Genomic DNA, 72,089 nt, shown 5'->3' on the forward strand with positions numbered 1-72,089 from the left:
AGCTGAGGCTTGGCACCATGAAAAGTGACTATGAGAGGCTGTATGTGAAGCCTAGTTATGGCAGAAAACAGCAGTGTTTTGGAGATGCCTGTGCCTTGAGATGACCACCAAGAACAGCAGCAGCACTGGAGTACAGGCAGCTGGACCCTAGAAGAAAAGTTGTGTGCTACAAAGGGCAGAGTGGGAGAAATGACCCCAGCCCTCAGAGGAGCCTGGAACTTCTTGAGTTGGATTCCAGACATTGAAGCATTTAAGTTTGAGTTTTGCTTTTGATTGTGACTGTGCCCTGATATTTTTCCCTCTTGAAGGAAGAAAGTATTTTATTGGAGCCCACAGTTAAGAGAATTTGAATTTTTAAAATACTTTGAATTTTAATAGATATTGGACCTTTTAAAGGAATTGAATTTTTAATATGGAAAGAATATGGGACTTGTAAAGTTATTTAGATCTTAGGGATGAATAAGAAAGTAGGGGGATAGGATTAATAGTGATATGTTGGTGTGTCAAATTGAGAAGGGGTCAAATGTACTGGCTGGATTTGTGTGTCAACTTGACACAGGCTGGAGTTATCACAGAGAAATGAGCTTAGGTTGGGGAAGTTCCTCCAAGAGATCCAACTGTGGGCCATGTTTTTCAATTAGTGATTAAGAGGGAGGGTCTCTTGTGGATTGGGACCATCCCTGGACTGCTATTCTTGGGTTCTATAAGAGAGCAGACTGAGCAAGCCAGGGGAAGCAAGCCAGTAAGAAACATCCCTCCATGGCCTCTGCATCAGCTCCTGCTTCCTGACCTGCTTGAGTTCCAGTCCTGACTTCCTTTTGTGATACACAGCAACGTGGAAGTTTAAGCTGAATAAACCCTTTCCTCCCGAACTTGCTTCTTGGTCAAGATGTTTGTGCAGGAATAGAAACTCTGACTAAGACAAGGGTCATGAAAATGAGTAGCAGTATGACAGGCCAGGAAAGATTAGTGGAGAGGTGAAGACACAGGGGCAGTTGAAGATTCAGGAGTGAAGAGATTTTGAAATGAAGCTGGGTCTTCCAGAGCTGTGTGTTGGTGTGTGTGTGTGTGTGTGTGTGTGTGTCTGTGTGTGTGTGTGTGTTGGGGGGGACATGCCACTCCTGATCCAGTTACCTGTTTTTGTTTGCTTGTTTGTTTGTTTTCTATTATCTTATTGTGGAGGTTTACCATTCTTTACATCCACGTGTATTCTTCCTTTCCATCCCTTAATTGCTTTTGGAGAAACTTGGAAATACAGTTTTGTGATTGGGACAGCGTTGGTAAATCTTATCGGAAAGCAACTTTGTTACTTTCCTTTAAAAACAAAACAAAACAAAACTAGAATTGCCCATCTGTTGAGTCTGGAATTCAAAACAGTTCAAAAACTTTCTCTCAGCACTTTATCATCATTATTATTGTTATTTTGCATTTTCAAGATAGTGTTTGTGTGTGTGTGTGTGTGTGTGTGTGTGTGTGTGTGTGTGTGTGTGTGACCCTGGCTGTTCTGGAACTTGCTCTGTAGACCAAGCTGGCCTTGAACTCACAGAAGATCTGTTTACCTCTGCCTACAAAGTTCGGGAACTAAAGGCGTGCACTACCACCACCAGGCTTAAGAGTTCAGGGGTAGGGAATTTCACTTTTTTTGCGACATGCAGATCATCATGTTTGGGGAAATTTAATGTACATTTATGATGGGAATTAAGTATCTGGGTGGTTAAGATAATGTTCATCTACCTGTAGAAAGGAATGTGAGTTGAAGTCACTTAATCATGGCTTTCCCTATTGTGCTACCACAGATGGCAGACAATGCAGGTCCCCCGGCATTGCTGATGGAGACCGTGCTGACAGCAACATGGGCTGAGCTGCATGACATGTGTGTGTTAGGCATTAGGGATTCCTCACAGCACCAGTATCTGGTACAGAAATCACTTTGATAATTGTCGTGGCTGATTCTTATGCCTTGCCTGGTGTTGCACAGGTGATGAGAGTTTATTTGTTCAACAAATGAGATAGTGGAGTTGATGTGTTAGGCAGGGAGCCTGGAATCTAATCAGTTATTGAGTGACCAGGGAACGGTTATATGGAAAGCTTAGGCTGAGCCTTATTCAAGTATGCATGCATATATTTTAAAAATAGCAATAGTGCATTTAAAATATTGACAGACCCTAAAATTAAATTTCTTACAGGAAATAGGACATATTTTCCTCTTCACTTTGAGAAATAACATAAATAATAATGTGTAAATGTCCCAGATGTCTTTTTTCCACATCAAAGGCCTCCATAATAGACATGCTATGAATAAGATGTAATTCAAAAACTAAAATCTTAAAATCTTTTTTTATTAAAAAAATCAAACACACTTGGAATCACGTTGCTGTCAAATGCAGAAGTGTGACTCCTGATGCTCAGTCTTAAGGCATCAGGCAGTGAGCTTCAGGGAATTAAAGAGCTGTTGACTTCTCAGGGTGAGATGATGCTGTGGGGGAAGATGATATGGATGGGTCCTCAATGGATGGGTAAGGGGATGAACTTGGAGCATGTTTGAGACTGGTGGGACCTTTTGCATGCTTGTCAAGGGTTTTTGTTGGTTTATTTGGTTAGGTTTTTCTTTTCTTTGAGACAGTGTTTCATCATTAGCCCAAACTATCCCCAGATCTTGTTCTGTGGACCAGGCTGGCCTCGAACACACACGAAATCCACCTGCCTCTGCCTGCCAAGTGCTGGGATTAAGGGTGTGTACCACCAATATTTTGCTGTCCAGGTTCCTTTTAAAAATGGGAGGATATAGGCTAACACTGAGAGCCACCTGAGCCCTGAGATCACATGGCAACTGATAAGTGCAAAACCTGTTCTTGCTGTCCTATTGTTTAGTTGAACCGGTAGAGATAAGAGAGAGGTTTAGAAGGGTGGTAACTTCAGCAGCCAAGCCTTTAGCTCAGTGGGGAAATGTTTAACCCATTTTTTGTTATTGTGTTTGTGGTTATCACTGTAAAGCTCAGCCAGTGTCATTTAATATTCTCTCTGAGAATGGGGTCCAAGCACAGTGTCCAGAGGTTGCTGCATTGAAGTAACTTGCTGTAATTTCTAAATGTCACCTGCACCCTTTGTTCTCAAACTGAAGATCTTTGAGTAGGATACATGGAGTATGTGATGTTTATTAACTTGAGTATTTGAGAGAGGATCTTGCTATGTAGTCTAGGGATGCCTAGAACTTACTGTGTCTTCTAGGTTGGCTGGAGCTCACTGCAGTCTCCTGGTTTACAAGTGCTCAGTGATGTAGTGTCGTGGCAGCAGTGTATGTGTGCCTCACCTGGCTAGGCTTATGCTTTTAAAGAAGCTCCTCAGAGCTTGGGGAGGGATGAGGTGTGTCCTGACCTCAGAGTAGGTCATAAATTTTTCAGCAAGTACTAACTAATAGCAAGGACATTTTCCTGCCATTCTTTAATAAACTTAAGAATTTCTTTAGGTGTAGTGTGTTTGTGAGATTTGGAAAACTGATGTTGAGAGTCATATTTACTGTTCTGTTGTATGTGATCTGGGCCCCATAATAATGTAAAGATATTTACCATTTGGAAATTCTAGGCTCGTGGATAACTCACTTCCCCCTTTCAATGAGGCAGGAAAGAATATTTTGATATTATGAAAAAGAGGACTAGGAAGGCAGATGAACGAAGAAATAGAAGCTGATTTCAAACAGCACAACAAACAAATCCTTTGACTTAATCCTGAGACTGACACAATCCCTGACATTTCTTCATTGTGTAATAGGGATACTATTGATTCAGTGGGACCATCAAGAATAAGATGGTGGCCATCTTAACCTTAAACATGACCCTAACCCTGGGACTTTTCCTAAATCTCTAATCCTATCTAAATCCCTTAATTTCCTAAGCATCCTAATCCTAAAAACCCTTATACAGATCCTAGCCATAATCTCTACTCCACTAACCCTAACTCTAGCCCTGGGTACTCTGGGGAATGTTTCTTAATTATACCTTTTGAAGTGAGAAACCCTTTCTTAATCTAGATCTTTTGAGATGTTCTAATCCACCTTTGCTCTAGGCTATATGTGCTTTTTGCAACCTACATATAGAAGTGTCATGAAAAAGCAGTTCTTTTGTTTTGGTACTTGTACTATTTTATTTTATAAAACAAAGGTGATTTCTTTGCTTTAAAAAAATTGGCATTAGGAAATACTTTAAAAATACTGGTAGATACTGAAAATCAGCCATAATATCCTGCCACATGAAATCCACCAGTCCTTGATTTTTCTAACAACCCCTTGGCTGACAGCCTTTATTGGGACATTCTATTAACTACCCTTTCTATATACATAGAAAGATTCATTTTCTCTGTGATTTCAGATAGGATTATATAGAAAATCTGTACTAATTCAACTGTATTTTGTTCTTTAATTTGCCACTGTTGAAAATGTGCTGACTAGAAATAGTGCTCGACAGTGTTTCCATTATGTTTCTGGCTTTTCTTATGGGGTTGTTTGAGAAGGAAGTTTCAGTTTCCCTGAGCCCAGGATTTAGACAAAAAAAAAAAAAAAAAAAAAAAAAAAAAAAAAAAAAAAAAAAAAACCCAAAACAAAACAAAACAAACAAACAAACAAACAAAAACCCTTGGTTTGTTTTTGTTAGTTTTTTTTTTTTTTTTTTGGTTTTCTTTTTTTATCTTTCTTTTTTTTTTTTTTTTATGAGACAGTGTTTCTGTGTATAGTAGAGGCTGACCTGGAACTCAGTCTGTAGACCAGGCTGGCCTCGAACTTAGAGATTCACCTGCCTGCCACCCAAGTGCAAGGAATCCAGGTATGCACCACCTCTGCCTGGTTAAAATTGTTGTTTATAAATATCAGTGTTTAATGTTAGTAACCTGGGTGATACATTGGGTCATCAATACCTGGGTCAGATTGATATGTCTAATGGACCTTCAGTAATGGTCTAGGCAAACTATTCATCATGATTATGGGAAGAAGACAAATGCTTTGAAGAAAGCTCAGGCACAGGTCTTGGTAAGTGCAGAGTCCTGGCTCAAAGAGGGGAGGAACAGGCAGATGACCAGTCTGAGCTGGAATGTTGATCCTCCCACAGGGTTGGGTGGGGTGTGATACCTCTTGGAATTTGATTTCAAATGTTAATGGAGTGCAAACCACTCCTGAAATCTTGACAAGGTGCAGTCCTGGATAGGAAGCACTCCTTAACCTGAGGAAGAGGCAGGATCTTCCGGGTGCCTTTCGGTGTGTTCCCTGTGGCTATGCAGTTTGAATGATTCTCTGTTTCCTGCTCTGAGCTCTGCTGTTTTTTGCTGTGAGGGGACCTCAGTGAAAGGCTGAAATCAACACATGGTAAGCACAAGATATCTGCCCACAATGGGGAGGAACATGCAGCTGAGCTGTGTGCACTGGGGTGGTGGGTCCTCTATGGCATTGGATCAGAAGCACCAGCCAGATATGACCACCTGTGAGGTTTCTAATGGTGCTACTTACTTGCTAGTTCAGGCCATGACCTCTCAATAACATTAGTATAATGGATGATTGTAATTCTGTCCAAAACATCTGGACCAGTTGCTTTTTTTTGTAGAAGCATGGGTGGTTTCTATGACTATGCATCACCTGGGTCCAAACCTTTTTGTCTTTTATAATATACATTAAGAAGGCAAGGTTAGGGCTGGAGAGATGGCTCAAAGGTTAACAGCTCTGGTTGTTCTTACACAGGCCATTAGTTTAATTCTTACCAACCACATGGTGGCTCATAACTATATGGAATGGAGTCTGGTGCCCTCTTCTGGCCTGCAGGAATACATGCAGGGAGAACATTGTATAAATAATGAATTAATGCCTTAAAAAATAGAAGACAGATATGAATCTAATAGTTCTGATTTCATACATTACTCGTTCTTTTGTTTACAATGTTTTTTGGCTGTAGCTTTTTTTATATTTATTTAATATGTTTAGTGTTGTGATTATTACGTAGCAAAGGGACTTTTTTCCCATTGTTTGGTATTTTTGATGTTTCTTGTACATTAATGGGCACCTTTTTTGCTTTAGAAAATTTTTCCATTCATTATTTCATTTGAAATATTTTTGAGACCTTTATGCTGATTGACCTTTTTCCTCCTCCTCCTCCTCCTCCTCCTCCTCCTCCTCCTCCTCCTCCTCCTCCTCCTCTTCTTCTTCTTCTTCTTCTTCTTCTTCTTCTTCTTCTTCTTCTTCTTCTTCTTCTTCTTCTTCTTCTTCTTCCTTCTCCCTCTCTATCATGTTCTGAAAAACTAAATGCAACTGAAACATGTAAGAGTCAGATGTGAAAGAGGTTGTTTGTGGGAAAGGAGAGGAGTGAGACCCTGAGGATAGTGACTTATATTCCTGCCTGGTATTGCTTATCTTTCCATGCTGGTGTCTGGGCAGCATCATTTGTAGTGATTTTTGGTCTAGGTAAGGTTTCTCAGTTTGTCTTGTTTGTGAGGGTGTTTATTCCTGTGTTACAGTTTTCTGTCTAGATTTTCATTGTGTAGGCTGAGTGTGGCCTCTTTTACTGACATTTTTGTTATGTTCAAGAGAGATTGCTGGCTAATGTTGAAAGCTAGGAGAGGAGGTGGGCAGTAAGAGATGCTCTTCTCAATCCACAAAGAGACATAGTCAAGAGAGAGGTAAATCTGCCAGCATTTCATTATTTCAGAGCTACAGTCATCTTAAGGAGCCTCAGTTGAGGGTGTGCCCTCATCAGAATGGCCGGTTGCTATGTCTGTGTGATATAGTGTGGATGATTGAAGTGGGAAGGGTCTTCCACTTAGGGTGACAATATTCATAAGTCAGTGGGCCTGGGCTGGATGAGAAAGTTACCTGAGCATGGGACACTGACCAATGGGGAGGAACATGCATCCGAGCAGTGGGTGCTGGGGTGGTAGGTCCACTGTGGGGTTGGATTGGAAGCATCAACCAGATGTGACTTCCTGTGTGATTTCTACTGGTGCTTCTTACTTGCAAGTTGAGGCCATGACCTATGAATAACTTCAGTATCATGGCTGATTATAATTCTGTTCGAAACATCTGGACTAGTTCCTTTCTTGTAGAAGCATGGGTGGTGTCTATGCACCTGTGTCCAAACTATATTTTCCTTTTATAATATACATTAAGAAGGCAGGGTCAGGCCTGGGGAGATGTCTCAGAGGATAAGCGCTCTGGCTATTCTTACTCAGTCCATGAGTTCAATTCTAGGCAACCACATGGTGGCTCATATTTTATGTAATTGGATCTGGGATCTGGTACCCTATTCTGGACTGCAGGAATACATGCAGGGAGAACATTGTATTAGTAATGAATTAATTCCTTATAAAAAGACTAACCCTAACCCTGGCATTTTTAGTTTGTGTAATAGGAATGCTATTGATTCAGTGGGACCATCGAGAATAATGGTGGTCAGCTTAACCTTAATGTACCCTTCCCCCCCTGCAACTAGTTGGCTAGCGGGCACCCAACTCTTCCGATGGCTACCTCCGGCCTTTGTTCTACAAACAAAGGGACTCCACACCTCGGCTATCGACACCGCCCCCAGGCCGGCGTTCACCTGAGCTCTCAGGCAGTAGGCAGACGACCCGCTGAGACTTGGAGCCAGAGAATTCACAGCACCGCCTTTGAAGCTACCGACTTCTGGGGGGTTGGCCGATCCCCCAAATGTCTATAAAACCTGTCTTCAATTTATTAAAAGCAGTCTTGACCAGAATCCTAGGCTTGACTCAAATCCCTTGTCTGTGTCCCTGTTTCCCCAAGATTCTTTCAACAGGTAACCTGGTTCACATGTAGCCGCTGGCGGCTACATACTGGCGCCTGAACGTGGGAGACCTGGCACGAGAGAATTCCTGAGGTGGCCCTATCCAGCGAAGCTTCGCAGAAAAAAGGTGAAAATTAATGGTATCTGCACGGTAAGCAACATAGAAGTTAAAACTAGCGCTAGTGAATTCGTGTCTATCGTTGTGAGTGCAAGGAAGAGATACAGTTTTTCAAGCATATTGTGTGCACCCGACACAGGAGTTGCTTGGGTTAAAAGGATAGGAAAAAATGGGACAGGAAAGTTCGCGCGAGATCTGCGCACGCAACATTCAAGAGTTGCTTCAGGCAAAAGGGATTGGGTTTGAAGAGGAAAGATTAGAAGATTTCTTGGACCAGATATATTCCTGTTGTCCTTGGTTCCGAGAAAAACGAACGTTAAATGAGAGAACTTGGCTGAGAATTGGTAATTCGCTAAAGGCAGCCAAGGCAGACAATATCACCCTCTGCCTTTGGACTCTGATTAAGGACATCATAGATGAAGGGAGTTTGGAAGAATTAGGTGTTATTCATGAAAGTGAGGATTTTCAAGTAAAAGGCCATGTGGAGAGGATCCCTGTTATAGAAAATTCTCCACAACCTGAGTCTCGTAAACAAAGAGACAGTTCTGATGAGTCTGTGGTTAGGAAAAAAATAGCTCATCCCGAGAAAGGAGCAATTGAAGTTCATGGAGAAACTTGGCCCTCTATAGCGCCATCCGCGCCGCCTGTGACCTTGATGGCAGAGGCCGAAATCCAGAAGGATATGCAATTACAAAAGTTAGAGTTTGAAATTAAATTGCAGAAATTGACTAATGAGTTACAGGAGCTAAAAAGGGTCTCTAATACTAGAGAGAACAATAACTCGGAGACCCGCCAGTCGCCATTAGAAAGAGTTATAAACCAGGCCCGCGGAGAGGGGCAGGATACGTCAGAAATCTTAGCTTTTCCAGTCCTTGAGATAGAAGACCAGGACAATGTGGTCAGACAATATCAGACCTTGGAATTTAAGGTGATAAAAGAGTTAAAGCTAGCCGTAGCCCAGTACGGCCCGACAGCTCCCTTTACACAGGCGTTGTTGGATACTGTGATTGAGTCGAATCTAACTCCACAGGATTGGAAAACGCTGTGTAAAGCTACGTTGTCGGGGGGAGATTTCTTGCTCTGGAGTTCTGAATGGCGTGAGGCTTGCAAAAGAACCGCTGCCACTAACACTCAAGCAGGCCATCCAGAATGGAATGCGGAGATGTTGTTGGGGGAAGGCCTATTTGAAGGAAATAATAACCAGATTGGGTTTCCATCGCAGTGTATGCGCAGATTGCGGTGGCCGCCCCGCCGTGCTTGGACTCTGTTACCAGCTAAGGGAGATATTAGTGGAAATCTAACAGCTGTGAAACAGGCTCCCGACGAACTCTTTCAGGATTTCGTAGACAGATTGCTGAAAACGGCTAATAGAATTTTTGGAAACTCTCAGGCAGAGAATCCGCTGGTTACGCAACTAGCCTATGAGAATGCTAATGCGGCCTGCCGAGAGGCCATTAGACCCCAGAGAGGAAAGACAGACCTAGCCGGTTACATTCGCCTTTGTTCTGAGATCGGTCCTTCCTATAATCAGGGTTTAGCTATAGCTGCAGCGCTGCAGGGAACAACTATTCAAGGAATTCTGTCACAAAGACGAGGAAATAGGAGATGTTTTAAATGTGGTAGTCTGGGTCATTTTAAGAGTGATTGTCCTGATAATAAGCCCAGTATAAACGGGCAATCAGGTGGTCCACCAGGAACGTGCCATAAGTGTAGAAAAGGAAATCAATGGGTTAAGAGAGACAAGTCAAAAAATAACTTCCAAGGTAGACCCGTGTCGGGAAACGGGGGGAGGGGCCAGCCCCAGGCCCCGATGCATCAGACTGTCTGTGGGGCACAGCTACTGCCGAGCCAAGGAAATCCATCCTTGACCTCACCAGAGCTACACCAGGAAGTGCAGGGCTGGACCTCTGTTGCATCTGCAATGCCGTACTAACTCCAGAGATGGGAGTTCAGGTTTTGCCCACGGGAGTTTTTGGGCCATTACCTGAAGGTACTTGGGGATTGTTGTTAGGACGAAGCAGTTCTACTGTGAAGGGACTACAGATTTATCCAGGAGTCATAGACAGTGATTATGAGGGAGAAATTAAAATTATGGCTGCTTCCCTCTCGTGGTGTCATAAGTATTCCAGCTAATCAAAGAATTGCCCAGTTAGTCTTGGTGCCCTTACATGCACTGCCTTCCAAATTCATTAAAGATAAGAGAGGGGAGGAGGGCTTTGGCTCCTCCGGAGTGTTCTGGGTTCAGTCTATTACTAATAAAAGACCTAACCTTAAATTGACTATTGAAGGAAAGAGTTTTGAAGGATTAATAGATACGGGAGCTGATGTTACAATTATTAAGGGACAGGACTGGCCGTCTAATTGGCCTTTGACAGAGACCCCTAACGCATCTGCAAGGAATCGGTTATGCAAATAATCCGAAACAGAGCGCTAGACTTCTAACTTGGAAAGATGCAGATGGAAATTCAGGACAAATTCGGCCTTTCGTGATGCAGAAGTTGCCTACCACGCTCTGGGGCAGAGACCTGTTATCTCAGATGAATTTAATTCTGTGTAATCCTAATGAAATTGCCTCTAAGCAAAAGACAGTGTCGGAGGAATCCGAGCCTACTCGGGGGCTTGGATATGAAGGACAAGGCACTAGTAGGTTTAAAAACCCCCAGGCAAACCCTAACTCTAGAAGTCTGGGGCATTTTCAGTAATGGCCACTATCTCTCCTGCACCCCACGCCGATAAAATTCAATGGCTTAGCGACATTCCAGTGTGGGTTGATCAGTGGCCTTTAACTAAAGAGAAATTGGAGGCTGCCTCGCTTTTGGTGCAGGAACAGTTAGAGGCAGGACATCTTATAGAGTCATTATCTCCATGGAACACGCCGATATTCGTAATTAAAAAGAAGTCCGGCAAATGGAGATTGTTACAGGATTTAAGAAAGGTAAATGAAACAATGTTGCCCATGGGAACCTTACAAACGGGTCTTCCATCTCCCGTGGCTATTCCAAAAGGGTTTCATAAAATAGTCATAGATTTAAAAGATTGTTTCTTTACCATTCCTTTGCACCCTGAAGACTGCAAAAGGTTTGCGTTCAGTGTTCCTTCTATTAACTTTGCAGAGCCTATGAAAAGGTTTGAATGGACCGTGCTTCCCCAGGGCATGGCAAACAGCCCCGCCTTGTGCCAGAAATTCGTAGCACAGGCCATTCAACCTGTGAGACAGAAATGGCCAGATATTTACTTTATCCATTTCACAGATGATTTTCTAATTGCAGGAAAAAATCCTCAGACCTTGCTTTTATGTTTTAGAGATTTGCAGCAAGCCCTGGTCGCTAAAGGGCTGCAGATAGCTCCAGAGAAGATTCAGATTCAGGAGCCATATAACTATCTAGGTTTTAAACTTACGGACCAGTCAATTTTTTCCCAGAAGATAATTATCCGCAGGGACAATTTGAAAACTTTAAATGATTTTCAGAAATTATTGGGTGACATTAATTGGCTTCGGCCGTATTTAAAACTTACCACAGGGGAATTACAACCTTTATTTGATATTCTTAAAGGAAATGCCGATCCGACATCCCCTAGGGTATTAACTTCAGAAGGACTTTTTGCCTTACAGACAGTGGAGAAGGCTATTGAGAACCAATTTATTACCTATATAGATTATTCCTTACCTCTGCATCTGCTAATTTTTAATACTACTCATTCGCCTACAGGATTATTATGGCAAAAGGCTCCTCTGATGTGGATTCATTTGAGGGTGTCTTCTAGGCGTAATATCTTGCCATATTTTGAAGCAGTGGCCCAAGTAATTATGCTTGGTAGAAAGCAGGCATTGACTTATTTCGGTAAGGAACCGGACTTTATTATACAACCTTACAGTGTAAATCAGGATGAATGGCTAAAACAGCATAGCACAGATTGGCTGCTGGCTCAGATTGGTTTTAAAGGGTGTATAGACAATCATTATCCTCAAGACAAGTTAATAAAGTTTTTAAATATGCATGAGGTCGTATTTCCAAAAATGACATCTCTACAGCCGCTGCAGAATGCACTCCTAGTGTTCACAGATGGTTCATCAAAAGGAAAAGCCGGATATCGTGTTAACAATCAACAGGTGGTCGTAGAAACGCCTGGGTTATCTGCTCAGTTATCAGAGCTTACAGCAGTGCTGTGTGTTTTTCAAACTGTAAATAGTACGTTTAATCTCTTTACTGACAGTGCTTATGTTGCATTTTCGATACCGCAACTAGAAACCTGTGGCATGTTTAATTTTAATACGCCAGCTGGATCCTTGTTTTCACAATTGCAAGGTATCATTCTTGCTAGGAAAAATCCTTTTTATATAGGACATATTAGATCTCACTCGGGTCTCCCTGGACCTCTGGCTCAGGGCAATGAGTGCATTGACAAAGCACTAATTGGTCAAGTCTTGGCACTCACACCCATAGAATTGGCAAAACGTGATCATGATAAATTTCATCTTTCGAGTCATACGTTGAGACTCCGCCATAAGATCACAAAAGAACAAGCTAGAATGATCGTAAAGCAATGCCCTAATTGTCTCACTTTAGCACCAGTGCCCCATTTAGGGGTTAATCCACGTGGCCTGGTGCCCAATCAAATTTGGCAAATGGATGTAACTCACTATGCGGAGTTTGGGAAATTAAAATTTATACATGTTTGCATTGATACGTGCTCAGGACTTATTTTTGCTTCCCTGCATACCGGAGAAGCCTCTAGAAATGTAATTGATCATTGTTTACAAGCCTTTAATACCATGGGAGTACCCAAGGTCATTAAGACAGACAATGGACCAGCCTACACTGGTAAGAACTTTATCTCATTTTGTAAAGAATTTAATATAAAACTTAAAACTGGAATTCCTTATAATCCAATGGGGCAAGGAATAGTGGAGCGCGCCCATCGCACGCTTAAAAATTGGCTTATTAAAACTAAGAAGGGAAATTTATATCCCCCTCGGTCCCCAAAGTCACATCTTGCCTTTGTTCTATTCGTTTTAAATTTTCTCCAAACGGATGCGGAAGGCCAGTCTGCCGCTGACAGGCATTGGCATCCGGCTACTTCCAATTCCTACGCCATGGTTAAGTGGCGGGATCCTTTAAATAATTCTTGGAAAGGCCCAGACCCCGTTTTGATATGGGGAAGAGGCGCGGTATGCGTTTTTTCACAAGAACAGGACGAGGCGCGTTGGTTGCCAGAGAGATTGGTAAGACAAGTGGATTCGACCCCAAAAACGGTTGGTAAGTATATTTAGGTCAGAAGGCTGTTTTCCAAGCCGCCCCACTCATTTGGGGAGATATAGTTCCTTTGTTTTCTTGCAAATTAAGTTGCAAGCCAGGCCTTTTGCCTGAGTGGATTCCACCCCCAAACTGTAGGTAAGTATAATTAATTCAAAGGCTGTTTTTCAAGCCACCTCCCAGTTGCTTGGGGAGGCATAGTTCCTTTGTGTTCATGCAAACTAAGTTGCCGGCCAGGGCTCTTCCCTGAGGCCACTGAATTTCAATTAAACCAAAAACCGGTTTGACCTCCCAAGACTAACCAGACAGGTTCTCTTAATCTCCTTTTATATTTGAAGCAGATAACACTCAGAAGACGAAATTCCTTCAGCAATGGCCCTAGGTGGAAGATGGGTTGCCTTTTCAGCTAGCCAACGCTTAGCCGCAGAGAATTTACTCTGCCAGTGGAAGTCCTCGGAGATGAGGCTGCTTGATACTCGGAATCATGCGTGTTTGTTGTCACAACAAACATGGGCATCAGTTGAGGTGCGAGGCGAGGCACTGCAAGGGAAAGGGAAAAAATTCCTGGCTCCGAGTTTCCCTGAAAAGCACGCCCAGCTGCATGGGGGTTTGACATCGTAAGACCGTCCTGAAAAAGGCGGTCTAGCCCCCCCCCCCTGAAAAAAGATGTCGGTAACACTTAAGGGGGCTGTGGCCAATGCTTTCACTCACTGATGAATGCCCGTCATCCATTGGATGAACTTAATCATTTCCACTGAGTGGTTTTAAATTTAATAATTAAGGGGGAATTGTACCCTTCCCCCCCTGCAACTAGTTGGCTAGCGGGCACCCAACTCTTCCGATGGCTACCTCCGGCCTTTGTTCTACAAACAAAGGGACTCCACACCTCGGCTATCGACACCGCCCCCAGGCCGGCGTTCACCTGAGCTCTCAGGCAGTAGGCAGACGACCCGCTGAGACTTGGAGCCAGAGAATTCACAGCACCGCCTTTGAAGCTACCGACTTCTGGGGGGTTGGCCGATCCCCCAAATGTCTATAAAACCTGTCTTCAATTTATTAAAAGCAGTCTTGACCAGAATCCTAGGCTTGACTCAAATCCCTTGTCTGTGTCCCTGTTCCCCAAGATTCTTTCAACAGGTAACCTGGTTCACATGTAGCCGCTGGCGGCTACACCTTAAACCTGAGTTTAATCCTGGGACTTATCCTACATTTCTAATCCTATTTTAAACCCTTAATTTCCTAACCCTAACAACCCCTATCCTGATCCTAACCATTACCCTCTAATCCCTTAACTGAAACCCTGATTTCTGTGTGGGATGCTTCGTTTGTTGTATGTAAACTGGTTTGGTTCGTGTAATTAAATCTCAACTAGGATGGGGGTGTCCTGTTTGACTTTAGGATGTGACCCTCTTCAGTGTCTAATTCTCACTACTATGCATTTCAGCTAAGATCACCCCCATAGACTCCCTCTTGCCATCCCTTTCATTGTCTGTGGCGCATCCTTAAGCCTGCACCCTTCGAACCCTGACAGCTACAGATTTCAGTTCATTTTCCTGACCCTATGGCCCTTCCTTTTCTCTCACCACACCTGTTCCTTGCCTCCCCCTCCCCTTTCTTTACTACTGGTCCTTCCAGTTCTCTCTCTTTCATCTGCCTCCTATGTCTGCTTTATTTCCACTTCTGAGTGAGATTCAACCATGCTCATTTTAGCCTTCCTTTTCTGTTTTAAAGATTTATTTAATTTATTTATTTATTTATTTATTTATTTATTTATTATTATAAGCAGGGTATATGTCTTCAGACACACCAGAAAAGGGTATCAGATCTCATTATGGGTGGTTGTGAGCCACCATGTGGGTGAGGGATTTGAACGCTGGACTTTCACAAGAGCAGTAAGTGCTCTTACTAGCTGAGCCTTACTGCTTGTTTATCTTCTTCAGGGCCAAGAAATGTAGTATGGATATCCTGTGCTACATGGTTATTATTCATTTTTTAGTGAGTACATATGTGCATGTCCTTTTGGGTCTGGGATTCCTCATTCAGGATGATATTATCTAGTTGTACACATGTGCCTGCAAAAATTTTTGTAAAATAAACATGTCTTTAAGCTGTTTTATATCCATATCTTTAGTTTTGAAATATAGCCAAATATATAGGTTCTTTTCTATTTCTCAGGATGGCGTATGTTCATGATGTCAATATTATCTGAACTTTCAGGGTAATTGCATGCCTGGTGTATGCCATTCTGCCTCAGTCTTTTGTTTGTTCTGAAATGTTTGTATTAATACGACTCTTTTGCCTGTGTGCATGAATAAGAATATCATGTTTCTCACCTTTACTATTGTCAGAAGATGGCCTCATAACTCTTTGTTTTGAAGTAATGAGTAGTTGTTGGTCGTGTGTGTTTGTGAGAAATTGACCACCATTGTGTGGAAGACAAGCAAGAGCTCTCCACTGATGAATTCGCTCTCCAAACCTACATTGCTTATTTATAATCAACATTTATGTTACTATTATTTTCATCTATTCATTTTTAACTATTTAATCATGCATTGTCTTGTAGTAAAATTTTATTAATGTTATAGTTTAAACTGTTGCACTTCATGTTTCTGCAACATTAACACAGATCGGAAATTAATGCATGATTCTTTGTAGGAACTTTTAGTAAAGAATTGTGAGTTCTCTATCATTTTTGTTTCCTTGGTTGATTTTGGTAGAGTGTTGATGTTCTTAATATATAACTTTTGGTCTCCTAGAACACGTTACATAGGCCATGCTGCCGTCAAGCTAGATGAGATATACCTACGTGTAACTCTGTGATTAAAGGCATGAGCAAATACACCCAGCTTGCCCATGAGTTTTGTAGTTATTAATGGTTCATACAATTTTTCAGATGTGTGCTCAGTATTGTGGATCTGTTTCCCCAGCATCAACCTCTCAATTGGCATTTCTCTGGCAAGGCTGTATCCTATTCACCATGTTCAAAATTGACACACCTAAATCTTATAAATCAAGATCCTTCTAAAATGACACAGTGATTATAAATTCTGAGTCAGAATATAAGTGCATCATGTGCCAAAATTATATGTATATGTTTTTGAGGAAGCATATATTTCCTTTACAGTGATGTTAATATGATCCTTTGTGTTATACACATGTTTGGGATATTTAGGATGCCATGACTTTTGATGATGTACATGTGAACTTCACTGGGGAAGAGTGGAATTTGCTAGATCCTTCACAGAAAAATCTCTACAAAGATGTGATGTTGGAAACCTACCTGAACCTCGAAGCTATAGGTAAGACTGTTATTTTTTTTTCTAAAGGAAAGAAATGTTTCTTGGTTATTGATGATCTTCTATTATTTTAATTGTGAATAATGAAGATTGAGCTGAATAATTTAGTTTTACTGAATTTTAATTGTAACATTCATAATGCAGTTATAATTCACAGTACCTTGAATTTTGCCTAATTTCCAATAGTATATCATTGATTTTCTGGTACTGTGTTTTAGGCTATTATCGGGGAGACCATCATCTTGAAGAAAATTGTCAAATTAGTAGAAGACATGAAAGGTAATTTTTATGTGCAAGCTGATACAAATTTGCCTCTGAGGAAGTGACCATATGTTCTGGAATCTCCATTGAAAAGCAAGAGTGTAAAATAACAGTCCTTTAAGAGTAGCTCTAATTATAATATTCTGACAAAACCATATATATACCTTAAGATCTGATATCTGGTTAGTGTATCCATTTGATATGTAGCTCCTTTAGAACTATGCTATGCAACTGTCAATCTGTATAGTCTCATAGTACTTAGAAATTGTATATTGAATAGAGAAAAATTTATATCCAAAACATCCTAATAAGCATATAGTCCATAGTAAGATTATAGGGATATTGAAGGAAGCAACAACTTTTTTTTTTGTTCTAGAACAATGAGAAGATATGTAGCATTCTGCCTTTGATAGACATTAGGAATATGATGTACATTTGCAACTAAGTGGTTTTATAGTTTTATGGGGAATATCCCCAAACTCATAGTGTTGAAAATCTTTATGGGTACTAGGAATTTGGAAATTTTTCTGTGTATCCTGGTGCACAGTAAAATGTCTTGTAATTCACTCTATAGGGAAATTATGAATGTAATTAGTGTTGCAAAGATGAGAGTTGTTCAAACTTTCCTCAGATAACTAAAATATATTATATAAAAATCCCTTATATAAAGAGGATGTTATAAATATGAGCCATGTAATAATGATCACAAGTGACTTGAACAACTCATGATGAGGGAGAACACCATAAACATGCAAAGAGCTAAAACCTTAGGATCTGATGCTTTTCTACCATATACCAATTGTAAACATAATTCAAACTGATTACATGATTCATAAGAGTAATTAATACAGTAAAGGTTTCACATGTGCTAATTATTGTTGCAGGCCTTTAAGAAGTCATAGTGGAGAGAAACCATATGAATGTAAAGTCTTTGCAAGATCCAGTCATCTCCAATATCATAAAAGAACACATACTGGAGAGAAACCATATGAATGTAATCAATGTAGTAAAGTCTTTGCAAGATCCAGTCATCTCCAATATCATAAAAGTACACATACTGGAGAGAAACCATATGAGTGTAATCAATGTGGTAAAGCCTTTGCAAGACCCAGTAATCTCCAATATCACCAAAAAACACATACTGGAGAGAAACCTCATGAATGTAATCAATGTGGTAAAGCCTTTGCATGTCACAGTTATCTCCAATATCATAAAAGATCACATACTGGAGAGAAACCTTATGAATGTAATCAATGTGGTAAAGCCTTTGTATACCACAGTCATTTCCAAAGACATAAAAAAACACATACTGTAGAGAAACCTTATAAATGTAATCAATGTGGTAAAGCCTTTGCATGTCACAGTTATCTCCAATATCATAAAAGAACACATACTGGAGAGAAACCTTATGAATGTAGTCAATGTGGTAAAGCTTTTGCCCGTCACAGTGATCTCCAATATCATAAAAGAACACATACTGGAGAGAAACCTTATGCATGTAACCAATGTGGTAAAGCTTTTGCACAGTATGGTCATCTCCAATATCATAAAAGAACACATACTGGAGAGAAACCTTGTAAATGTAATCAATGTGGTAAAGCCTTTGCATGCCACATTCTGCTCAAATTCCATAAAAGAACACATACTGGAGAGAAACCTTATGAATGTAATCAATGTGGTAAAGCCTTTGCACAGCGCAGTCATCTCCAAAGACATAAAATGACACATACTGGACAGAAACCTTATGAATGTAATCAATGTGGTAAAGCCTTTGCACAGCGCAGTCATCTCCAAAGACATAAAATGACACATACTGGAGAGAAATCTTATGAATGTAATCAATGTGGTAAAGCCTTTGCACAGCGCAGTCATCTCCAAAGACATAAAAGTACACATACTGGAGAGAATCCTTATGAATGTAATCAATGTGGTAAAGCCTTTGCACAGCACAGTAATCTCCAATATCATAAAAGAACACATACTTAAGAGAAACCTTATGAATGTAAACAATGTGGTAAGCCTTTACAAGACCAAGTCATCTCCAGTTTCATAAAAGAACACACAGCGGAACTGAAAACTTATTAATGTAATCTATGTGGTAAAGTGTTTTCACCAGGGGTAAGTCTCTAAATTCTGTGTGCTGGAGAGAAACATAATGAGTATGATCATGAATTAAGTGGGAATTAGGAGGGTATCATAGTAGGATATGAAAGACATGGGTGCTTGGGATTGTTTCCACTCTGGAGTTGGATTTTTTGATGCTTTTGCAAAGAAGTTTGCTGTCCTTGTCTGAAGAGTTTCCTTGAGGTTTAAGGTAAAACTGTTTACATTAATTATATTGACAAAGTAAGTCATGGAAATCACCGCATAGAATTTGGCCTGAAAGGTTTTAACAAGCATAGAAACTAAGAAAGGAAAAATAAAAAAAAAGAAAAGTTCAAAATACAAGGCATCATCAGGAAGTTGAATGACGTTTAATCTTGTGATCAAGGATATTCAGTGGCATTAAAGGAATGGTTACATTAAGACAAGATTGCATTCAGCTAAACATATGGATTTGCAGTTGTATGAAAGAGAACTGTATCATGTTAGGAATTATTATTACCTGGATACTGTTTTGATGTAGACACATGAAGATACAATTATGTGTCAAATTGCCAAGAGATAGATTTGGATTCTGGGTTCTGAATTTAAAATATAAGCAGAAAGGCTTAGTTCCAGGTATGGTGTTACATGCTTTTTAACCCACCATTCACGAGACAGAGTCATGCAGATCTTGGAGAACAAGGTAGATCTCTAAGCAAGTTCCAGGAAAGCCAAGATTAGGCCGTGATATATTTGAAATATTGAAAGCTGCTGATAATGGAATAGAAGGAGCCATGTTCCAGCCCCGGTAAGCACCAGAACTCTGAGAATTTTATCTTGAAGTGGGTATTGAATATTGTCAGAGAATTTTACATTACCTCATGAGATGATCAATTCTTGGTTTTTCTTACACTTTAATCCCATTTTGTTGAACCATCACTGTTTCTAGAATGAAGCCTTCCTCATTGTTAATGGTGGACGATCTTTTGATGTGTTTTATATTTTATTTTATTTGTTTTATCTTTTAAATATTTTTAAATCTGTGGTTTTAGGGATAATTGGTCTGTAATTCTTTTTTTATCACACAGTCTTTCTTGACTGGATATATGAGTAATCAGAGGTTGAGAAAATAAATTGACTAATATTTATTTTGTTTCTGTATTGTTGAATACACTGAATTCTTGTTAAATCCTCTTTGAAAGTCTGGTAGGACTCTACCCTAAAACTCATAGACGTGGGCTCACATTGGGGACATATTTTTAATGAATTCTGTTTTCCTTCATGTTTATGTCAGTTTAAGTTGTTTTTCTCTAGTTTAATTTTGGGATGTGGAATCTATTGAGGAAGTTAGCTATTTCTTTTATAATTTCCAAGTTGGTGGAATGCACCCTTTTTAAACTATGTCTTTATGATTCTCTGGATTTCTTCATTACCTGCTAATTAATCTTCCATTTCATTTTATATTTCATTAATTTGTATATTCTTTATCTTTTAATATGGGTTTGTTTATCTTGTCTAATAAAAGGATCAAAAGACCAACTCCATGTTTCATTAATTCTTTGAATTGTTCTCTTTCTATTTTATCAATTTCATCCCCCAACCTGAAAATTTCTTGATGTCTCCTCCTCGTTTTCTTTGCTCCCTCACTTCTTTCTGTTGTAGCCTTTAAAACATGCTGTTAAATTGCCAGCATGGGAGTTCTCCAATTTTTTCATGTAGGCATTTTGTGCTGTGAACTTTCTTTTAGCTCCACTTTCATTTTCTTTGTGTTCCATGAGATTGTGCATGTTGCATATTCATTTACATTGAACTCTAGAAAGTCTCTGATTTCTTCCTTTATTTCTGTGTAGACTCATTTTCTCTCAAACATTAGTTTGTAGTCAGTTAGCTGTCCTCCCCCATCTCTTACAACACTGAGACATCAACAGGTTTTTGGCCCAGATCATATATTTTGTCTCATCAGAGAATGTGGGGACTCCTGGGTCTGGTGCAATCAAGAACATGAGGAACCCGATTTCTAGGGACCACCCACTGGACTTTCTTGTTGCTCTCTGGGGTGCAATTTAGTCCTTCCCCATTAGATCGGTCCTCTCCTTACAAATGACCCCATGGGTATGAGAGGTAACAATAGTACACCAGCCATGTGTGTCTTGTCTTTTCTCAGCTCTAATGACATTTTCAGAGCTGCCAGTTCAGCTTTCATGGCTGACATTCCTGCCAGGTGTGGTCCTCCACATGTTTTCTCGGTATTTAACACCACCGCTGCCCCAGAGTACCTCTGTCCATCCTGAATGAGGCAGTTGCCATTGGTGAACCCCGTTACCCCTACTTCTATTTGAGCAGTCATACAGAGGCCCACCCAGCAAGATCAGGGTCCAACAGCAGGGCAGCTGAGTAGATACTATGGGGAGATTCAAGAAGGGTCGCTGGTAATGAGTCCTTCTGGCATCATTTTTACCCAGAAGCCATTGTGACTGAGGTTTAAATGGAGTGGTTGTTAGCTTGTGCCAATTGATTACACATTGGTCATTGGCTAACGCCAGGACCCCTGGTCTGAGTATGCAGTCCACAGGTCTACAAAGGTCACCTGAAGTTGGCAGAGTATGGCTTTTTTCTTTTCAGAGGCTTAAATAGCCTCAATTTTAAGGCATCTAAGAGGGCCTCCATTTTTGTTTTCTTCTGTAGCCACTGGAAAGTCATTTATAAACTGATGAAGAGACTCTATCTGTAGGTATTAGTACAATATAGTGTTGAACTGTATCAACAAAAGATGATGGGTTTCCATTTTACTTTTAGGGTAACCCTGGTCTTGTGGTGGAGGCACTTTTGATTCTCAGGGCCCCCTTATCTCCTTTTTAGGCGTCACTCATGGTCTTCTCGTTTGGCCTTGGCTGACAACAGGATCTTTCCCAGGTCTCTAGTCTGTTGCTTCCGTCCTCTTACCTGTCTCTCCTCTGCAATCTGTACTCCATTAAACACTCTCTGTGCCACTGTCCTTAAATCTCCTAGACAACTCTGTCCTAACTACTCCACGCTCTGGGGCTTTGTCTTCATAGCTGGTGTTCCCTGAGTGACAAAAACTCAAGCCACTGCTGCCTTTGCTTCTGGTGATTCAGGGTCCATGGGGGTTTATTGTCAAAAATGTCTCCTTGACCCTGACTACAAAATCTATAGGAATTTTATTTTCTCTCTGCCTTATACACTCTAGCCAAATTTGTGAGTCATCTTGTGGCTACCTCGAGACCTGCCAGCATAGCCGGGCTGTGGACAAATGGCCTCCTCATACCTTCAGTGTTGTTGCAATAACAGTTTGAGTGAGTTAGGGTAATGCAAGCATATTGGGGCCAGTAACCAACTCATGTACCAAACCCAGACACTATTGTGGATACCAACAAGTGTTTGCTGACAGGAGCCTGATATAGTTGTGTCCTGAGGGACACTGCCAGTGCCTGACAAACACAGAGGGGGACACTCTCAGTCAACCATTGAACTGGGCACAGGGTCAACAATGGAGGAGCTAGAGAAAGGACCCAAGGAGCTGCAGGGTTTTGTAGCCCCATAGGAGAATCAATAATATTAACCATTAGTAACCCCAGAGCTCCCAGGGACTAAACCACCAACGGAAGTATGCACATGGAGGGACCCTTGGCTCCACCCACATGGGTAGCAGAGGATGGCCTGGTCAGACATCCATGAGAGGAGAGGCCCTTGGACCCATGAAGGCTCATTGCCCCAGGGTAGGGGAATACCAGGTCAGGGAAGCAGGAGTGGGTGGGTTAGTGAGCACGGGGAGGGGGGAAGGGATAGAGGGTTTTCAGAGAGAAAACGAGGAAAGGGGACAACATTTGAAATGTAAATAAAATATAAATATAAACATATGAATATATAATATAAAATATATAAAAATATAAATAAATTTGAAAATAAAAAAAAATTTAAAAAAGCACTTGGGAAGCAGAGGCAGGTGGATTTCCGAGTTAGAGGCCAGCCTGGTTTACAGAGTGAGTTCTAGGACAGCCAGGACTACACAGAGAAACCCTGTCTCGAAAAAACAAAAACAAACAAAAAAATAAATGTAAATAAGAAGATATCTAATAAAAATTTCTTTAAACAAAACACAACATTACCTCTCATTGTGACCACCTTGAATGGATAAAGGTCAATTCACAAGAATCTTAATCACTGCTGTTGTTTGATAAAACACTCTGTCAGAAGAACAGGTTTATTCCAGCTTACGGTTCACAGTAAAGCCCCTCATGGTGGGCAATGCCACTCTGAAGTGTGAAGCAGCTGCTCACTCACATCAGGTGTGTAAATAATCAGGACGCCAAGAGCAATGAACGCCTGCTGCTGCTCAGCCCCTTTCAACACACTGCCCGGGACCAGGCAGCGAATGGTGCCGCCCACAGTGGGTGGGGCTTCCCACACCAGTTAAGATAACCAAGGCCTTCCCTCACAGCCACGCCCCGATGCACCTCCCCCTTGTTAGGATTCTGTCTAAGCTCCACCCCACAGTTACCTGGCAACAGTCAGATATGCCCCTCCCCACCGTTACCTGGCAACATCCAGGTACGTCTGGTGCACTATAAAAGGGTCTGCTTGCCCCTCCCCCTCTCTTATCCTCTCACTCTCAGCTTCTCTCTAGCCTCTTCTTGGACTCCCCTCCCTTCCTCTACCCTCCCTCTCTCTCCACATGATCATGGCCGCCTCTGCTTCTCTATTCTCTCCCTCTCTCTGCCTTTCTCTGCCTCTACTACCCTCAGAATACCCAAAACACAACCCACATATCAAATTATTCCCAAGAAGAATGAAGGAGAGTACCCGGGTACTGGAAAGGCTTGATGCAGACTTGTAGGGGATTACCAGGACAGAGGAGGGGGAGGGGATTGATTGGAGAACTTGTATAGGGAAGAGGACTTATGGGACTTAGGGTGAGGGGAAACCAGGAAAGGGAAAATCATTTTGAATGTAAACAAAGAATATAGAAAATAAATAAATAAATAAATAAATAAATAAATAAATAAATAAATAAAAGAAAAAAGAATACTCCCAAAGAATCAGGTGCACTATATTCCAATTCTGCAATCAGAATATACCTAAGCTCAGAAATTCACATAAAAACACACTCAAAAAAACAAACATCCACATAACTGAAATTACATAAATTTTAGTTCATTTTACAAACAAACATATGGGAAAATTGGTTTCATTTTGTCGCATTCTTTTTTTTACATTGTAAGAATATTTTATTTATTTTTTTATTTATTTGTTTATTTAACTTGACTTCAATTATTTTAGAAATATTTTATGTCTATCATTTTATATGTAAAATTGTCCATGATAATCTTCAATTTTAACTTGTTTTTCTATATAATTCTTCAATTTTTCATAAATATTTCCATGTAACTCTTTGAATTTTTCATAAAATACTTCTACCTTCTTTTTAAATTAATTTAGCCATGTATATATGTCTACTATTTTATCTGAATAATGTGCAGTGAAAATTGTCAATTTTAACATGTTTTTCTGTATATTTCTTCAATTTTATCAGATTTATTTTCCACTTAAGTAATCATAATGTGTATACATCCTCCTTCAATTAATTTAGAAGTGTTCTTCAAGTCAACCAATTTATCCATATTATTTTCCATTATAATCTTCAATTTATCAGAAAATATTTATAATTCCACTTTCAATTAATTTTAAAATGTTTTTGATGTCAAACCATTTATAAGTGATGAAAATCATGAAATTTAACATTTTTATATATTTCTTAAATTTTACCAAACATACTTTCCAGGTAAACCTTCTATTTTTTCACAAAATATTTCTACTTCATTTCTGAATTAATTTAGAAATGTTTTGATGCCTACCATTTTATCTGTATAATTTTTCAAAGAAAAATTTCAATTTTAATGTGAATTTCCACATATTTCTTTAGTACTTTAGAAATATTATCCATGTATCTTCAATTTTTTCAGAAAATATATTCCTTACTTTTTCAATTACTTTAGCAATATTTATATGTCTAGCATTTTATTTGTATAATTTTCCATGAAAATAGTTAATTTTAATATATCTTTCTATGTATGTCTTTAATTTTGTGAGAAATAGTTTCTGTGTCAGTAAATATATGTCTTTCAACTTTAAATCAATTTAAAAATATTTTATAGCCTACCATTTTATCTGTGTAATTTTCCATTATAATCTTCAATTTTAACATATATTTCTGTTACATGTGTTGATATATTTCATCAGTTTTATCGGAAATATTTTCCATGTTATCTTCAATTTTATCAGAAAATGTTTATACTTTCTTCTTCAATTAATTTAGATATATTTTAAGTCATCACATTTATCCATATAATTTTCTATTGTAATCTTCAATTTTGATATTTTTATATATTTCTTCAATTTATATGAAATAGTTCCCTTTAAATCTTCAATTTTTCAGAAAATGTATGCCATCTACTATCACATAAATTAGAATAGCTTTATGTCAACCAATTGATGTGTTATTATCCATGAAATATGTCAATATTTTTATATTTGTCAATTTTAGCACTATTTTCTACATAATTCTTCAATTTCATCCAAAATACTTTCCATGCAAAACATCTATTTTTCATAAAATAGTTCTACTTCATTTTTCGAATTATTTAGCAATATTTATTATGCCTACAATTTTCTACTTATAATTTTGCATGAAAATTGTCAGTTTTGATCTGTTTTTCTATATATTTCTACAAATTTATCTGAGATAATATCCATGTAATATTTTCCATTTCAGTTTTACTAGAAAATATTTATATTTCCTTCTTTAGTTAAATTAAAAATGTTTTCCAATTCAACCAATTTATCTTTATTATTCCATGAAAATCGTCAGTTTTAACGTTTTTCTACATATTCCTTAAGTTTTATCAGAAATGCTTATAATTCACTTTTAATTATTTTGTGATTTCTACATTGCTTCTGATTTTAAGACTTAGTCTCTTTTGTTCCATTCCACAACCTTTTAAATTGTATTTTCTTCCATTTCTTCAAGTGATTTATTTTTCCCTCTCTAAGGGCTTCTACCTGTTTGTCTGTGGGTTTCTGTATTTCATAAAAGGGATCATTTTTATCCTCATTAAAGACATTTGTCATCCTCATGAGCTGACATTTTAGGTTAGACTCTTGCTCTTATTGTGTATTTGGGTATCCAGGGTAGGAGAACTGGGTCCTGATATTGCCAAATTACATGGCTTCTGTTGGTTGTGTTCTTGTCTTTTTCTTTCACCTCCTGGTCATTTCTCTTGTTAACTTGCCTGGGCCCCTCTGACTGGAGCAGGCGACTTTGGAGACAGGCAGTGCTATCTCTGGTTAGGTCAGGCCTTCCGTGTCCATGCTTAGTGCAACCTTCATGTGTCCCCATGTCTCTGATTAAGGAATACGTCCTAAAAGTCAGATTGGCTTTGGAGTCTGGGGCAGACATATTGATCTGCCCTAGTTTCAGGTAGAAATGCAGACTGAAAGGACAATGTGGCTCAGGAAGAGCCTGCTAGATAACACATCTGCTGGTCTTTGTGGGGGTACAAAATGGTGTGGGGGTACAAAATGGTGTGGGGGTACAAAATGGTGTGGGGGTAAAAAAAGGTCTGACCTATATTTCTAGATATGGAAGTCCACCTGTTTGACAGGTAGACTGTTAGGAGTTAGAGGCACACCCTGTTTTTCATAAGTTCAGACAGTGTAAATCCTTCGGGTATAAACTCTTTATACAATACTGTGTATGAAATGAAAACAGGTAGAGGCTATCTCATGTTCCACACAGCACAACATGGAATCAGACATATGGTTTCAACAAGAAATAAAATGACAACAAACTGAAAAGAAGCTATAAAATATCATTTGTGAGACGTAGAAGAACATTTTCTTTTATATAGTCATAAAGTACTGTAGGGAATATCTTAAGACTGCAATGCAAATGTATAACTCAAAGGAAAATGAAAACAAAACAGCAACAACAATAAAAGGCTCCCTGGATAATCAGGAAGGATACAGTGGTGTGTGGTGTGCCTTCTTTCCACCATGTCAAGTCAATAACATGAGATTAAAGCAGAAAGAAAAGCAATTACAAGAAATATTATTTGTGTTCCAAGGACATGGAGAATTTCTCTGTAGAAAGCTACATGGAGTCTCACCTCTCAATCTTGGCAAAATCAAATTCAAATTTATTGGAAGACCTTTATGTTTGACCTCTAGTCTGACTATGAGTATAGCATGGATCCAAGTCCAATGCTCATGTGCATCAATGACTTCCAAAAGAATGCCACAGCCCAGGATGGCATTTCCATAGTAGACACATTAGAGTGACAGTCAGCTTCCATGCAAATTCCCAATTCATTTGTCATGGTATTAGTACCCAATATACAAGAAGTATGGAATAAAACAATATCAAGGCACACAATTTTCCCAATCTACAGGTCTGCAAAAGTACTAAAAATATTCAAATTGACAAAGTTATAATGCAACTGAAGTATGAAACAAATTTTTATTCGTAGTAGATAAGATGGTACAATAAACTACATAGCAAGATTTTCTTATAAGCCAATGACATAGCAACCATTCCACAAATTGAGTTAAAGATTCCACTTTATTCAGTGTGTATATCATGGGTCAAATATAATGTAGTTGAAACTATCATTAATCAAATTCAATGCTCCATCTGTGACCCTCTTTGTAACCAAGTGACATGAACTGGCATAACAGACATACATCTGTGTTGTTGCAATGTAATCCAAACAGGACTGTTTCTAAACACCAACTAGACATGGATGAAAAATATAAGGTATATACTAACGTTAGCAATACAATTCTCTCTCAGAAATGGCATGTGGATTCTTGCATTTCTTTGAGAAAATCTGTGAAATTGTTCTCAAACTTCTTAATGAGGTGCAAACAAACATCAACAAAGAAATGTTTCATGAAATGGCACTGACTGCCAGGGACTGATTATCAGCCAAGAGATCAGCATAACAACTCAGTGAATATGTGCACAGCACTGATATTGGACAGGACGGGGGTTGGATTTTTATAATACAGGCATTTTGGATTTTGCATACTGACAGGCTCTCCAGATGACAGGAGTCACAGGAAGTTTCGAGATATTTTGTAAACATGACTAGTGTACAATAGCATATGAACAACAGAGAGAATGTTCAACTCCTGGCTCAGTGTTTCATGTGAGACTGTGCTTCCCTACACTAGACAATGGAAGACATAATGTCCCATGATTCTTCTCTCAGTGTGAATGATAAGAAACTTTTATGCCCTTTTAAACTTTTGTCTATGGAATTTCTGTTGAAATCCATTGTGTTTTCCATATGGCTGTTGAAACATATTCTGGGCCAAGCTGCCCAGGAGAAGATTGTCCTTGGGAATTATGCCATGCATACAAATGAAATCATGGCACCTGAGGATGGAGAACATGATTTTCAAAACATGTTTTCAGAAATATGAATGACATCATGGCACCTGAGGATGGAGAACGTGATCTCCAAAACATGTTTTCACAAATGTTTTGATCAAAAGTTTTCAGACCTCAGATGTAAAGCTTGAGGCCAGATTTTTCTCAAAGTATCTAGGGAGCATGACATAGTTTGAATGGAAAGGAATTGCAAATATAATTATGTGAATCTCCGGATAGCTATAGTCTTAAAACAGACACTTAGTTGTAAATGTGTGTGTGATGTTTGTCTGCATAAGAAACGGATTTCACAAGTGCTACATCGGAAGGCCTAGCAGACATGAAGAAGCTGTGTGCTTTCTCTATTTCATTTTTGCTCCTGAAGTTTTTTCCCTTCTTGTGCTGTTTGACAGAACCCATTTGCTTTTGGAGGATGAAAAATAATGAAGACAATGATGGAGATTTGAGAAGTGACTGTGGTTTTTTACTTTGGCCAGAGGAGGGACCTGTTGAAGACTATTTATATAATAAAATGATTGATTTTAGGTAAGTCATTAACTTTATTTTCTGCATCAGTGTCATGAATTAGAAATATGTTACCCCCTGTAACTTTAGAAACCACTGAAAATTAATTATTACACCAATCACTATTTTTAATAGCTTTAAATGTATCACAGTTTAGTATAGCTTTAATACATTGGGCTCCATCTCACAATGATGGAAAATGACTCTTGATTCTCCCTCTTGAGTATTTGTTGATATTATGTATTATTGAAAGATGTCTCTGCATCTGCCTTGAATGCACAATTCCCAGCTTTATTAACAATTCAATATGAAAAAAACAGCATCACTGACTATATTCAATTGCCTGCCAATGATTCCTGTATGAGCGTACATCTAAATGCCTTCATAAAATGGTTATCTAATTTTGGTCTACAACAGTTGGGCATACATTCATTCATTAAAATATTTCGGTATGTTTTGGTTTACTCTACCTGATTACAAGTATAACATTACATATATACTTGTGAATATACATATACTTTGCTTTATAAAATAGTCCTTAAATGAGAACCTCTTGAAATTCTAGATTTAACTCTGAATGTGGGAAAAGGCTGCCAGGCTTCTTATTCTGTTATGAGAATTAACTTTTGGTTCAATTACACAAATACGCAGACACAGATTATACTTATTGTCAGGATCAGAATAATGGTCAATATTTCTACTAACTATTGAATAAATCTAGGAGAATAAATATACTTCTTTTTGAGAAGAAGATGTCCTCAATATCTAAGATCCTAAGCATGAGATGTTGCCATATGTGCCTGAAGATAATGGGGTAAGGTGTGTTGAAATAACTCACCTTTTAGCTAATCAATGAACTTTGGATTTCTTACTTTCATGAAGCAAGATTTTTGGTGCTTTTCTGTCTCTGATGCTCTTCAATTTTCATGTCTCTTCTTCAATTTTCATGTCTTTGGGATTTAAATAACATGTTTTTCCATTTGTAGCCACAATACACTGTACACTTTGATAATGATGGTTGCTTCACATGATCATTTTTCTCTGTTGGGTTAGTATGAATTTCTCTTCTGATGTTTTCTGTATTTTTCCACACTTCATTGGAAAATAGTGGAAATTATCCTTGGTGACACTTTCATAAGCCATTATATGATTTATATCTAAATATATATGAACTGTGTCAATGCACTTATCAGGTTTTAGAAAGAAAAACTTATCTCCAAGCATTCAATTGAAAGTCCAAATTTCATTAAAAGAGTGTGTTTGGTATGTTTTCTCCAGATGAGAAGTAATAGGTAATAATAACAGATGAACTGCTAACTGTGTTGGTGGAGATCAACAAATTTCTTAGGCAGGGAAGATCTCTGTGCGAAGACACCATTTAAAAGATTGCAAAGATTGAGGAAGAGTGAAGTGATAAGAGAAATCTGATAGGTTTTTAATAAATTGACATACTAACAACATACTAAAAGTTAATATTAAATTAGTGCATAAAACAGCTCAAATGATAAAAATCTGGATATGTGGTATATTATATCATTGTGTGTAATTTGAAATGGATGAAAAATTTAAATGAAATATATTTTTAAATAATAATTCTGGTTGATGAATATTAACATTTGAAAATAACAAAAACATGTTCTCCAAACATCATGGATATATTATTGATAGCTTTTCTCATTGTGCAAGAACTTAGCATTTTCATAATATTTAACTTCAAAATGTTTATTCTGTTTGGAAATTTGTAACATATTCTTACTGATAAAATAATGTCTTTCTTTGTAAAGCAGATAACCATTTTCAAGTATAATGATTGTTAGACAATATACACACATACAAAACACATTTTAAAAACACTCACACAATGCCAGGTATTATCACATAAGAGCTTTTGAATATATATTTTTTGTTTTCCTTTATTGGATATTTCCTTTATTTGCATTTCAAATGTTTTCCCTTTTCCTCTTTCCCCTCCAGAAACTCCCTACCTATCTCATCCCTCCTCCCCTTGTCTTATGTGGGTGTTCCTGCCCACAACCACCCACAGTAACCTCACCACCCTGACACTACACTGGGGTACCAAGCCTTCACAGGACCAAGGACATAGCCTCCCATCGAAGCCCTGCAAGGCCGTCCTGTGCTTCATATTCAATGACAGCCATAGTTCTCTACATGTGTACTCTTTTGTTTGGTTGTTTAGTCCTGGGAGTTCTGGGGTTTCCAGTTGGTCGATGTTGTTGTTCTTCCTATGGGTTGCAAACCCCTTCAGCTCCTTCTGTCCTTTCTCTAACTCCTCCATTAGGGAACTGATGCTCAATACAATGGTTGTCTAGAGCATTCATGCCTGTGTTTTTCAGGCTCTGGCAGAGTTTGTCGGGAGGCTGTTCTATCAGGCTACTCTCAAAAAGCATTTTTCGGCATCCACAATCGCGACTGGGTTTGATGACTGTATATGCGATGGTTTCTTGACAGTCTCTGCATGGCTCAATGTCTGTTCCACACTTTATCTCTTATGAGTATTTTGTTACCCCTTCTAGAAACGACTGCAGAATCCACAATTTGGTCTTCTCTTGGAGTATCATTTGGTCTGTGAGTTGTGTCTTGGGTGTTCCAAACGTCTAGGCTAATATCCACTCAGCAGTGACTGCATACAATGTGGGTGCTTTTGTGACTGGCTTACCTGACCAGTTTTGTTGAGTATAGATATTTGTAGTAAAATCAATTTTTTTTAATTTCCTCAGTTTCTGTTGTTAGGTCCCCCTTTACATTTCTGATTGTGTTAATTTGGATACTGTCTGCGTACCCTGTGGTTAGTCTGTCTTAAGGTTTATTTATCTTGTTGATTTTCTCAAATAACCAGATCCTAGTTGTGTTGAATATTTCTATAGTTCTTTTGTTACTACTTTGTTGATTTCATCCCTGAGCTTGATTATTTCCTGCTGTCTACTCCTCTTCAATACATTTACTTCATTTTGATTTAGAGCATTCAGATGAGCTGCTAAGCTGATAGTGTATGATCTCACTACTTTCTTTATGGAGGCACTCAGAGCTATGAGATTTTATTTTAGCACTGCTTTCATTGTGTTCCATAATTTGGATAGGCCCGAATTTATTTTCATTAAATTCTAAAAAATCTTTAATTCCTTTCTTTATTTTCTCTCTGACCAATGTGTTATTGAGTAAATTATATATTGAGTAGTAGTTATATATTGAGTAGTTGTTCAGCTTCCACGTGTATGTGGGATTTCTGTTTTTATTGTTATTGAATATCAGTCTTAGTCTGCGGTAATCCCATAGAATACCATGGATTAGTTCAATATCCTTGTACCTACTGAAGTTTGTCCTACTGAAGTTTGTCCAACTATATGGTCAATTTTTGAGAAGGTAGCAATATATTTCTTAATGGTTCAGTTATAACATTTTATGTTCTTTTCCTATGCCTAATCCCCAAATAATACCATGTAGATTTTGAAAAAAAATTAATTCTCAATATTAGATAAAGGACCCTCAGCTGCAGATATGGTTAAGTATGCATTAATGATAATTTCAGGCTATGAAAATATACAAATATAAGAGTTGAACAAAATTTTTGATGTATTATTTGCTTCTCAAAAGACACAATATTATTAAGATGTTTGATGTATAAAATCATTTTAAATAATTAAAAAGTAAGGAGAATATGTTGTATGTTTTGTATGAGTAACTTTTACAAATATATCAGTTGAATTACATCTCTAAGATTATTTTATAGTGTCTTATTCAATAGGACTGTATTCTACTTCAAGGATGGCATTGAGACATAGAACAAACTCCTTAACATTTTACACAAATACAAAATGTATCATATCATACCATAGTGCCTTATACCTATGCATTCTTAATTTTGTATTCAACACTAAAGATGACTCATTCATGAGACTTATTTCAAGATATTTATTTAGAAATTTACAATGTATCATAGTACAAACTATTGCAATTGAAATTTTATGTTTCACACATCTTCCTTAATCATCACTATGCCTTGTTTTAGAATACCAGCAAGAAGATACGAGTTTTTTCTGGTTATATTTTTTGCTACTGAGGAGATTAATGAGAATCCTTATCTTTTACCCAATATGTCTTTGAAGATGGCCACCATGCTTGGTCTGTGCCGAGATACATTGGGAGTTCTGGATATAATACATTCACAACAAAAGTATAGTGAGAATTTTATTAATTATATCTGTGGAATACATGAAATTTGTTATGTAGACCTTACAGGCCCATCATGGAAAACATCCTTAAAACTGTCAATTCATTTCCGGACACCAAAGGTAAGAATGCATGACATTGGGTGAGTCAACAACATTAAATTCCATTTAAATGTGCCAACAAGAAAACTTTGACAGCATGCATTTATGAGTGTTCTGCTACACATTCAGACAGACACAGACACACATAGGCTACGTGTGTGTGTGTGTGTGTATGTGTGTGTGTATGTAAATCTATATATATCTACACACACACACACACATATATATATATATATATATATATATATATATACAAATCTATCTATCTATATATATCACTGTATATGGATATCACAATATAAATATACATATAGAGAGAGAGAGAAAGAGAGAGACAGACAGACATACAGACAGAGAGACAGAGATAAAGTGTGAGAGAGATAAAAATGTAAATTAAGGAATTAAATAATCAGATCACAAATGTACCGGAAAAACAGGCACACTGTGTTCTAGAAATTCCAACTTGTAAGAAATAGTCTAGAATCTAAAAGGAATAATACATGATATTTAGAATATATTCATACTATCCTTGATAGGAGTTCAGAAAGGTGAGATATATTATTTGAATATAATTCCAAACATTCTAATAATCATATTCCTGGTGTGGATGTTTCATCCTCTCTTCTACATTCTTTAGGTTTTCTTTGGACCATTTAATCCTAACCTAAGTGACCATGACCAGTTTCGCTATGTGCATCAGGTAGCCACCGAGGACACACATTTGTCCCATGGAATGGTCTCCTTGATGCTTCATTTTAGATGGACTTGGATAGGCGTGGTCATCTCAGATAATGACCAGGGAATTCAGTTTCTCTCAGATTTAAGAGAAGAAATGCAAAGTCATGGGATCTCTTTAGCTTTTGTGAATGTAATACCAGAAACCATTCAGATGTACATGAAAAAGGCTATGATATATGATAAACAAATGATGACATCTCAGCAAAGGTTATCATTTATGGTGAAATGAACTCCACTTTAGAAGTCAGCTTTAGAAGATGGGAATATTTAGGTGCTCAGAGAATCTGGATTACAACTTCGCAATGGGATGTTATCACAAATAAAAAGGAATTTAGCCTTAATTTTTTCCATGGGACTGTCACTTTTGCACACCACAGCAGTGAGATGCCTAAATTTAGGAATTTTATGCAAACTATAGACACTGACAAATACCCAGTAAACATTTCTGAGTCTATCCTGGGGTGGAATTATTTTAATTGTTCAGTCTCAAAGAACAGAAATAAAATGGAACATTTTCAATTTAACAACACATTTGAATGGATAGCACTGCAAAAATATGACATGGCTCTGAGTGAAGAAGGTTACAATTTGTATAATGCTGTGTATGCGGTGGCCCACACCTACCATGAACTCATTCTTCAACAACTAGAGTCTCAGATACCAGCAGACTACAAAGGAATGTTTACTGACTGTCAGCAGGTTAGTCAATGTGACCTTTTATATGGACCCAGAGAAAAACATGCATATTGGTTAGAGATTATTCTCTCAGTTGAAAGATTTCTGCCCTGCAAAATTCACTAATTTATTTTTCACTTGGATGAATATCATGCACAAGGAAAACATTTCATAGGAAACAGTAATTTTTTTTATGATATCAGTGAGTTTTGTGAAAACATGTCTCAACATTTCATCAAATGAGTTCAAAAATTAAAATAGAAGCCCAGGGTTTAATAATAAAAGCCCTAAGTGATGACTAAATTAGAATATTTTTCTAAAGAGTGATTTTTCAAGAACCAGTACATATGCTATAACTAATACTTACTCATTTAAATTAACAATGATTTACAAAACCACAAATGATTAACGCTGTACATTTTATTAAGTTTCTGTTTACCTCATATATGTTCACTATCTTTACATGAGAGACCAGCAGCCATTCCTTATTTTCACACACATTCAGAATTCCCCTTCATTTGTGCACACATGGCTACATTTTTAAAAATGTATTTTGGAAAACATAAGCACACATACACTCATACACATTCACATAGAAAATGCTACTTGTTATATGCTAATCAGTTTTTGCACAATTTACCATCGAACATTAATATAATGTATATAAATTTTCAGTTATCAATGAGGTATATATATTTCTTATTACATGGGAGTATTTCAATGCTGCTGTCTTTTGTGAAAATCATAAGGAAATTAGGGGAAATTCTCAATTTTGCTTTCTCTTTATTGATATGCACATGTAAGCATCTAATGATGGATCTCATTTAGGTGTCTTCCTTGCTGAAGACCAGGGTATTTATGAACCCTGTTGGAGAACTGGTGAACATGAGACATAGGGAAAACCAGTGTACAGATTATGACATTTTCATCATTTGGAATTTTCCAAAAGGATTTGGAATAAAAGTGAAAATAGGAAGCTATTTTCCTTGCTTTCCACAGATGCAACAACTTCACATAATTGAAGACGTGGACTGGGCCACAGGAGGAACTTCAGTAAGTATACCACAGATTTTAGTTGTTTTCAAGATATCTACATTTTAAAACATGAGGTACTGAAATAATATCTCTGCAGTTAATTCCAATTGCTACTTTTGCAAAAGACCATGCTCAGTTATAAGCACGAATATCTGTTACCTCTCAACTCCCTGTAAATCTTATCATAGAGATAAATAGCCTCTGTATTCCAAATGCCTATTCTCCACACACTACAGGAATATATTTATAAATTAATATATATAATGAAAATTTTGAAACTATATGTATACCATGGAATTTTTTAATTCTGTAACAACATATATATATATATATATATATATATATATATATATATATATATATATATATATATCCTAATTAAATATAGAATGTATTCTTTAACATAAACCCTTTTCCAGATTCAAGGTTTACTTTTTTATTTATGTATATGTTACTGGTTATTTTATTTACTTACATTTCACATGTTTTTCTACTTCCCGGTCTCCCCTCTTCTGTAGGGGATTGCCTTATCTGGCATCAGTGGGAAGGGAGCTCCTTGCTCCTGTGCAGGCTCAATGCCCCAGGATAGGGGTATGCTAGAGTGATGAGACAGGAGTCTCGTAAAGGCAGGGAAAGGGGGGAGGGGAAAGAGATTCAAGTTATTGTTTTAAACTTCATTAACTTTAGGGCAGTCTTCTAAAACATATTTTGTTCATATCAATCAAATAACCTTTTTTGATTTACCCTACATTGTCTCTCCACAAACCTCAGTATTCTGATTCTTTTATTTATAAATCATGAGAAAAAAAAAAAACCTGATACCACGTATGCATTCTTTTTGGATATATCAGTTTAGGAAGTAAAGTTTGAAATTGCCACAACCTGAAAGTTACATATATAATATTGCATGCTGTAGAAAATATTGTACGGCATTTGGTGTACTCTAGGGAAATACAAAATACTAATGTGTCTGAAATTGTGAAGAAATACTGGAATATTACAGCCATATCTGTTAATGTCCCATATATATATATATATATATATATATATGATGTATACATGAACTACACACACACACACACACACACACACACACACACACGTACACACTTACGTACATATACACACATTCACTCTTACACACATACTATATAATATTTATATTTTGTCTCAGGTTCCATCCTCCTTGTGTAGTGTGCCATGTACTCCTGGATTTAGGAAAATTCATCAGAAAGAAACAGCAGACTGCTGCTTTGATTGTGTTTCGTGTCCAGAAAATGAGGTTTCCAATGAAACAGGTACCTGCTTGCATGGAGAAAAGAAATGCTGAATTTGAGTCCTTCTCCTTCCAAACTAGAAAAGTTATATGGCCTAAATGGAAACTGAAATCCTAAAATCTTCCCATTTCAGAACTTACTCCGTTAAATAATATCAGCTTCTTTTGAACCCAGAAATAACCTGCAGACTCTTCTACAAACAATACATTTCTCTCACAGTATGCTGGTTTATGATTTTATATTATGCAGAAAACATTTAGGAGGATAAACATGTGTACCAATTGTTAAGGACGAATTTTTCAGCATAATCTAGGAACATATTTATTTTTCTTTGATTTTTTTTTCGTACAAAGAAACTTGATTACTTGATCAGTCGATTATCTTTCCCTCAATCACCCATCTTACTTCCTGACAAAGACTAGATGCTCAGGGTAAGAGTTGTTGTTTTATGAAATATATTTTAAGATGAAAGATGAATGCCAGGCAGTGGTGCCACATACCTTTAATCCCAGGACATTGAACGCAGAGACAGGTGGATATTCTGGATTACAAAGCCAGCCTGGTCTACAGAGTGAGATCCAGGAAAGCCAGGACAGTACCGAGAAACCCTGTCTCAAAAAAGCAAAACAATTCATAACAATAAGAGGTAGATGGCTTAAGGGATTGAGCATTTCCTGTCAAACAGTAAGAACAAGAGTGAAGATTTCAAGAGTGAAGATTTCAAGAAAGAAGAGATGGCATAGTGCTTATCATCAGTCACCACCTACCTAAGTCAAGAGAGATGAATATGAATATTCATTACCTTCACGCCACCTTGGAATGAATAGTGGGGAAAAAAGAAATTGTACCAAAATGAGAGGAATATGCAAATGTTTATGAGACAGAGAGCATCAAGAATGAAAATATTCGTTTAGGCAAACAGTGTTTGCATGAGGAATTGTATGTTCTGATTTCTATAGGAGATATTGTCAATTGGCACCATCCAAAAAGCAAACAAAGTACATAATGCATTTCATCAACAGACATCAGTAACTACCCATGCACACTACCCTTGTCTATGAATAGTGATATTATGGTTTGACAAATTTAAAAATATCTGAGATCATCCGTATTACTATTTATCATATTTTCTTTCTTTTTTGTTTAATACATAAATTTTTTCCATTCCATTTCTTATCACGGTGCTTTGTTTCACTACAAAACGTAGGTAAATAGAGAGCAATCTTAAGTCAGTTGTCCCTACAACAACAAGGAATGGATTAGATGCTCAATACCTAAATATTTAGTGATATATTCTCTGAATAATACAAATACATAATTATTAACTACATAATTATAGTATCTTATATGGTTTTATTGTTTTTGTCAGCAGATATGGAACAGTGTGTGAGGTGTCCAGATGGTAAGTATGCCAACTTTGAGCAAACCCACTGCCTTCAAAGAGCTTTGTCATTTCTGGGTTATGAAGATCCACTGGGGATGGCTCTAGGATTCATGTCTCTCTCCTTCTCAGTCATCACAATTCTAGTATTCATCACTTTTGTGAAATACAAGGATACTCCTATTGTTAAGGCCAATAACCACATTCTCAGCTACATCCTGCTCATCTCTCTAGTCTTCTGCTTTCTCTGCTCATTGCTCTTCATTGGACATCCCAACCAGGCCACCTGCATCCTGCAGCAGACCACATTTGGAGTATTTTTCACAGTGGCTATTTCTGCAGTGTTGGCCAAAACAATAACTGTGGTCATGGCTTTCAAGCTCATTACTCCAGGAAGAAGAATGAGAGGGGTGCTGACATCAGGGGTACCTAACTTGGTCATTCCCATTTGTACCCTGATCCAACTTGTTCTCTGTGGCATCTGGTTGGTAACATCTCCTCCCTTTATTGACAGAGATATACAATCTGAACATGGGAAGACTGTCATTATTTGGAATAAAGGCTCAGTCATTGCCTTCCATGTTGTCCTGGGATATTTGGGTTCCTTGGCTCTGGGGAGCTTCACTGTGGCTTTCTTGGCTAGGAACCTTCCTGACAGATTCAATGAAGCCAAATTCCTAACTTTCAGCATGCTGGTGTTCTGCAGTGTCTGGATCACCTTCCTCCCTGTCTACCATAGCACCAGGGGGAAGGTCATGGTGGTTGTGGAGGTCTTCTCCATCTTGGCTTCTAGTGCAGGGTTGCTAGGGTGTATCTTTGTCCCAAAGTGTTATGTTATTTTAGTTAGACCAGATTCAAATAATATACAGAAGTGCAAAGACAAATTGCTGCATTGAATCTTTCATAGTATGAAAATGTTAGATGATACTCAACATGCTTTTAATTGTCGTAACCAAAGTAGAATCTAGTCATAGAATATTTTTACATACTAAACAAAATTTAGCTTACAAATAGGACAGCACTGTACATTGTCACACCAGTTAAAAAAGTTTGATGGAACATGGTTTCATTCATAAGATCACAGTCTGAGGATGGGCAATCACAACTGAGGAAGCCTACCATCAGTTTGAGCCGTGTTTTATTGTGTAAGCCATGTACTTAATAAATGATTAATATAAGGTGACAGTACTTAATGTGGACAGTACCCCCTCTAGATAAGTTGTTCTTGGAGTTATAAAAAGAGGACTGCAGACAACATGGACCTGAAGCCTGAAACCAAAATTATTCCACATGCATTCACAGAGTGCCTGCATCCAATTTCACGTCTTGGCTACATTGAATATACTGTGACCAAGTTACATAAGTAAATAAAAACTTTTCTCACATGTTTCCTTTGATCATGGTGCTTTTTACTGCAATAGAATCTAAGACATCACTTTAGTGTTAAATTGCTTCTATGTGGATTTGAAATATCATAGATTCCTAATGCAATTAAAGGTACTAAAATCAAGTGTGAATGTTAGCAGAGTGTGAAGCACAGTGACTGTATTGCATATGACAAAACAGAATTGCTGAACTTTGGAATAGCTTTCAAATATACTAGGAAGTTGTTAAGAATGTCAGATATTATACAAAAAAAGGGAACATTTTATGAAAAAGTAAATGGGGTTCAGATTGTGCCTGAAATATAAAACTCTTGTCAATTTATGTAACAGACACTTTAATTTGAAATGAAAGTTTTTCTTTAAGCAAGTAAAATCACTAGTGGTAATGTCACATACAAAACCTTTACAACAATTAGATTGGTGAATTTGATGAACTTATAAATCACTCTAGATGAAAGGTCTCATCATAAATGTTATGAATGTATGTGTGCTAAAGATAATTTCACTTTACCATTACACACACAAACATGTATGTATAAACACATACAAATTATTATTTCTATACATCAGGTGATGAAGGTCAGTGTCATTTGTCTCTCAATGCACCGTTTGCTGCTTTGATTTTAAATATTATTTGCTAGTGTTTTTTTTGACATTGTCATTCAATTGCTTTTTGTTTATTTTTCCAGTCTCCAAAATACCCTTTGCATGACTCCATGCACTCCTAAATTGCACATGGCCTCTTATCCAATTAATTATTAATGATGTGTCTCTATTTGCATACATAAATATATAGAGAGAGAAATATAAATTTTGGAGACTGTGTAAAACATTCATGGTAGGAGACTCAGTCCATCTTGTGCATGCTCTTTAGTTGGTGGTTCAGTCCCTGACAGTCTCCTAGTGTCCACGTTAGTTGACACTGAGGGTCTTCTTATGGACTTCCTGTTCCTTAAGAGGCACTCAATCCTTTCCCCAACTCTGACAAAAGACCCCCTGTGTTCTGTGCAATGTTAGGCTGTGGCTCTCTGCATCTGTTTCAGTCAGGTGCCGGGTGGAGACTCTCAGAGGACAATTATGCTAAGCTACTCTCTGGAATTATAAGAAAATATATCCTCAGTAATGTCAGGGATTGGTGCTTGCAAATGAGATGGGTCTCAAGTTGGGAAGGGTATTGTTAGGCCATTCCCTCATTCTATGCTCCATCTTTTCAACTGTATTTCTAGTAAACAGGCCAAATTTTGGGTGGAAAGGTTTTTGGTTCAATTGTTGTCTTAACTCCCCACTGTGTGTCCTTTTTATCTGTAGGATGTGGCCTCTTCAGGGTCCATATCTCATTACCATGCATTTATGCTAAGATTACCTCCATAGACTCCTTGGTGCCCCCAATTTAACATCTCTGGCACGACTTAAAGATACCCCTCCCTTTTACTCCCACCTGCTGCAGATTTCAATGCATTTTCCTGGCTTCTGGTCCTCTCTTTTCTCACACCACACCCGTTCCTGTTCTCTCTTCCTTCCCTTTTTTTCCAGACAGGGTTTCTCTGTGTAGCCCTGACTGCCCTGGAACTCACTCTGTAGACCAGGCTGGCCTCGAACTCACCAATCTGCTTGGCTCTGCCTCCTAAGTGCTGGGATTAAAGGCATGTGCCACTACCACGCAGCTTCCCCTTGCCCTTTATAATTTGCTCTCTTATGCAATTCTCACTCTGCCATCTGCCTCTTATGACTGTTTTATTTCCCCCTTATGAGATTTATCCATGCTTATTTGGTTCTTCCTTCTTGTTTAGCTTTTTTTGGGCAATAGAGAGTAGTGTCGATATCCTGTACTTTACGTTTAATAATTCGCTTGTAAGTGAATACATACATGCTTTTCCATTTGTGTCTGGATTATCTCAGTCTGGATGATAGTCTAGTTATATCCATATATGAGATGCCTTTAACAGCTCTACAAAAAATGCTGAGTGCTGAACTTGTATGAGAATCAAGAGAAAGTAGAGCTGTCCATGTTTGGAATCCTGCCCATGACATTTCTACAAGCTAGTCCCGGGTCTACATGTTTTGAACAGATTCAGCCTTGGTACTACAGTTATTCAGAGGTCACCAACTGTTGTACAAAATGAGGAGCACCACAAGGGACCTCACAGGAGGCCACATATGGCTACATGTGACTGATGCTTCCCATCTACCAGGGAGGACCCACCACCCCAGCTCCACTGCTCCTCCACATTCTCCTCAATATGGGCAGAAACCTTGTGCTTAAAATGTCTCAAAAACAGAACTTACTTGAAGTCACCCACAGCACCCAAGAGCAGCACTCAAGTCAGGGCACGGAGAACTTTTCAAGCCTGTTAAGCGAAAACAAACTTCAACAAGGCACCAGGGAAAATGCTCCTCTTAGTCTGACTGGCATGTTTGCCTGGTGTCCTTGATTGTCCAGTGAGCCTTACCCCTCCTCAAGGTTAGAGTATGGTTCCAGTCCTGGGCCAGACCTTTCATTTATCTCAGGTCAGGTTTGCACTCCCATAGCATTCTTGCCTGTCCTCCAAGGACCTCATCCATCTACACTCCCACCCAGCACTGGAGGAGGACACACCATTGCAACTGAGGCTGGTCAGCTGTTTTCTCCTCCCCTTTATGAGCAGTGATCCTGCATTCATCATGACCTGACTTCATAGCTGGCTTGAGAATTCCTCACAGCACTTCCTCTTCTTCTTACTGAAATCAAGGAGGATAACCAGTTACTTGACTTGCATGAGTGATATAAAGCTGCCCCATCAGTGGAAGGATTCCCAGGCTTTAAAGATTAAAGAGGGATTTTAGGAAACAAATGTTTTGCTTTGTAGTCTCTTAAAATTCCCTTCCACCAGATAGTAGGTATGAAACAACCCCGTGAGAAAACCAGGAAACAGATGACAAACACTCTGGAGCACTATTATTATTCAGCAAATCTTTCTCAATGGCAAGGTGGGGAAAAACTAACAGTTGTGTTTGCAGAGGTTCTCTAGATCAACATATCTCATAGAGAGAGTGAATTTTTTGTGTATGTAGAAAGAAGGTTTAGTATAATGTCCCAGAGACAGTTGTCCTCTTCTTCAAATAATGCATATCTGCCAAGGGAAACTTCAAAAGCAAGAACTTATCTTCTGGGGAAAGGGAGCAGCAATTTCCCTGAGCCAAGCTTGAAGCCAGAATACAAGACACTTGTTTCCTAAAGTCATCCATTAAAGTTAATACCCTGGGAACCCATCCCCTTGTAGTTCAGATTGACTCCCCCACTGCACCTGAGGAATGGGCTATGCAAGCAATTCACCTTGATTACAGGAAGAGGAAGGCAAGTGCTGTGAGGGAAGCTCAGGCAAGGTTTGAATTTAGGTCCTGGTAAGTGCAGGGTCATTGCTTACAAGGAGAGGAGCAGGCAGCTGAGTAGTTCCGGGTACCTCTCTGCAAGTTCACTGTGGCTGCGCAGGCCAGAATAGTTCACTATTTCCTGCTCTGAAATCTGCTGTTCCATGCTGTGCTGTGAGGGGTCCTCAGGGAAGCTCTGAATTTGAGACATGGTAAGCACAGGACATCTGCCCACAAAGGGGAGGACAGGCGGTTGAGCAGTGAGTGCTGGGGTGGAGGGTCCTATCAGGAGTTAGATGGGAAACATCAGCTAGATGTGACTATGTGTGAGGTTTCTAGTGGTTCTTACTTGCTAAATCAGGCACTGACCTCTGAATATCTTCCCTGTCATGGCTGAATCTTTCTAAATCATTTGGACCACTGAGTTGATTTTAGAAATATCATGGCTGCTTTTTTTTTTCATTCTGCAGCATGTTTCCAAAACTTTTTTTTTTTGTTTTACACTATTTATTGAGAGGGCTGATATGAATCTAATAGCTTTATATTACATGTGACTAGTTTCTGTTTTGTTTTCTTTATATTTTCTTCTTTTTTTGCACTATTCCTATTTCTTTACATGTACAATGTTTTGAATATTGTGTGGCGAGGGGGCTTTTTTTTGTTCCAACCTATTTGGTATTTTGGATGCTTCTTATACCTTAATAGGAATCATAGTTTTAGTTTAGAAATTATTCATTTAGGATCTCATTAAAACTACTTCATTGTCTTTGAGATAATATTCATCTTCTATTACAGTCATTTCTAGTATTTGCTTTTGATATGTTGCAGTGTTCCTGTTTACTTAGTGTCAGGACACTTTTAGACTACAAATATTTTTTGATCAATTAATGCATTTATTCATTTAATCCTCCTTTCCTGTTTGGTATGTGAACCTTGCCTCTGAAGTAGTCAACGTGCAGGCAATTGCAATGGCCTGCTCTCAGGGACTTAGCTCCTGCTTAAATCATTACCTGCCTCCATCAACTGCTGCTGTTGTCAGGTGTGCTTTATATACATGGAGCACTAGCTTCAGCTGCTCTCCATATTTCATCCCTGTTTCTGTTCTCTACACAAGCCCCTTCTATAGTCTTTCTCTACTCTCATCATGTTGTCTCTGCTCCATATAGGTATTCCAGTTTGTATGTTCTCACTCCTGTCCTTTCCACAAAACAACCACTTTTGTATCATATCTCTTGCATGTTTTAATTTTTGAGGACATGCTGTGACAGGACACTTTGAATTTCTTGGTGACATATTTCCCTGGCTGATCTTCATTATATTCCTATTCTGGTGTGTATACATCTGGGTTTGTGGTGATAATAGGTCTAGATTCTGGTCTCTGGGTTTGTCTTTTTTGGGTGGTAATTTTATTCCTGAATTACTGTTTGCTGTCTGTATTTTCAGAGAATGTTGGCTGTGTTTTGCCTCTTTTATTGACCTGTTTGGCAGGTATGTTCAAGAGGGAATGCTTGAGAATGTTGAAAGCTGGGAGAAGTGGCAGTCAGTCAGATATAATCTTAGCAGTACACCCAGAGAATTAGTCAGGAGAGAGGGTAAGCTATCTCTGGTGTTTGAACAGTGTTAGGGACAGCTGGGTAAATTGCATGTGGGATAACAAATAGTGTGGTAGATCCATGGAATGCCTACTTTATCTCCTGACAGAAATGGCATGTGCTTGAAAAGGGAGTATATATTCCTTTCTACTGGAAAAGGAAGGAGTATTTTGTATCATTGTATGTCAGAAAGATATGACTTACTTTGAGATTTTTAAAGTCTTGAAGTTCAAGATATTGCTTTGAGTGTCAGAAGACACTTAAGACATTTGAACCATGTAGGAGCTCCTGCAGGCTATTAGGATCACTGTAGATTGAGTGCATTTTTATCACAGAATAAACATGAGCCTATTGCATCCAGGGTTAGAATGGAGTTGATTGGGTACCCTGGGTACTCCCCCACCGTGGGGCTTCAAGTTTCTGTTGGGATAAGTGCATCCTCTCCCACTGAGTCCAGACTTTGGAGTACAGCAAAAGGAACAGATACCAAAGATAGGCAGCAGCTTTACGGACACTGCCTGTTCCAGTTGCTGGAGGACCCTCATGAAGACTAACCTGAACTTCTGCTACTTATATGCCAGGGGCCTAAATCCAGCCTGTGTCTGTTATTTGGTTGATGGCTCAGTCTCTCAGTGTCCCCAAGGTTATAGTTTAGTTGAGTCTGCCAGACTACCTGTGGAGTTCCTACCATCTTCAGGGCCTTCAATCCTTCCCCAACTCTTCTTTAAGCATCTACAAGGTCCATCCCTTGTTCACTTTGGTTCTCTGCATCTACTTCAGTCAGCTGCTGGGTGAAGCCTCTCATTGGACATTTATGAAAGTCTCCTGTCTGGGAGCATAACAATGTATCCTTAATAATGTTAAGGATTGGAGATTGCCCATAAGGTGTGTCTCTAGCTGGACGAGTTTTCATTGGGCATTCAATCATTCTGTGTTCTAGGTGTGTTCCTGACTTTCTATTAGGCGGGAAACATTTTGTTCTGTGTGTCTACTGTGCTGTAGTTGAAACTGATCCTTCAGCTTTCTTCTCATGCTCCCATACAGTCAATATTTAAACTCTGTTCCTGAATCACATAAGATGCTTTAGCCCTATTTGCAATTAATGCTAAGTTATTTTGCAAGCCTGGGGGCTTAATTTTTTAATTTTATTTCTTCGTTTTTGTTTTCCAACACAAATTCTCTCTGTGAAATCCTTCCTGTCCTCATAGTCGACATAGGGACCACATAAGCCACCTGACATGTTTTTTTCACAATAAGTATATATTTTTGTGCAACTTTTAATCCTCATGTTTCACTTTGAAATTTGGCCAAATATATAGGTTATATTCTATTTCTCAAGTTGATATATGTTCATTACATCAATACTTACGGAGTCTTCAGAGTCCTTGGATTCCAGATGTGTGATGTTCTTCCGCACACTTGTGATTGTTCTGAAATGTTTGAATAAATAATATTTTGCCTATGTATAGGAATATGTATATCATATGTTTCTTCTTTATACTTGTCATAAGATGGTTTCAGAATTCTTTATCTTGAAGTAATTAGTAGTTGATAGTCCCCATGTGTATCTGAGAAATTGACGAACACAATGTGGAAGGCCATCTAGAGCTTTCCACTGCTGAGCTCTTTCTCCTGCCCTACATTGCTTATTTATGATCAAAATTTATATTATTATAGTTTCATCAGTTTATTTGTAACTGTTTAAGCATGTATTGCCTTTTAATAAAATTTTATTAATGTTATAGTTTAAACTGTTGCACTTCATGCTTGTACAAGATGAGTACGGATCTGAAGTGAATGTATAGTTCTTGGTGGGAACTTTTAGTAAAGAACTGTGAGTTCTCTATCATTTTTGTTTCCTTGGTTGATTTTTGAAGGGATTAAGGGGCTTAATATATAACTTTTGGTCTCATAGAACAAATTTCATAGGCCATGCCAGCATCCAGCTGTATGACACACACCTGCCTGTACCTCTATGACTAAGGACATGTGCAAATACACCCAGTTTACCCATCAGACTTGTAGTTAGTAATTGTTCATATAATTTTTCAGATATCTGATCAGTATTGTGGATGTTTCCTGTGCATTTCCCTCTCAATTGGCATTTCCCTGTCAGGGCTGTATGTTATTCAAATTGTTCAAAAGCAAGTCACATGAATTTTATAATTCAAGTTCATTCTAAAATGACACAGTGATTGTAAATTCTGAGTCAGAATATAAGTGGAGCAAATGCTAAAATTATATGAATATGTTTTTGAGGAAACATGTGTTTCCTTTACATTGATGTTAGTATCTTGCTTTGTGTTGTACACATGCATGGGATATTTAGGATGCAGTGACTTTTGATGATGTGCATGTGAACTTCACTGAGGAAGAGTGGAATTTGCTGGATCCTTCCCAGAAGAATCTCTACAAAGTTGTGATGTTGGAAACCTACCTGAACCTCAATGCTATAGGTAAGACTGTTATTTTTTCTAAAGGAAACAAATGTTTATTGGTTATTGATGATCTCTTATTTTAATTGTGAATAGTGAAGTTTGAGCTGAATAATTCAGTTTCACTAAATTTTCACTGTAACTTTCATGGTGCAGTGAAAATTCACAGTACCTTGATTATTTCCTAATTTCCAATAGTATATCATTCATTTCTGGTACTGTATTTTAGGCTATAATTGGGAAGACCAACATCTTGAAGAACATTTTCAAAGTATTAGAAGACATGAAAGGTAATTTTCATGTGCAAGCTGATACCAATTTGTCTCTGAGGAAATTTTAATATCTTATGGAATCTCCAGCAATAAACAAGAGTATAAAATAACAGTCCTTTAACTGTAGCTAGGATCATAATATTCTTACAAAACCTTGTACCTCAAGGTCTGATACCTGATTTGGGTATCCATTTGTTAAGTAGCTTCTTTAGAGCTATGCTGTGGACCTGCCAATCTGTAGCGTCTCATAGTATTTAGAAACTGTACATTGAATAGTGATAAATTTATATCCAAAACATTTTAATAAGAAAATCATCCACAGAAAATTTGGTGATACTCATATTCTTGTATTAATATGGTTCAGCTTGGTGAGAGGGAATTTTTATGAGAATCAAGAATATTGTTGTGGAGAAACATTAGTCCATATTGTACATGTTATGAGAAACAAAAATTCAAACAGTGTGAATGCAATGCATAAACCTTTCATTTATCATTCTTTTTATTAGGTATATCATGTGTCACAATGGATAATAATCATGTGAGCATAGGGATATGTAAAGAAGAAACATAAAATTTTTGTTCTAAAACAAGAATATATGTAGTATTCTGCCTTTGAAAGAAATTAGGAATCTGAAAGACATTTGCAATTAGTTGTTTTTTTTTAGCTTTACAGGGAATATCCCAAAACTCATAGTGTAAAAAATCTTTATGGGTACTAGGAATTTGGAAATTCTTCTGTGTGTCCTGGTTCCCTGTCTCACGTGCTGTAATTCACAGTAGAGGAAAAATATGAATACAATCAGTGTTATACAGATCAGAGTCTTTCTAACTTTCTTCAGATAGCTAAAATACATCATATAAAAAGAGGGTGTTATAAATATGAGCCATGTAATAACCATCACAGGTGTCTTGAACAACTCATAATGAGGGAGAACACCATGAACATATAAAGTGCTAAAACCTTAAGATCTGCTGCTTCTTTATCATTAGAGAAATTGTAAACATAATTCATATTGATTACATGAATGACCAGAGTAATGAATGTCTTAAAGTTTTCACATGTGCTAATTATCATTGCAGGCATGTAAGAAGTCATAGTGGAGAGAAACCCTATGAGTGTAATATACGTGGTAAAGCCTTTACAAGATGCAGTAATCTCCAATATCATAAAACAACACATACTGGAGAGAAACGTTATGAATGTAATCTATGTGGTAAAGCCTTTACAAGACCCAGTCATCTCAAATGTCATAAAAGAACACACAGTGGAGAGAAACCTCATGAATGTAATCAATTTGGTAAAGCCTTTACAAGACCCAGTCATCTCCAAAGACATAAAATGACACATACAGGAGAGAAACCTTATGAATGCAATCAATGTGGTAAAGCCTTTGCACAGCGCAATAATTTTCTATATCATAAAAGAAAACATACTGGAGAGAAACCTTATGTATGCAATCAATGTGGAAAAGCCTTTGCATGTCACAGTACTTTCCGATATCATAAAGTAACACACACTGGAGAGAAACCTTATGAATGTAATCAATGTAGTAAAGCCTTTGCACAGCACAGTGATCTCCAAATACATAAAAGAACACATACTGGAGAGAAACCTTATGAGTGTAATCAATGTGGTAAAGCCTTTGCACAGCGCAGTCATCTCAAAAGACATAAAATGACACATACTGGAGAGAAACCTTATGAATGTAATCAATGTGGTAAAGCCTTTGCACAGCGCAGTCATCTCAAAAGACATAAAATGACACATACTGGAGAGAAACCTTATGAATGTAAACAATGTGGAAAAGCCTTTGCACAGCGCAGTAATCTCCAATATCATAAAAGAACACATATTGGAGAGAAACCTTATGAATGTAATCAATGTGGTAAAGCCTTTGCACAGCACAGTCATCTCCAAAGACATAAAATGACACATACTGGAGAGAAACCATATGAATGTAATCAATGTGGTAAAGCCTTTGCATGTCACAGTGAACTCCAAAGACATAAAAGAACACACACTGGACAGAAAACGTATTAATGTAATCAATGTGGTAAATTGTTTGCACCAGGGATAAGTCCCCAAAATCTGTGTGCTGGAGAGAAAATTAATGAATATGATCATGAATTAAGTGGGAGTTAGGAGGGTATCATAAAGTGGGATATGATAGACATGGGTGCTTGACATTATTTCCACTCTGGAGATTTTTTTTTATGCTTTTGCAAAGAAGTTTGCTGCCCTTGTCTGAAGAGTTTCCTTGAGGTTAAGGTAAAACTGTTTACATTAAATGTATTGACAAAGTAAGTCAAGGAAATCACCACAGAGATTTTGGCATGATAATTTTTAACAAACATAGAAACTAAGAAAGGAACAATAAAAAAGAAAGGTTCAAAATACAAGGCATCATCAGGAAGTTGAATGAAGTTTAATCGTCTGATCAAGGATATTCAATGGCATTAAAGGAATGGTTACATTAGGAAAAGATTACATTCAGCTAAACATATGGATTTGCAGTTGTATGAAAGAGAACTGTATCATGTTAGGAATTATAATTACCTGGATACTGTTTTGATGTAGACACATGAAGATACAATTATGTGTCAAATTGCCAAGAGATAGATTTGGATTCTGGGTTCTGATTTTAAAATATAAACAGAAAAGCTTAGTTCCAGGCATGGTGTTACATGCTTTTTAACACACCATTCACGAGACAGAGTCATGCCGATCTTTGAGATCAAGGTGGATCTCTAAGCAAGTTCCAGGAAAGCCAAGATTAGGCAGTGATGTATTTGAAATATTGAAAGCTGCTGATAATGGAATAGAAGGAGCCATGTTCCAGCCACAGTAAGCACCAGAACTCCGAGAATTTTATCCTGAAGTGTTGTTGAATATTGTCAGAGAATTTTACATTACCTCATGAGATGATCGATTCTTGGTTTTTCTTACACTTTAATCCCATTTTGTTGAACCATCACTGTTTCTAGAATGAAGCCTTCCTCACTGTTAATGGTGGACAATCTTTTGATGTGTTTCATATTTTATTTTATTTGTTTTATCTTTTAAGTAGTTTTGAATCTGTGGTTTTAGGGATAATTGTTCTGTAATTCTCTTTACTTGCTCAGTCTTTCCTGACTGGATATATGAGTAATCAGGGGTTCAGAAAATAAATTGACTAATATTTATTTTGTTTCTATATTGTTGAATACACTGAATTCTTGTTAAATCCTCTTTGAAAGTCCGGTAGGACTCTACCCTAAAACTCATAGACGTAGGCTCATATTGGGGACATATTTTTATTGAATTCTGTTTTCCTTCATGTTTATGTCAGTTTAAGTTGTTTTTCTCTAGTTTAATTTTGGGATGTGGATCTATTGAGGAAGTTAGCTATTTCTTTTAGAATTTCCAAGTTGGTGGAATGCACCCTTTTAAAACTATGTCTTTATGTCTCTCTGTATTTCTTCATTACCTGTTATTTAATACCCCATTTCATTTTAGATTTAATTAATTTGTATATTCTTTATCTTTTAATAGGGGTTTGTTTATTTTGTCTAATAAAATGATCAAAAGACCAACTCCATGTCTCATTAATTCTTTGAATTGTTCTCTTCCTGTTTTATCAATTTCATCCCCCAACTTGAACCTTTCTTGATGTCTCCTCCTCGTTTTCTTTGCTCCCTCACTTCTTTTTGTTGTAGCCTTTAAAACATGCTATTAAATTGCCAGCATGGGGTTCTCCAATTTTTTCATGTAGGCATTTTGTGCTGTGAACTTTCTTCTAGCTCCACTTTCATTTTCTTTGTGTTCCATGAGATTGTGCATGTTGCACATTCATTTCCAGTGAACTCTAGAAAGTCTCTGATTTCTTCCTTTATTTCTGTGTAGACCCATTTTCTCTCACACATTAGTTTGCAGTCAGTTAGCTGTCCTCCCTCATCTCTTACAACACTGAAACATCAACAGGTTTTTGGCCCAGATCATATATTTTGTCTCATCATGGAGTGTTGGGACTCCTGGGTCTGGTGCAATCAAGGACATGAGGAAGCCAATTTCTAGGGGCCACCCACTGGGTTTCTTGTTGCTCTCTGGGGTGCAATTTAGTCCTTCCCCATCAGATAGGTCCTCTCCTTACAAATCGCCCCATGGGTATGAGAGGTAACAATAGCACACCAGCCATGTGTGTCTTGTCTTTTCTCAGCTCTAATGACATTTCAGAGTTGCCAGTTCAACTTCCTGGGCTGACATTCCTGCCAGGTGTGGTTCTCCACATGTGTTCTCGGTATTTGACACCACCGCTGCCCCAGCATATCTCTGTCCATCCTGAATGAGGCAGTTGCCATTGGTGAACCCCGTTACCCCTACTTCTATTTGAACAGTCATACAGAGGCCCATCCAGCAAGGTCAGGGTCCAACAGCAGGGCAGCTGAGTAGTTATAGAAGAGAGGCTGGCAATGAGTCCTTCTGGTATCATTTTTACCCAGAATCCATTGTGAATGAGGTGTAAATAGAGTGGTCGTTAGTTTGTGCCCACTGGTGACACATTGGCCAATGGCTAATGCCAGAACCCCTGGTCTGAGTATGCAGTCCACAGGTCTACAAAGGTCACCTGAAGTTGGCAGAGTAAGGCTTTTTTTTCTTTGCAGAGGCTTAAATAGCCTCAATTTTAAGGCATCTAAGAGGTCCTCCATTTTTGTTTTCTTCTGTAGCCACTGGGAAGTCATTTATAAACTGATAAAGAGACTCTATCTGTAGGTTTTAGTACAATATAATGTTGAACTGTATCAACAAAAGATGATGGGTTTCCATTTTACTTTTAGGGTAACCCTGGTCTTGTAGTGGGGGCACTTTTGATTCTTAGGGCCCCCTTACGTCCTTTTTAGGCATCACTTACGGTCTTCTGATTTGGCCTTGGCTGCCAACAGGATCTTTCCCAGGTCTCCAGTCTGTTGCTTCTGTCCTCTCATCTGCGTCTCCTCTGCAGTCTGTCCTCCATTAAATACTCTCTTTGTCACTGTCCTTGAATCTCTTAGACAACTCTTTCCTAACTACTCCACCCTCTGGGGCTTTGTCTCCATAGCTGGTGTTCCCTGATTGACAAAATCTCAAGCCACTGCTGCCTTTGCTTCTGGTGATTCAGGATCCATGGGTGTGTATTGGCAAAAATGTCTCCATGACACAATCTAAAAAAGCTGTAAGGCTTTTATTTTCTCTATTTTATTTTTTCATACACTCTGGCCAAATTTGTGAGCCATCTTGTGGCTACCTCGAGATCTGCCAGCATAGCAGGATTGTGGACAAAGGGCCTCCTCTTACCTTCAGTGTTGTTGCAATAACAGTTTGGGTGAGTTAGGGTAATGCAAGTATATTGCAGCCAGTAACCAGCTCATGTACCAAACTCAGACACTATTGTGGATGCCAACAAGTGTTTGCTGACAGGAGCCTGATATAGTTGTGTCTCCTGAGAGTCTCTGCCAGTGCCTGACACACACAGAGGGAGAGGCTCTCAGTCAGGCATTGAACTGAGCACAGGGTCCCCAATGGAGGAGCTAGAGAAAGGACCCAAGGAATTTAAGCGGTGTGTATCCCCATAGGAGGAACAACAATATGAACCAACCAGTAACCCCAGAGATCCCAGTGACTTAACCACCAACCAAAGAGTGCACATAGAGGGACCCATGTCTCCAGCCACATGGGTAGCAGAGGATGGCCTGGTCGGACATCCATGAGAGGAGAGGCCCTTGGACCCGTGAAGGCTCATTGCCCCAGGGTAGGGGAATAGCATGTCAGGGAAGCAAGAGTGGGTGGGTTAGTGAGCATGGGGAGGGGGAATGGGATAGACGGTTTTCAGAGGGAAAATGAGGAAAGGGGACATTTGAAATGTAAATAAAATATAAATATAAACATGTATATATAATATAAAAATATATAAATAAATATAAAAATTAAAAAATAAAAAAAAAGCACTTGGGAAGCAGAGGCAGGTGGATATCTGATTTGAGGCCAGCCTGGTCTACAGAGTGAGTTCCAGGACAGCCAGGGCTACACAGAGAAACCCTGTCTCAAAAAAACAAAAACAAAAAAAAAGAAATGTAAATAAGAAAATATCTAATTAAAAATTATTTAAACAAATCACAACATTACCTCTCATTGTGAACACCTTGAATGGATAAAGGTCAATTCACAAGAATCTTAATCACTGCTGTGGCTTTGATAAAACACTCTGTCAGGAGAACAGGTTTATTCCAGCTCACGGTTCACAGTAAAGTCCTTCATGGTGGGCAATGCCACTCGGAAGTGTGAAGCAGCTGCGCACTCACATCAGGTGTGTAAATAATCAGGACGCCAAGAGCAATGAACGCCTGCTGCTGCTCAGCCCCTTTCCACACACTGCCCGGGATCCTAGCCAGGGAATGGTGCCGCCCACAGTGGGTGTGGCTTCCCACACCAGTTAAGATAACCAAGGCAGCCTCTTACAGCCACGCCCTGAGGAACCTCCCCCTTGTTAGGATTCTGTCTAAGCTCCACCCCACAGTTACCTGGCAACAGCCAGGAATGCCCCTCCCCACCGTTCCCTGGCAACAGCCAGGTAGGTCTGGTGCACTATAAAAGGGGCTGCCTGCCCCTCCCCCTCTCTTATCCTCTCACTCTCAGCTTCTCTTTTGCCCCTTCTTGGGCTCCCCTCCCTTCTTCTCCCCTCCTCCTCTCTCCACATGGTCATGGCCACCTCTGCTTCTCTACTCTCTTCCTCTCTCTGCCTTTCTCTGCCTCTACTTCCCTCTGGACTCCCCTCTCCATGCCCTGAATAAACTCCTTTCTGTACTATACCATCTTGTGTCTGGTAACCTCAGGAGGAAGGGATGCCTTGGCATGGGCCCACTGAGGCTCATGAGACCCAACACAGGGTAGAACAAATATTCTTTGCTAGTAGAAGTCTATCTGGCCCGTGGCAGCTTATCCAATGATTATCTATTGGGTTTTGTGAATATCAAATCTTCACTTTCTTTTTTAGTATGCTATTATTGGGAATAAATGTATGGATAAATTTTTAGGTTCATTTGAGAAGGCATGAAGTAAGTAAGGTAGACGTTATCAGAATAAGAACAAACCGAAACATAACATTTAAGATAAACAACTTATAGGTCTGATTTTGTGTGCCTGTGTGAGTGTGTAATAGGGACACTATTGATTCAGTGAAATCATAAACAATAATGATGGTCACGATTTTATCTTGCAACATTTGGTTATATTTACTAAATCTCTGGTGAAGACACATAGCTCATGTGATATTGATGATATCATTACCAAAGGGGGCACCAAGTCCCATAATTTCATTCATCCTTAGGATCCTCAGGTGGAACAGAACAGTCAAAGCGGTAGCAATTTTCTCTTATATGTGAACTGGGCAGACTTTGGTTTCTGAATTCACACACTTGTAAAGTGAATACAAGAGCGACTGCACCTTGAAAGATCCAATGAACAATAGAAAAAGACAGATGCAGATGTTTACATCTGGCCAATGGACAGAGGCCGCTCACCCCTTGGATGAATTGGGCACAGCTAAAGGACTCTTAGGAGGACAATGTTGTACGAGGACCAGCATCTCAGTTAATCTTGACCCCAAGGTCTGTCAGTCACTCGAACACCACACAGGTCACACACACAAGCTGATGTGAGGCCACAACACTCACACATACAGAACATGACTCTGTGTTCAATCAGAGATAATGTACCTGTCAAAAAAGAATCTGGAAGCCCCAGTTAGTTTTGAGGTAAGGTGGGGTCTGGGTGGGGAGTGGGGACATTGTCATGGAGACAGGGGGTTGACAGGTGGTGTGAGATGTGGGACAGTCTGATGGAGGACCGGGAGGGGGTAATAAAATCTGCAATATAAAAAAATAAATGCATCAATTAATTATAAAAGAATACTTCCAAGGAATTTTAAAGAAAATGTTGAAAATTCAAAGGAAAACATGCTAGTCAGTATTTTTCTACTGTGCTAATTTCTTTCGTATTACACTTCCTGAAAAATGAAGTTCAGAGAATAGAGTGTGTTCAAGTGTCTTCTTCACAATGACACTGCTTGACCACCCTCTAGGCTGTATATAAGACTTACCTCACACATTATGCATTATTTGGGAAAAAAATATCACTTAAAATTTCAGGGCATACTGAAAAGGAAAAGTGCAACCAATAGTCCAACCAAGTACAAAAATAGTGTCTTGGACACACAGTGGATGTAGACCATGCTTGATCACTAGCACCCACATTCGCAGCAGGCTGGACAGAACTCAGTTGACACTGGAAGGAAAGCGTGGGCTGCAGGGTGAGAGGTAGTAACTTCTCAGGCATTGTCTCATGCAGGTGAAGTCCCATGAGAAAGATCATAGCTGACCCTCCCAGTTCCTGAGCACTGTTTTACAGAGCTGCTTACTTTTATTCTCCAAAAGTGCAGCAATGCCTGTCAATCAGATCCATCCATCGCTCAGTTTTCCCACTCCCTCTCTCCTTCCTTCCTTCCTTCCTTCCTTCCTTCCTTCCTTCCTTCCTTCCTTCCTTCATTTGTTCCTCTCTATATAAACCTGTCTGTCCTAAAATTCTCTGTGTACATCAGGCTGGCCTGGGACTTGCAGGGATCCACCTGCCAGGGTGAACATGCCTACCTCAGATCCATTTCCTACAGAGAGGTTAAACATTGTGGATGATCAAAAGATAAATGAAAGCTCTAAAATGAGAAGTTTTTCCAAGAAGGGAAGAACATGAAGGACACCATCTCAAGGCCAGGTGGCTGCTGTTTCTGTGTCAAGACCAGCACTGCCCTGACCTGCATCCTTAGCAAGTCCTGCTTCTGCAAGTGCGTTCCCTTATGATGCAGAAATTTGCTTTGGAAATTGCTAAAATTTGTAAGATTCTCCTATACAGAAATAGTAGCACAGACCGCTCACCCCCATAATAGAGAAGCAAGGCAAAGTGAATCTGATTTAGAGCTAGCCTATTGTACACAGAAGGAAGAAGGTGTAAGTTGGGAGTTGCAGGTGGCCCCTAGATTAACTTGGAGGGGAAGCATCTGTGTAGATCAGTCTTCCTCCATGTTAATTCAGCGGAAGGGTTTCTCAAAGTTCTCCAGGTTGCTCCCTGTCTGCTGGTTATCTCATGGCCCAGCACAGCTGAGACAAGGATGCCTTATCCTGCAACAACTGGATAACAAGCAAAGTCCAAGAATCCCGAAGTTCTCAGTTCCTTAGGCTGGATTTCTCAGCTGGTCTTCAGTAGAAGATGGAATCACAGATAAGTTTGCTCTAATGCCAGTGAAGTTATAAGAATTGCTAGCTAGGAGAGAGCAAGCAGGCAATGTGAAAACTTCTTCCTCTGTGTTCTTATATAGGCCTCAAGATGAAGGTGTGGCTCAAATTAAAGGTGTGTGTTCCAGATTCAATCTCTGGATTAAAGACTGGATTAAAGCCTCGAGATGAGTGCCTTCTGCTGAGTGTGGCGACTCATGCCTTTAATCCAAGCACAATGGGACTGAATCCTGCAGGTGAATCTCTGTGTGTACCCTACTCTACAAAGTAAGTTTCCATACAGCCAGTGGTATTGCAGAAAAACCCAGGCCCATAGAAACAACAATAATCACAATGACACAGTTTATGTGGCTTTCTTTCTCTGTAGCCAGATTAAAGGCCTGTGTCTTTCAAGATCAAAGAGATCTGCATTTAATTTGAGTGCTCCTACTTCAAGATCTCCTGACCTAAGTCCAGGCATACAAGGATCAGCCTTGCAATGCGGTAGACTCAGAGCTGGTAATACTTGTGCACTCACCAGTGCATGGGATGCAGAATCTGATGTATCCTTGACAAGACTGACTTGGAACTGCTTCATTGCCTTGGCTTTTTCCGTGGAACACCGATGGTAACTCATTGTCCTTCTGATACAGAGAAATCTCCAGTTAGTTTAACATATTCCTTAGATCTTGGCCTGTCCAAGCCATTGCACTGTGGGAAGCTGGATTTTAAACCATCAGGCCTAGTATGTATTTGAACCCCTTAAGGAGGTACGGTTCTACCCATTCTGTTGGCAAAAGACTTTCATCCCCAAACCTGAAGGAAAGAAGCATTTCAGGAAGAGGCAGGTTGATCTCTGAGCTCAACACCACCCTGGTTGTCAGACCTAGTTTCAGGACAGTTAGGGCTACACAGGAAAACATAAGCTCAAAACACACAAAACAAACACACAAAAAAGGAGTGAATCATCTCAAAAGTAGAGGCTATATTCTGGATTCATTTTTTTTTTTATCATTAAACACTTTAGGCCACTGATGAGGAAAGTGTTCATGGGCCAGCAAATCAATTTGGGGTGCCTGGTTTAGAGAATAAAAGAGAAATGGTATGATTTCTCACTCATTCTCCATTTCCTGAAAAGGGATATATTAGAATGACTTACAGGATGTAGTCTGACTTCAAAGACCCTGATTAACTTATAAAAATAAAGCAACAAATCCCTTGAAGGTGTATCTTTAAGTGTTGGATTTTGCATAATTTGAGGTGTAATCAAATTGACAACACAGAATAGAGACCACAGATAGTGTTTCTCTGTGTAACTGTGGCTGTTTTGAAAATGGATTTGTAGACCAAAGTGGCTACCATTCAAAGATCTTCCTGTCTCTGCCTCCCTGGTTCTGAGATTAAAGGCACGTGTCACCATGTCCAGCTTAGAAATCCTGTTAAGAGTTCTTGCTTTGAGCTGGAGTTCTGATCAGATGCTAATCCTGTGTTCCCAGCAGAATGATGGTTAGGGGGGAAAAGTTAAGTGTAGGAAAGAAACTTCAGGACACAGAATCTCCTCTTCACCTGCCCATTCTCCAGCTCCTGTTTCTGTCTCACATTCTATGCCCTGTCTTTGAGATGAATACATATAAAATTTCCTTCCTGTAGTTTCTGTGTCTGTATAGAAGGCAGTCAGGGATCTGCTTCGATAGTTGGGTTCCAGGCTGACCTGGACTGCAGTCATATATACAGGGAATCAGACAGCAATCCTCAAAAGCAGTTTCTTGAAGACCTGTCAAAGCAGAGGTCTTCTAAGTCTGGGACATCATGGGCAGAAGGCCATGGCTATAGATCTGCTCATGGAAGGACTGAAGGAGGCCAGAAGCCAGTGGTGCAGAATCCCATGACAGCTTATTCACACACAAGAACCAAAAAGCCAGCTCTCCTGACCTAAGTCCAGGCATACAAGGTCATCAGCAGTGTGTTTCCTGGGATGGAAGACACTGAGACTTCTGCACTCCATCTGTGGGTGGTATTCACAGTCTTGAAAGCAGTGGGACCCTGAAACCTGGTGATTACAAATCCACAAAATAAACAAAGATGTGAAAAAGGCAAAAGCCATTTCTTTAGTACATAAAACAGAAAATACAAAGGAAGGAAATCAGGGGCAAGAAGAGAAGTGTAGTGCTAGGGAAATGGTCGTGATATACAAAATAACAGAGAGAAGACAATCTGACGTAACTCATGGTAGGGCCTATATTTTATTTGAATTATCTTGATCAGCTCCGAGGAACCACTGTCATGCAGGATGGTTGTGGTTGCTGAGGGAAATGCAAGAGCCAAAGCCAAGGAAGGAGTCCTGGCAAGATGGCAAATGTCTCCCTTTGCAGATCCACAGTTCTGCTAAGTTCTGCTAGGCAGTCAGCAGGCCTGACTTGCAATCTGAAGATGATTTCAAAACACATATGGGATTTAGTTTCTAGGTATTTTCTTTATACTGATGGGCTGTGGTCAGATTTCATTAGAAACCAAGACGTGCTCCTAAATACCGACAGAAATGCCAGGTGCCTGGGTGGGAGAATAAAGGAGATGAGCTTCAGAATCTGCAATTTGAGTTTGTTTCATGTTCTCTCTGCACTCATGTTGTTTCTAAATACTGAAAATTCATCCACTTTCTTTCCATTGTTGAATGCATGGTGAGGCAGTCTTGACAAAGGCACCCTTTAGGTCCTGCACGTGTACAGAGTCAGCTGCCTTCCCCCATCCCATCCCACCTCTGGAGGTCTATAAACTGCTCTCTGCCTGAATCTAAACTGGAGTTGCTTTTTTGGTTGTTTGTGAAGAGGCTTTTCCAGGACAGCAAGGTCCAGGACACCAAAGCTCTGCTCTCTGAGCTGTCTTTCTCGAGCTTGGCTTCGTTTCTGCTGTCACTCCATGGCTATCTTCCTGGTGAATACTTGTCCAGTGTGTAACATGCCAGAAGATGCTAACTGATGGATTCTCACTCACACATGCAGGGTTTGGGCCCAGCTTTGTGATCCTAGTTAAGTCCATGATTAATCTGCCTACTCCTTTGTCTGTAGTGTCAGGGAGATGTTAGTGATCTCCAAAACACAGACAGGAGCCGATTGATGCACCTCACAGCAGGGTATTTATTCCAGCTAGCTTGCAGTCATCCCTGCCTCGCACCACCTTCCCTCAGGACAGTGTGTGTGTGTGTGTGTGTGTGTGTGTGTGTGTGAGTGTGTGTGTTGGAAGGGAAACCATGTATGTTTCTCAGGGCAAAGTTTTATAGAAAGCTGTAAGCAGGGAGTCCAGGTGTAAGCATCTAATTGGAAAGCTTCTGTGGCCTTTAACAAGTTGCCTGGTACTGGGAGTCATATCATAAACTTAATTTCTGTTTTCCTCTGCGTTGTTGGGGAGGTTAGGCAAGGGGTTGGCTTGTAACCTGGGGGTGTGGGTTTGTTGGGGGAATGACCTGGAGTTGCAGGTCTTGTCGAAAGTGTAACCTGGAAATGCTGGTCTTGTTGGGGATTAGCCTGGGGACAGGGTTTTGTTGGGGGGGGGGGGCAATGTGGAAGCTAATGTTAGGTACAAGCCTGTTACTTTACCTGTGTTTAAGCACAGGTCAGGTTCTCTAAATTGGATCTGAACTTAAATGATTTGGCATCTCATGGCCACACTGGTGGAAGTTAGAAAAAGAGCCTGGCCAATGAATAAGTCTGGCCAGAAGCATCAATGTTTCTTGGCTCCCAGGTGCAAGCCTGCGACTGCTTCCAGTAGAGGGCGTGCAGGAGCTAGCAGTGTGCACTGTCACAATTACCCCTGGTCGTCTTTATCCATGAGTATTTGAGACTTGCTGCCTATGCAATTTCCACTATATTGTCAATAACCTCTGAGTTGAAATCTGTTAGCGATTTCAAACCTCATACATGATTTTGTTTCTAAGTGCTTTCGTTTTCCTGACAGGATCAGACACTGCCAGGCAGGCCACAGTGGGATTTTGTGTGAACCCCATGTGCCTAGACACTGAACAAAATGCTTGGCATTAGAGTGTGTGTGTGCAGGAGATGTGATGCTGTGCTGTCAGCAGGCTGAGCCTAAATCATACCTTGATTGCAAACAACATACTTCATTTTGTTTATAGCTGCATTACTTTTCAAAAGGAACCGGATTTTGCCAGGCTGTAGTAGGATTCTTTGCAAAAACCCAGAGTCCAGAAAGAGTGGAGGAAACACTGGACAGAACCACTGATGCTTATGAGCAAATATATGAGAAATGTGATCCAGACACAATTTCATTTTGTTTTCAGGTCCTCTCTGCTCCCCATTGTTTCTATGAAGCTCTAGGGTGTGTTGAATATCTACACTCTCAGTACATTTTTATCCACGTTAACTCTGCAGAGGGGTTTCAGCCCTGGGTTCTGCTTATCTTATGACCCAGCACACATGAAATCGAGGTATCTTAAGAGTGCTTGAAAACTTCTTCTTCTTTTTCTTCTTCTTTTTTTTTTTTTGGTTTTTTTTTTAGTGACAGGGTTTCTCTGTGTAGCCCTGGCTGTCCTGGAACTCACTCTGTAGACCAGGCTGGCCTGGAACTCAGAAATCCTCCTGCCTCTGCCTCCCAGATTGCTGGGATTACAGGCATGTGCCACCACCACCCAGATTGAAAACTTTTTAATAAAACACCATTTAGTCCTGTCACCTAGTCTCAAAAATGAAAACAAGAAAACAAAACAAAAGACTGAAGGTTCTCAAAGTAAAATTCCTCTCACTCTGTATGCAATTGTCTATAGTTAAACATAATAGACAACTTATTAGATAGGGAAAGGGATAATGGGCCAAGAAATCTATTTGGGGTGCCTGGTTGAGAGATCAGTGTATCCTGATCTGTATGTGGACCACAGTTCATTTTTTCCTTATGTCCATATAAAGAAGAACACAAATTTCCAGCATTTCAACACTTTTATTAAGAAACCTGTAAAATAACAAACATGAAATAGCTGGCTGCAAAGAAACAGTTGTCTTGTGAGGGCCTTTGCTGTGATACAGGAGCTGACAGAAAATCCCCTAATTGCAAGTCTTAGCAGGCATCAGGATTCCTGGGCCCCAAACAGAGTTCAGGGTTAATTTTTTTCACTTCTTCTTCTTCTGGCCGAAAGCCCTTTGAAGCCATGCCCAGTAGCCTAGATTCCTGTAAATGTCAGAAGCAGGATCTTGGTCAGTGCAGCCTCCACCATCACAGGTCTCAAGTTCCAGGCCTTTCTCCCTGAGAAAACTTGTCGAGGGTTGTCTGGCTCCGCTATACCTTTGTTTTTGTCGTTGTCCACATCTATTGAGGACACTTGTGGCTCCCTCTGACTCTCAGTCTGGAAGAGCTCTGTGTCCTTCATGGCACAATTCGATTTGCTGCTGTATCTCAGGTTGTCCAAGCCCTCAAATATATAATAAAAGGGGTATAGATCCCAATCAACAATCCAGCCATCATCAAAGCTGTGGCTTGGCTCTCCACAGAAAGAAAGTGGCTGAGACGTGGAAGATCGTGAAGTCACAGCTGGCAAATCACGTGCACTCGACAGTCCATGCTCTTCAGAATCTGCAGTGGTTTTGACAAAACTGAGAAGGTACTCCCTCAGAACCTTCAGGTTATCCATAGAATGCTGAGGGCAAGTCCTTGGCCTTCTGATATAGAGAAGTCTCCAGTTAGTTAATTACGCCCTCCCAAGCATTGCACTGTGGTAAATTGGGTGTTAAACCCACAATACTAAATAGACAAACTGTGTCTATTTGCATTGCCTAAGGAGGCGAGATTCTGCCCAGTCTGGTGGTGCAAGAATTTAATCTCAGCCAGGCAGTGGTGGTACACACCTTTAATCTCAGCTCTTGGGAGGCAAAGGCAGAGGGATTTCTGAGTTTGAGGCAAGCCTAGTCTACAAAGTGAGTTCCAGCACAGCAAGTGCTACACAGAGAAACCCTGTCTCAAAAAAAAAGACTTTAATCTCCAGCCCTACAAGGAATGAAGCAGATTGGGAATAGGAGCAGAAGAAGGTGCATCTCTGATCTCAAGGCCAACCTGGTAGTGAGAACTAGTTTCAAAACAACTAGGGCTACACAGGAAAAGCTAGGTTCAAAAAACAAAAAAGCAAACAAGAAAGGAGTGTAGCTTCTCAAATTAAGATCCTATCACTCTGGATGCAATTATCTAGAGTTAAAATTATAATGGACTGATGAGACAGGCAATGGGGGAAGTGTTCATGGGTCAGTAATTCTACTTGGGATGCCTCTTTTAAATATTAAAAGATCACATAGAATGATCACTCACTCTCTCTGTCCTGAAAGTGGATTATATTAAAATGACTTACAGACTGCAGGCTGCCTTATTCCACAACAGCTGGATGGGAAGCAAAGTCCAAGAATCCACAAGTTCTCAGTCCCTGAGGCTGGATGTCTCAGCTGGTCTTCAGTAGAAGATGGAATCACAGACAATTAAGCAATAATGTCAGGGAAGTCCTTATCCTTGCTAGCAATGAGAGAGCAAGCAGGAAATGTGAAAACTTTCTTACTCTGCGTTCTTATGTAGGCCTCAAGATGAAGGTGAGTGTCTTCTGCTGGGTGTGGCGACTCAGACCTTTAATCCAAGCACTATGGGAGTGAATCATGCAGGTGGATTTCTGTGAGTAGCCTGGTCTACAAAGTAAGTTCCAACGATTTGAGAAGAGAAGTGTAGTGCTAGGGAAGTGTTAGTGATCTACAAAATAACAGATAGGAGCCGATCTGATGTAACTCATAGTAGGGTTGTTATTGTATTATTTTATTTTATTTGAATTAGCTTGGTCCCCTCCAAGGAACCACTGTCATGCAGGATGGTTGTGGTTGTTGAGGACAATGCAGGAACCAGAACCATGGAATGAGGCTTGGCAAGAATGCTAAAGTCTCCTTTTGCAGATCCTCAGTTCTCCTACAGAGCTGCAGTCCTTATACTTCTTCACCACAGGGGGCGCTGCGGCACTAGGGCTCCAGGTGGTGTGGACCTCAGTGGTCACACTGTGCGCTCCCATCTCTAGTAGCTATGACTTGTCCCCCAAGCCAAGTTCTTCTAGGCTGTCAGCAGGCCTGAGTTGTTTTCCGAAGGTGATTTGCAACCTCATATGTGTTTTTGTTCCTCTGAACATTCACTGTGCTGACAGGATTGGACTCTGCCGGGTGAACAGAGGTGGAATTCTGCAGGAGCTCAGGGTCTGGAAGGTGTGCTGCTAAAGGCTGACCAAAATGCCTGGTGCCCGGATTCAAGGAAGGAGATGCATTGCAGGTGCCACGGGTTTGGTTTGTTTTCTGCCCCACTAAGCCTCCTGACTTTTCAGAAAGCAGACTTCATTCTGTCTACCTTAGGTAAATAACCCATTCAGCCCTACAAGTGTGCCAAGACTTGTGACCCATCCCCCACCCCCATCATGGAATGCAACAATGTCAGTGCAAACATAAATCTCCTTGAAGCTGCTTTCCTTTCTGATCTTCTATGATTTTCCAGATGGCACAGACAAGTGTGCAACTGGTATTCTGTCTCAGCTGGTCTTTTCATGTAGCTGTAGTTTCCCTGCTGCCTTGGGGCCATGGCCCAAGAGTACACTTGACAGACAGGGAAAGCACAGGACAACCATGGTTGACTGACTCACTCACCCCGTTTTGTATGTGAGTCTTGCAATCCTGGCAAGGCAGGTACATAGTTAGTTCCCCTATCTGCATGTCCATACTTGTAGAGACCACAGCTGGACCAGTGACCAAGGAAGGATCCAGAAGCTCCAAAGTTTCCTAGATCCACAGCTCTGCCTCTGAGCTCCAGGCACTGACACTTCTTCACAGCAGGGGTCACTATGGGCAGTTCTTTCCCCAGAGAGGAATGCAATGTTCAGTGCCCATGTTTGCATTCTCAGGGCTCTACTAACTATGAATTTCCCACACAGCCAAGTTTTCCATGGGTGTTGGCTTGCACAAGCTGAAATCATTTCCAACAGCGTCCATGATGTTGCATCTTGGGGCTTTCTTTTTGTCAGCCAAATCAGATTATACCCAGCAAGCTGCAGTGGGACTTGATTCGAACCCAGGGTGTGCTCCTAAATGCTGACAGAACAGCCTGGTCCCAGGGATGAGTCATTCTCTCAGTGAATCCAAGATGTATTATTACCTGAGTCTTCCCACCTCTGTTGAAAGTTCCAGGTGATGTGAATTACAAAAAAAAAAAATATTGAATATTCAAAGGAAAACATGCTGGTCAGCATTTCTGTGCAGTGTCCTTTTTTTTTTCCTACATACAATGCCTGAGAAATGAAGTTCAGAGAGTCAAATGTAAGAAATCATTCTTTAGCCTGGTACACGGCTTACCCTACTGAGGGATTCAACTGTAAGGAAGACCAACAATAAAAGTAAGGATTGTAAGAGGTGAAGTTCTTCCTAGACTGGAAGCACTTAAAAGACACACAGTCGAGGCCAGGGAGCTGGATTTTCTGTGGCAGGGCCAGCACTGTCCTGAGCTTCCAACTTAGCCTGTCCTGTTTCTGCAGGTGAGTTCCCTTGTGAAGCAGAAATTTCCAAAGGAATTTGCTGAAAATAGAAAGAATGTCCTGTGCAGAAGTCGTGGCACAGGCCTCTAATCCCCATACTAGAGAGACAACGCAATGTAAATCTGAGTTCAGGGCTAGTCTAGTCTACACAGAAGGAAGAAGGGGGTAAAATGGAAGTTGCAGGTGGACCCATAGATTAATTTGTAATGGAAGTACTGGGTAGATCACTTCTCAACCATGTTGATTAAGCAGAGTGGTTTCCCAAAGTGCTCAAGGTTACTCCCTGTGTGCTGGTTCTTTTGCGTCCCTATACACATGAAAACCAGGAAAGCCTGCCTGCCATGGATCGCTGGGCTGTGCGCCCGGCCCTTGCTTCTGCCTGTGAGCTGCTGAGACAGGTAGGGAATTCACAGGCCAACAAAATGAATCCTGTTCCTTAATGACACAGGCTGGGCTGTGAAATGACAAAGACCTGGTAGAGTTTACAGAGGTCTGGGCTGGCGCTTTCCCAAGGAACATAAATGACCAAGTTGGAGCTGGCTGGGGTCAAGGGCTGTGGGAAGGGTGGGGATAGGTCTTTATCAAAGACTAGCACCAAGTTCGATGATTGCTTCCATCTTATGAGGGAAGATCTCCAAGTGAAATGTAGAACAACAAATGCCGCTGTGGTTTTCTATTTTATGTGACCTGGTCACCACAGTAGTAAAGATGTTTCCTGTTAGGAAATCCCAAATTCTTGGATAAGGAAATCCCAGATTCTTGGATAATTTTCTTTCCACTTTCCATGGGGCCGTAAAACAGATGTTGATACTTTGAAAACGAGGGCAAGGAAGGCAGAGGAGAGAAAAGATAGAAGCTGATTTCACAAAGCACAACAAATACTTTGCCCTAACCCTCACCCTCTGAGCCAAACTCTAACCCTGATATTTCTTCTTTGTGTAATATTCATACTATAGACTTAGTGAGACCATCAAGAATAATGTTGATCACCTTAACCTTAACCCTTCCCCTCACTCTGGGAATTACTGTAAAGCACTAACCCTATCTTAACTCCTAAATTTCCTAATCACACAAACCCTAAGATCTTTACCATCTTCCTCAATATAATACTTTAATCATGTAACTCTTATGCAAACCCTCCTTACTGATAGGATTTATTTTTTGTTTTTTGAGACAGGTTTCTCTGTGTAGCCCTGGCTGACCTAGAACTCACTCTGTAGACCAGGCTGGCCTCAAAATCAGAAATTCGTCTGCCTCTACCTCCCAACTGCTGGGATTAAAGGCGTGTGCCACCACCACCTGGTGGGATATTTCTTAATTATACTTTTTGAAGTAAGAAACCCTTTCTTAATCTTGATCTTTTGAGATGTTTAGATCCACCTTTGATCTAGGTTATAGATTCTCTTGGCAAACTATATATATATAAAGGATATTGAACCTAGTGGGTTTTGTTTTTTTGTTTGTTTGTTTTGTTTTGTTTTGTATTGTATTTTTTTTGTTGTGACCCTATATTTTTTAACAAAAAAATAGTTGATTTCTTTGTTTTCTCTTTGTTTTTTTGTTTTTGTTTTTGTTTTCTAAAACTGGCATTAGTATGTACTTATTTCTTCAAAATTCTGGTATATACTGAATATAACTTTTAATATCCTGCAACATGAAATCAACCAGTCCTTGATTTTTCTAATTCTCTTTGGCTGGTAGCCTTTATTGGGACATTCTGTTAACTAAACTTTCTGTATACTTAGATTTATTACCTTTATGATTTCAGACATGTTTATCTAGAGAAACTATACTAATCCAATTGTGTTTTTTCTCGACTTAGCCACAAATGAAGATATACAGGCTAACAATATTGCTCAACAGGGTTTCCCTTATGTTTCTGGCTTTTCTCCGAGGGTTGTTTGATACCTATCATCTGGTGAAAGGGAGCTGCAATTTCCCTGAGGCTAGAATGAAGCCAAGAAACAAAATTCTTTTTTCTTGAAGATTTATTTATTTATTATGTTGAAGTACACTGTAGCTGTCTTCAGACACCCAAGAAGAGGATGTCAGATTTCATTACAGATGGTTGTGAGCCACCATGTAGTTGCTGGAATTTGAACTCAGGACCTTCAGAAGAGCAGACAGTGCTCTTAATAGCTGAGCCATCTCACCAGCCCCTTTAAAAATAAAAATTAAAAAAAAAAAAAAAACTCTTTTTTTCTTTTTGTCTGTCTTTCTTTCTTTCTTTCTTTCTTTCTTTCTTTCTTTCTTTCTTTCTTTCTTTCTTTCTTTTTTTTTTTTTTATATTCAAGGCAGGGTTTCTCTGTATAGCCCTGGCTCTTCTGGAACTCACTCAGTAGACAAGGCTGGCCTTGAACTCAGAAATCCGCCTGCCTCTGCCTCCAAAGTGCTAGGTTTAAAGGTGTGTGCCACCACCACCAGCCCAACAAAATTTTCGATTCGTAAAATCCCTCTTTAAGGCTAATAGCCTGGTTAACTTTCCACTCCTGAGTCAGACTGACAGCCGCACTGTACCTTGAATAATGTGCTATGCAAGCTGTTCACCTGGATTTCTGGAAAAAGCAGACAAGTTCTGTGGGGAAATTTCAGGAAAGGTCTAAATGTCTAAAGTCAGGGTTATTGCTAACAGATGGGAGTAGTGAGCAGCCCAATTGGTAAGTCCTCCCACAGTGCTGGGTGGGGTGAGATTCCTCCTGGAGGGTGAGCCTAAATGCTAATTTAGTGTAAACCAGTTCTGAGATCTAGAAAGAGTCTGTCCCTGGAGAGGAAGCACACTTTAACCTTTAGGAAGGATTAGACTCACTGGCTAATCAAGGCCACCAGGTAGACCTGCCAGTCAGACAAAGAGGCGGGATCATCTAGGTGCCTGACTATGGTGATCGCTGTGGCTGTGCAGGTTTGAATGATTCTTTGTGCCCTGCTTTGAGCTTTGTTGTTGGGTGTTGTGAGGGGACTTCAGAGAAACTCTGAAATTGAGACATGGTGATCACAGGTTATCTACCCACAAAGGGGAGATACAGGCGGCTGAACAGAGGGCGCTGGGATGGTGGGTCCTCCATGTGATTGTATTGGAAATATCAGCCAGATGTGATCTCCTGTGAGATTTTTAGAGGTGCTTCTTACTTGCTTGTTCAGGCCATGAACATTTTTTTGAGACAGGGTTTCTTTATATATCTCTGGCTGTCCTGGAGGTGTCTCTGTAGACCAGACTGGCCTTGAACTCAGAAGTCTGCCTGCCTCTGCCTCCCAAGTGCTGGGATTACAAGTGTGCACCACCATGCCTGGCTAGGTCTTGACCTCTTAATAATTTTAGTATCATGGCAGATTGTAAATCTGTCCAAAATATCTGGACCAGTTGCTTTCTTTTAGATGCATGGGTGCTTTCTGTGACAATGCAGCAACTGTGTCCAAACCTTTCTGACTTTTATAATGTAAATTAAGAAGGCAGGAAAAGGGCTGGTGGGATGGCTAAGAGATTAAGAGCTCTGGCAGTTCTTACACATGTCAGGAGTTCAATACTTACCAACCACATGGTGGCTCACACCCATATCTAATGGAATCTGGCGATCACTTCTGGCTTACAGGAATAAATGCAGGGAGAACATTTCATACTTAATGGATTAAATACTTTAAAATACAGACATGAATCTAGTAGTTCTGAATTTATACATTACTAGTTTTTGTTTTGTTTAATTTGTTAATTTTTTTGGCTGTAGTTTTTTTATATTTCTTTAACTTATATGGTTAGTATTTTGCTTATTATGTGGGAAAGGGACTTTTTCTCACTCTGGTTGGTATTTTTGATGCCTCTTGTACATTAAAAGGCACCTTCTTTTGCTTAGGAAAGTTTTCATTTGTGATTTAATTGGAAGTATTTTCCAGAACTTTATCTTCTTTGTCCTCCTCCTCCTGCTCCTCCTCCTCCTCCATTCTCTCTTCTTTTGTTTATCTTATTGAAGGCAGGGTTTCTCTGTGTAGCACTGGCTGTTCTGAAACTCAGTTTATAGACAAGGCTGTATTCAAACTCAGGAATCTGCCTGCCTCTGTCTCTCAAGTGCTGGGATTAAAGGTGTGTGCCACCAACGCGGGGCGCTCCTTCTCCTTCTTCTATTTCCTCTTCCTCCTCATCTTCCTTCCTTCTATTTCACCTCCTCCTCCTAATTTTTCTCCAAACGTTTGTGTCCTTGACTTCTCATATGTTGCTGAACTCTTGGTTGTTTAATGCCATGAAAGTTTTAGAATACAGGTTTTTTGAATAATTTATCCATTTTTTCTATTCATTTTTAAATATTTTAATTTTCTATATTCTTTGTTTACATTCCAAATGATTTCCCCTTTCCCAGATCCCCCCTCCCCATATGTATCATAAACCTTCTTCTCTCAATCCATTCTCCAATTACCTCCCTCCTTTTTCTCTGTCCTTATCCCCTCCAATGCTAGATCAATCCTTTCCAGGATCAGGACCCTCTCCATACTTCTTCATGGGAGTCATTTGTTATGCGATTTGTGCCTTGGGTATTCAGAGCTTCTGGGCTAATTAATATCCACTTATCAGAGATTGCATTTCATGTGTTTTCTTTTGTGATTGGGTTACCTCACTTATGATGATATTTTCCAGATCAAACCATTTGCCTAATAATTTTGCAAATTCATTGTTTCTAATTGCTGAGTCGATTTCCATTGTGTAAATATACAACATTTTCGGTATCCATTCCTCCTTTGAGGGGCATCTGGGTTCTTTCCAGCTTCTGGCTATTATAAAAAAGGCTGCTATGAACATAATGGAGCATGTGTCTTTATTGTGTGCTGGGGAATCCTTTGGGTATATGCCCAGGAGAGGTATAGCAGGGTCCTCCGGAAGTGTCATGTCCAGGTTTCTCAGCAACCGCCAGACTGATTTCCAAAGTGGTTGTAACATCTTACAGCCCCACCAGCAGTGGAGGAGTGTTCCTCTTTCTCCACATCCTCACCAACACCTGCTTTCTTCTGAATTTTTGACCTTAGCCATTCTGACTGGTGTAAGGTGAAATCTCCGGGTTGTTTTGATTTGCATTTCCCTAATGACTAATGATGTTGAGCACTTTTTAAGGTGCCTCTCGGCCATCCGAATTTCTTCAGGTGAAAATTCTTTGTTTAGATCTGTACCCCATTTTTAATAGGGTTATTTGGTTCCCTGGGGTCTAACTTCTTGAGTTCTTTGTATATATTGGATATTAGCCCTCTATCAGATATAGGGTTGGTGAAGATCCTTTCCCAATTTGTTGGTTGCCTTTTTGTCCTTTTAACAGTGTCTTTTTCCCTACAGAAACTTTGTAATTTTATGAGGTTCCATTTGTGAATTCTTGATCTTAGAGCATAAGCTATTGGTGTTCTGTTCAGGAACTTTTAAAAATAGTTGATTTATTTGTTTCGTTTTTGTTTGTTTTCTGTTTTGTTTTGTTTTTTTTTAAACTGGCATTTGTAAGTACTTCTTCAAAATTTTGGTTTATACTGAAAATCATTGGAAATATCCTGCAACATGAAATCAACCAGTCCTTGATTTTTTCTAATTCTCCTTGGCTGGCAGTCTTTATTGGGACATTCTATTAACTAACCTTTCTGTATACTTAGATTCATTTTCTTTATGATTTCATATATGAATATCTAGAGAAACTATACTAAACCAACTGTGTTTTTCTCCACTTAGCCACAGATGAAGATGTGCTGGATAATAATAATGCTCAACAGGCTTTCCCTTATGTTTCTGGCTTTTCTCCCAGGGCTGTTTGATTCCTATCATCTGGTGAAAGGGAGCTGCAATTTCCCTGAGGCCAGAATAAAACCAAGAAACAAAATTCTATTTTTTAAGTTTATTTATTTATTATGTTTAAGTACACTGTAGCTGTCTTCAGAGACCCCAGAAGAGGATGTCAGATTTCATTATGGATGATTGTGAGCCACCATGTGTTTGCTGGGATTTGAACCCAGGACCTTTGGAAGAGCAGACAGTGGTCGTAATAGCTGAGCCATCTCACCAGCCCCTTTAAAAAACTTTATTTATTTTATTTATTTATTTATAGCCCTGGCTCTCCTGGAACTCACTCTGTAGACAAAGCTGGCCTTGAATTCAGAAATCCTACAGCCTCTGGCTCCAAAGTGCTAGGATTAAAGGTGTGTGCCACCACTGCTAGGCCAAAACAATTCTTGCTTCCTAAAATCCCTCTTTAATGCTAATAGCCTGGTTAACTTTCCCCTCCTGAGTCAGATTGACAGTTCCACTGCACCTTGAATATTGGGCTATGCAAGCTGTTCACCTTGATTTCTGGAAGAAGCAGGCAAGTGCTGTGGGGAAATTTCAGGAAAGGTCTAAATTTCAGGAAAGGTCTAAATGTCTAAAGTCAGGATTATTGCTAATAGATGGGAGGAGCAGGCAGCAGGAATGTTAAGTCCTCCCCCAGGGCTGGGTGGGGTGAGATTCCTCCTGGAGGGTGGGCTTAAATGCTAATTAAGAGTAAACCAGTCCTGAGATCTGGAAAGGGACTGTCTCTGGACAGGAAGCACACTTTTGCCTTTAGGAAGGATTAGACTCACTGGCCAATCAAGGCCACCAGGTAGACCTGCCAGTCAGACAAAGAGGCGGGATCATCTAGGTGCCTTTCTGTGTTGTTCGCTGTGGCTGTGAAGGCTTGAATAATTCTCTGTGCCCTGCCTTGGGCTTTGCTATTGGGTGCTGTGAGGGGACTTCAGGGAACCTCTGAGATTGAGACATGGTGAGCGCAGGTTATCTACCCACAAAGGGGAGATACAGGGGGCTGAACAGTGGGGTGGTGGGTCCTCCTTGTGATTGTATTGTAAACATCAGCCAGAGGACAATTATGCTAAGCTACTCTCTGGAAGTATGACAAAATATATCGTCAATAATGTCAGGGATTGGTGCTTGCCAATGGGGTGTGTCTCAAGTTGGGCAGGGTGTAGTCTGGCCATTCCCTCATTCTCTGCTCCATCTTTTTCCTGCATTTCTAGCAGACAGGACAAGTTTTGGGTGGGAACATTCTCGGTTCTGTTAGTGTCCTTACCTCTCCACCGGGGGTCCTGTCTGGCTGCA

General features: G+C 39.5%; 1 protein-coding gene and 1 pseudogene across 2 annotated transcripts; both read left to right on the forward strand.

The window, feature by feature from the left end:
* The first annotated feature begins 16,323 nt into the window (after positions 1 to 16,323).
* LOC127672814 (zinc finger protein 431-like) lies at positions 16,324 to 18,688 on the forward strand. 2 transcript variants are annotated; one of them, XM_052168186.1, is made up of 3 exons: positions 16,324 to 16,444; positions 16,660 to 16,720; positions 17,641 to 18,688. In XM_052168186.1, exons 1-3 carry the CDS (start codon positions 16,324 to 16,326, stop codon positions 18,686 to 18,688), a joined length of 1,230 nt encoding a protein of 409 aa, XP_052024146.1. The 2 variants fall into 2 exon arrangements, with proteins under 2 accessions (XP_052024146.1, XP_052024147.1); XM_052168187.1 differs by having other exon boundaries at positions 16,660 to 16,695; positions 17,631 to 18,688.
* A 9,887-nt stretch (positions 18,689 to 28,575) lies between these two features.
* On the forward strand, positions 28,576 to 39,051 carry LOC127672810 (vomeronasal type-2 receptor 116-like; annotated as a pseudogene).
* The last annotated feature ends 33,038 nt before the right edge of the window (positions 39,052 to 72,089 follow it).

This window comes from Apodemus sylvaticus, chromosome 22, assembly GCF_947179515.1.
Source record: "Apodemus sylvaticus chromosome 22, mApoSyl1.1, whole genome shotgun sequence".
Lineage (NCBI taxonomy): Eukaryota > Metazoa > Chordata > Mammalia > Rodentia > Muridae > Apodemus > Apodemus sylvaticus.

Coding starts and splice junctions, on each gene's coding strand:
- LOC127672814 (XM_052168186.1), top strand. CDS start 16,324: ATGACTTTTGATGATGTACATGTGAACTTCACTGGGGAAGAGTGGAAT. Junction 16,445..16,659: donor CCTGAACCTCGAAGCTATAG/GTAAGACTGTTA, acceptor ACTGTGTTTTAG/GCTATTATCGGGGAGACCAT. Junction 16,721..17,640: donor ATTAGTAGAAGACATGAAAG/GTAATTTTTATG, acceptor AGTCTTTGCAAG/ATCCAGTCATCTCCAATATC.